General features: G+C 36.7%; 3 protein-coding genes across 3 annotated transcripts; 2 read left to right on the top strand and 1 right to left on the bottom strand.

The window, feature by feature from the left end:
* Nucleotides 1-3,866: 3,866 nt before the first annotated feature.
* LOC309875420 (transthyretin) lies at nt 3,867-11,532 on the top strand. Its single transcript, XM_082754819.1, has 4 exons — nt 3,867-4,016; nt 4,795-4,934; nt 9,190-9,325; nt 11,241-11,532. The coding sequence occupies exons 1-4, from the start codon at nt 3,948-3,950 to the stop codon at nt 11,346-11,348; spliced, it is 453 nt and encodes a 150-aa protein (XP_082610945.1). The 5' UTR covers nt 3,867-3,947; the 3' UTR covers nt 11,349-11,532.
* Nucleotides 11,533-13,563: 2,031 nt separating this feature from the next.
* On the top strand, nt 13,564-20,403 carry LOC309874958 (transthyretin-like). Its single transcript, XM_082753807.1, has 4 exons — nt 13,564-13,694; nt 15,532-15,662; nt 18,322-18,457; nt 20,005-20,403. The coding sequence occupies exons 1-4, from the start codon at nt 13,626-13,628 to the stop codon at nt 20,110-20,112; spliced, it is 444 nt and encodes a 147-aa protein (XP_082609933.1). The 5' UTR covers nt 13,564-13,625; the 3' UTR covers nt 20,113-20,403.
* A 4,454-nt stretch (nt 20,404-24,857) lies between these two features.
* B4GALT6 (beta-1,4-galactosyltransferase 6) lies at nt 24,858-45,320 on the bottom strand (the record flags this gene model as incomplete). Its single annotated transcript, XM_082753812.1, has 9 exons — nt 24,858-25,009; nt 26,159-26,260; nt 27,253-27,375; nt 28,000-28,187; nt 29,440-29,556; nt 30,033-30,157; nt 33,796-33,909; nt 34,271-34,387; nt 45,206-45,320. 9 exons carry the CDS (start codon nt 45,318-45,320, stop codon nt 24,862-24,864), a joined length of 1,149 nt encoding a protein of 382 aa, XP_082609938.1. The 3' UTR covers nt 24,858-24,861.
* Nucleotides 45,321-60,948: the final 15,628 nt, after the last annotated feature.

Raw genomic sequence — 60,948 nt, 5'->3', positions numbered from 1 at the left:
GAAAAGTTAAAATAAAAAATAAAATAAAATAAAATAAAATAAAATAAAATAAAATAAAATAAAATAAAATAAAATAAAATAAAATAAAATCACGTTGAGTTCTCTATACTATAGAAAGTTTTGGTTTTGTTTGTATGCTTTCTCAGAAACTCATCAATTCTGTAGAAGAAGTGCAAGGAAATTTATTCAAATAACTGAATGGTTTATCATCAATCAGCATATTTCCTGCTGATGTCAAATGAGTAGCTTACAGGGTTTTATGGTCAAAGTCATATATTTCAGCATATCTGAGCATTTTTCCATGTGAAATGGTTGGTTTTCTAAATAAAATCAAACAGAAGAGAATGGAGGAGAGAGTAAAGAGTTTATTTATGTAAAATAAAATTGTGTGTGACTATATGGAAGAGAAAGGTATACTGTAAAGCAGTTGGAAAAAGCCTTGACATAAACAAGAGTATTAGCGGGACATGTTTATTCTTGACCTGAACACTATAATGCTTCCAAGCAGGGAACACACTTTCAATAAAAATAGGCTTTAATTCTAATTCTTCAGCAATGAACTTCAACTGATTTGGAATTCAGATAAGCCTTAAAGTATTTACATATTTGAGGATTATCTATTTTTTTCCATAGCTGGGGGGTCTCATATTTCTTGGCTTCCATAAGGCTGTGGTTACTGTGCACACCAGAGACTCTTTGCCTTTCTCTTCTCCAGCCATCTAACCACCCTGAATGCTACTCCCTTCTTCTGGGTTTTGCATGTTCTCCAGCTCAAAATAGCCTCTTTCTATTTCTGTGTTCACTTTATAACTTACCTTTTCTTCCACACCAGAATTCCTAAATTTCCTCTCCTCTCCTCTCCTCTCCTCTCCTCTCCTCTCCTCTCCTCTCCTCTCCTCTCCTCTCCTCTCCTCTCCCTTTTTTTTCTTTTTAGATGTTTTCAGTGATCCTGTTAACTATTTCTTTACATTAGGGCTTTTATGGTACTACCCCATGTCTGATGCTCTGTGTAGCAATGCTCTCCTTCTGACATGTGCCCTCATAGCAGAGTCTCTGGGAGCTGCCCAGTTTCCTGCTCTTCATGGAAGCTCCCTTACTGCTTTAGAAGACTGAATTCCCCAACTCCATTTGCTCTTCTATGCTCAGCCCCTTTTCTTTAGGTTTCCTATTTATTTATTCATAAATACTTCAAACTTCAGACTCCCGTTACCCAGAAAGTGTTTAAAAATGTCAATCAATCATCACTTGCTACATGCTCAGCAGTTACTCATCTCCTGTCTCCTTCCTCCTTCTACAGTCACGTGTTTTGATTCTTGCTCAAAATAGTAAGATTTCATTCACTGAGGCTGGTACATTCTGTAAAATTTTAGAGTTTAGTTGGATGTAAATGTCAAAAACTCTCACAGTACAAACACACACAATCCAGATGATAGCCATGCCCTTCTAGAACCACTGTATCCTTCTCTATTTAAAACCATCTAAATAGGAGCCTCTACCTTCTCTTTAGTGTCACCATTTCTTCTGGCTCCAAGTAGATGCCTTTTTCTTTCAGCTAATACTCCACTCCTTGTGCTCCTCAGCCAGCTATTCCAAATTGCTGGACCCTCCTATGTATTTTAGCAAAAACATTTCACTGGCAATATTTGTATTAGTGAGTTGAGACTGACAATGGAAGGAGAATAGTCTAACTGTCATTGGTTTCACTAGGCTATAGTAATTCTACATTAAGTTTGCATGGGATTTTAATAGAATTCAGTACAAATTCTAGATGTTCTATGGCCTCCTAGGTTGGAGAAATACTGAAGACTTTTATCTTCTCACCGAGTCCACTCATATTTTATCGTTTACAGCAATAATCTAGTTACTGCAAAATGTGGCAATGAAGATTCACAAAAACACAGAGTCTATTTTCTTTCCAAAATGGTTACCCTGCTAATAGTCAAAGAATCCCTATTTAGATTTTGTTTGGGAGAGGGAGAGTACAAAAAAAGGTAAGGGAAGGAGGAGAAAAAAAAAAAAAAAACAGGTTTGGGGGTAGAATTTTCCATGCTTGTTATTCACTTCAGAAGCCAGCTAACAAAAGATCAATGTTATAAAAGAGGAAAGTAAAACAGTAATACAGACAGATGAAATATACTGTCACTCTAGACCTGATTTTTTCAGAAACCCTCATCTCACAGAAAACCTAAGGAAAAGGTTTTTTCCCCAGGTTTCCCTTTTTTTTTGGAAGTCTTTCTCCCATATGAGGGCAGTTCCAGGTGCAGACAGAGTCATTAGCTCCTTAGCATAATTTCCTTGCAGACCAGCTGACAGAAAATGAGAGGACAGTCTACTTGCACTAAAATGCAGATAAATTCTCTTCCTGGCATACGAAGCCTTACTGCTTCAGAGAAATATTTATAAACAATGTGAGCAGAATGAGGAAGTAAAGCATTGATGCACTGATCTAAGAGCAGTGTTTACCTCTCCAAGATCTGAATAGAACCCACAAGCACCAGACTGCAGCACGAGTTGTTACTGCTGGGCACCTCACATTCACTTTTACGTGCATACAAAATGAGCATAGAATGCTACTTACGTATTAGCCTGCTTTGCTGTAAGTTCAAAGGGCACTGTGATCCCAGTTCAGGAGATTACTGTAATATAGATTTTTTCCAACCCACAACTTTGCCAAAAGAGAACAGAGTACATAAAGCAATCTGAAGGCATAAAAGCTTCTGGAGAATACTGTCTATAACCTCTAAGAACTTCACCATAATCCCACCCAATTTAAGAGGCAAAATTGCATTTTTTAGAATACTATGAAATCAGTAACAACTAAGTACATCACCTCCAAAGAACTGAAGTATAAAGTCAGGGTTGTTCAGGACATGGAAAGTAAGAAATGCCAAAGGATTGTTTCTTTCAACTAGCACAGGGTGCAGTACAATTTTTATGTGATGCAGCTGGAGAAACCCAGCTATACCATGCCACTCCTCCAAGTTACATCTTCTCCCTTCTAACTTAGCTTAGGGCTGGATTCACCCCTGAAGCTACTTATATGTAAATGCACTTTTCAGAGCATAACAATAACTCTACCAGGATGATAAGAGTTTGACAACTAGACTGTTTGTTAGCCAGATCTTAACTTAAGCTACCAGTCTGTTGATTTGGCTTCTGCTCGTGTCCATGGAACAAGAGAGGACTCATTTCTCTTCTCTTAGACCTCTGCCTTCCCAAGGGGACAGATTGTACTAGGTCTCTTTCCAGTGACTAAGAGGAAGACTTAGTGTCTAGCTGAAAGTTAGGCATGATGAATCCTAGTCTTGGGAACTTCTGGTGAGAGTCAGCATGTTGTCAGATCCTATCTAAATTAGGTTTCAAAAATAAACATTGCTCTTATTAAAAAAACAGATGTAGACATGGGAATCTGTCTCCAAGCATGGACCATTAGTGCTGTCTCAGACAGAAAACGAACAAACTCCATTACTTATATGGAGTCCACCTCTATATTTGGGAACTAGTCTTCAGAGAGCATTAAATCCATTGAGAAGAAACATGGAGCACATGTAGAGAAAACACTGGGGCATTATCATGCACAACCTGAGGCCAAGGGAATGTAGATCTCCTAGAACTAGTTGGAATTCTGTGCAAAGAAAGGTCGTTTACATTATTCTGTGGAGGGCTTTCTACGAGTCTAATCTCCCCAGGCAAGGGTCATGTTTGTGTCCGTTACTTATTCTCTTTACTCTAGTGATCCCGCAGTCTTTCCATTGACTGCAATGGCTGCGCTATTCATGGACTGACTCTAGGATTGGACTGTGTACTAAGCAAATAATCAGAATCAGCAGATTTGGAGTCATATGGGCACCCAATAAGCAGCCTGTTTTGTTGTAGGATTGGGTATAAAATCCCAAATCTCATCAGCTCCTAGCTGTTGGCACCAGGACTCACTAACAGCAAGCAGAATGGCCTTTCACTCTGCTCTTTTTGTTTTCTTAGCTGGACTGGTATTTCTCGCTGAAGCTGCACCACTGGTGAGTCTTTTTTATTCAAACTCAATCATTACAAGAATCATCTATATTTTCTAGATGACTAGCATCTTCCTCAGCCATGAAATTCTGCAACAATTAGACTTCATTGAAGTGTTATTTTAATACCATTTTTTAGGTATCTTCTTCAGAATTCTTTAAACTTTTCTTTCATCATTTACCCATCTATTTTAGGACACTATGAAAGGGTATAGGATATAGGACATGTGACCCTTTATTTTTCTCTCTATATGTCAGTTTCTGACTCACATCCCATATCTTCAATATAGAGATAGCTTTACCTTTTTCACCAAACAAGTGCTTCTCTAAAGAACTAAAATGAAAAAAAAAAAATGTATATATATATACATTTATATAGTATATATATATATATATATATATATATATTCTTCCACCCCTAGTGATGATGTAGGCATTTATTTCTTGGTTGCCTAACATTCCCTATTAAAATAATTTACTATTTTCTTATCTGTGATCTCACTAAAAAGGTGTATTTTACGATATCTTCCCAGGGACACATGCAACTGTAAATATTTGTCAAACTGTGTATATGTATGTATGTAAAATAAAGTGATATGTATAAAGACCAAAGATTCTGCTGTAAGCCATAAATGTTAGTGAACTAGCTTTGAAATGCCATTTTGCAAAGAACTTGCTTTTAAGCCAACTTTAATTCTGCAAGAACAATCTATCTTCTCTTTGAAAGAAAGCTTTTGCAGGCCTAGTGAACAGCTCCTATATAACTTCTCCTGCTTTCCCCAAGGTCTCCCATGGCTCTGTTGATTCCAAATGCCCTCTCATGGTGAAAGTGCTGGATGCAGTCAGAGGAAGTCCTGCAGCTAACGTAGCTGTTAAAGTCTTTAAAAAGGGTGCAGATGGAAGCTGGCAGGACTTTGCCACTGGGTAAGTTATGTGGTCTTACTGAGACATTTTCAAGGTGCCTTGGGAAAACAAATGAGAAATAAAGGGAATGGAGCTCTGATCAAAACAACTTTAAGTTGTCTTTCACATGTCACACTATAACCAGAATTATACACACTAAAACCACACTATAACAGCACATGATTTTTGGTCTAGAATACATCCAATTCAAGTGGAGCATACTTGTTACTGAAATTTAAATACATACTAATTGGAAAAAAAAAAAGTTTATTCAATACTTATTATTTTCTCCTATCTCCAATATTACCTTTCCGTTCTCCAAATATATATATATATTTAGATCTTTATTTTCAACAGTCACATACAAAATCCTTTCTGTAAACTCCATCTCTACACATACGAATAACAAGTGTATTAGTTCTCTTCTGTGCAATAAACTTGCTCGTTGGATGAAACTGCTTAACCTGAAGGTTTTCAAGAGTCCCATTTTAACAAAACACAGCATGGCCACAGCATGTTTGTTGTCATATCTATAGATTTGCATGGCTTTTGCTATTGTGACAGGTTTATAGTTACAAAGCATCCTCAGAACATCACTGAGAGGCATGCAAATACTACTATCTTCAGCCTGCAGGAAAAATATGTGGAACAGAGGGATACAGTTTTCTAAAATTTAAATAGGTGAGGTATTCATGCATTTAAGTTTCATTGTAACAATTGACTGATTCAGATTTTTAACTAAGAGAAATCTCTATCAGCAGGATGATATTCAAGTACAGGACAACAAGCATAGGTGTGGACAGGAACAACTAGAGCATCCAGTGGTCTTTTACTAGAACTTTTATAACATGATTTATATAAAAGCTGTAAAGAGAAACAGAGAACACTACAAGCAGAGACATACCTTTCTCTATCTGAACAGTTTCTTTCTATAAAACTCAAAACAATCAAGAAGACAAAACCTTTCCTCATTGAAAGGTAACCAACCACCTAATAAGGAGGAGATAAAACCAGACACCTCCACCCCCAAAGGGTGAGTGTTAATCTAGGAACAAATGACTCTTGGAGTGGATTTATATACTTCAAGCAACAGAGTACCTCTTTAAAAATTGACAGGTTGCTTTGGGGACAATGGTAATGTTTTGCTCCTAACAAGTATTTGTGCCGTGATCAGGAGATACAGGTTATTTTGAATGTTTCATCAATTGGTCTTGTATGTGTAAAGTATAATTTACACTGGAATAAGATAAATATAACATCAGTGTTTAATGTTGTCACCTTTTGAGAATACTAGTGTTTTCTTGTTCAGTTTATGACACTGCTCTTAACATGTCCAAGGAAACAAATCCTGTGGCTCTTCTCGGCCAAGTTCTTTTGGCACTTTATATTACAGAGAAAGTCTGAGAAAATAATCTATTTAAATTACTTAAATAAATAAATGAGGAAAATAGCCTTAGGCACAGAAGTATTTTGCTGCGGGAAGGCAATAAAATAACATTAAACCACCTTTTTTACTGCAGGTAAAGATTATGACCTTTCCCTTGGCTTGCATCTTAACCAAAGCTGCTTTCAGTGACAACAGCGACTTAGGCTGAGGGCACTAGTTTGAAATAGTTTTTCACATATGATTGCAATTTTCTTCCTTTGGGAAAACTAGAGTTTATCTGTGATAAATCTGTTGAAAATTTGAATGCAATCAAGGAACACAATCTGTAACTACACCCAGCATGTTAATATTTTGAAGGTCTGTATGCATTTGCTAGGTACTGTAAAAGAGTCATTTTGCATAGATGTCTATAAAGGCTTTTTTTTTTGTTTTGTTTTATTTGGCTGTTTTAGTTTAGTTAGTTGGTAGTTGTTGTTTAGCCTTGCTAACACATTTTAGGGAACTTAGCAAACTTTGTAACTATAGAATTTAAAATATTAATAAATATTTCAAATAATAATGATTCTCTTTTAAAAGGCAGAGAGTAAGTTAGCATAACAACAGCTGATTTTATTAAGAGGCTTATTTCAAAATAAACTTGGCCAAAAATATGCAAGAAAAGCTTTACTACAACTGAGATGCACTCTGAGGAAGGCCCTAGGGCTAGGAAGCATGTGATATGGGTTCTCTATGAGCTCTTCCCATGACTAGCTTTGACCTTCTCACTGCTCACATGTTTTTGAAAATCTAGGCCTTATAGTTCGAGAGTTGCATTCACTAAACATTGTGACCTTGTATATGAATCATCATCAAAGAAAAGAAAAGAAAAAAAAGATGTCACAGCACATCTGATAGAAATACAAGTGCTCATACAGAAATACAAATGTTGCTCAGAAAGAATCACTTGTACCATTTTGCTACCAGGGCTAATGCAGGAAATGCTCTGCCTTGTGCTACTCCCTCCCAGAATATGAATCACACACTGTCCTGTAGGATGTCACACAACAGTGGTACTTAACGGTTTGCTTATGAGCAAACCACTGACACTGAATGGCTATCACTTGATAGCTAAAATAAGAGAAAGTGCCATTAACTCTTGGTGGTGAACAGAAGGTTTCAAGTGAACCCTTGTTTCCTGTTTCCCAGTTGTTCCGGATGGTTAACATCTGCAACTCTGGATCAGCTAATTACAGAAAGGACCATTCAAGCTGCATCCACGTCTTTCTTAAACTAATATTTCTTCATATGAACAAAGATTTTGAGTCACAAATAATTTTTTCCCTTTAAACAGTTTGTGTCAAAACCATCTAGCTTCTAAGCAGATACATGTCAATTGCCAACCTGCAGCCTGAACAATTCTTCAGGGTCTCAACAATTGCTTCACAGTTTCAAGGACACATGAGCACTTGCCAATGAGATCTTCAGCCTTTTGTCTCTTGCCTTTTCTAAAGGCAAGATAGCTTAAGCAAGGAAATACTAACGCTTCTACAAAGACTGCCTATGAGACACGTTTCAGTCATGTCTTGGATTCTCTACAGGTATGGAAAGAATACCCGGGTATAGCTGATTTCACCTGTACTATACCTGTGAGACTTTTTCAGTCTTCAAATTGCTATAGCTGAAATTTAAGAAAACCTGAACAGTACCACAGCATTTTTGATTTTGTAAATTCTTAATTTAAGGACAAGATCATCATTCAGACTTCTGTCATTTACTTGTCAAGTAACCAAGGAAGATAAGCAAGATTGAGGAGGAGGCTGGGAAAGAAAATCTGTAATAGCACAACTGATTCTTTCTCTGATAAGAAGCAGTAGCTCATTTCATTCTCTCTTCCCTCTATTCCTCCTTATGTGTTTCTATTTTCAAGCTATTCCTTGTCATAGGCTGGACAAGTCCTACTAGCTCTTCAAATCAAAGTTTTCTTTATTTTTCCTTCAAATACATCAAGTGGTTATGAAATGCTATATAAATATTTGCAGTAGAAAAAAATAAAATCATATAAAGAGATTGAAATAAAAATAAAATAAAACAGTGAGGGAAAGGGCATACAAAGGAGTTAGAAGACAAATATGTAAATATTTAAACAGCTGTCAAACAAAGTTTGGTCTTTTTCAAACTAATATGGTGCGATGCCAGCTAGATTTCCTCCTTGCTTTTGGATTCCATTCACCCAGCATTTTGTTACAAGCTGAATATATAATCTCTCTGAGCTGCCAATTCCTATTGCTCATTTACATGGCACCCAGTGGAAGAGGACCCTGCTCTTTGACCAAGACATGGTAATTTGAATTAATAAAATCTCATGACACTAAATTGCTGTTCCAAGACACTACCATTCAGGGTCACATAAAAACACATCAGTGTTTAGATGTAAAACCTATAGTCTCAGTGCTAATAACTACTGAATAAAACAATTTGCCACTAAAATCTCTTTTCTCTAATTATAATTTGAGAATTGGCATCTTGCCTTTCATCATGACAATCCTTTTCCAAAGCAACTAACATTTGGTTCCAGAGGGCACTTAGTACAAGTTTAACATGATATTAAAACAGGGGTCTTAACTATAATCCCTGCCATAGCAACAAAAATGACCAAAGAAAGCAAGTCAGCTTTAATTTGTGATGTACGTGGATAAGCTGTTAGCAGGGACAGGTTCTGCGATATCAAAGCATATACTACACAGGAGGGAATTATTTCAGATTACTAGAAATCATTCAGTGTTGAATTTGGCTATCCAGCACCTGTGCTATTTAACACTCCACATTGACTGTTTCCATTTTTTGGATTCATGCCACCATCTCATTTAAATGACAGTATAAAATATTTATGTAGATATTTTGTCATTACAGGAAAACCACAGAGTACGGTGAGATCCATGAGCTCACAACAGAAGAACAGTTTGTAGAAGGAACGTACAGGGTTGAGTTTGACACCAGCTCTTACTGGAAAGGACTTGGCCTTTCCCCATTCCATGAATATGCTGATGTAAGTATTTGCAAGTATACCTAATAACCTATATATCATGCAGCAGCATCAGCTGGACAGAATAAATACAGTGTTTTGATACTGAAAAAGCAATAAAATGGTTCACTGCCACCTAACATTGTGCAAATAAAGACAGTAAACCGTCAGCTAAGCCAGAGGAAGTAGCCAAATTCCCTGCAAGTACAAATTGACACAGCTCTTCAAAGAAGAGCTGTGCCCATTTAGTTTAGTAGAGACCTTTGTCCAAAAAGAGCTATGTTATTTGAATGGACTCAGTGTTTTAAAACCAAACAAACAAACCAAAATAAACCAAAACAACAACACACAAAAATAACATAGTCTTCTTTAATTGTTGCATATATCTCATTTCATCGTAAATATACAGATTTGGAAGCCTTCATTTTATAAAAAATTAGCTTTTCATTAATCAGGGAGATTTCCCTCATACCAGTCACCTGAATTCTTGTATGATTGCTAATTACAGCAAAAAAATTGTTCTTTTTGGTGTGCATTTTTTCATGATGCTCAGTAAATACATGCATAATGATACATGCAATAGAAAAAAAAAAAAAAAAAAAAGGAAAAAAAAGGGAAAAAAAAAAAAAGAGGCATAAAAAGATAAAGAAACAATCATAGTGAGAAAATAAAAGTTGGCTATTTCATTGATACCCAAATTCCATACTTAGGGTTTAATCGTGTCATATGCTTCCCTTTGCTTTCAGCCCAACAATGATTTATAGTGTGTTCTTTTCTATGACATTTACTTAGTAATTCCAAAAATTTTGTTTACATTCTTGAGGCTTACTCTGCCATTTAATTTAAGTTTCTCTAAACATTCTGTTCAGTGGTCTGGAATGGCTATGGAATTATTTTGTAGAACATTTTAAATTGTTAATTTATGGAGACCTGTGGAAGACTAAAACAAATGACTAAGGCCCTGATCCATAAAAGCCTGAGGTGCAACTTGAATGATTTAGGTCAAATAGACAATCCTCATAAGTGTTCCCTAACCATTTGGATGTCTGAAAATTGCTGGGACCTAAGAATTTCACCTCAAAAGGTGCCTAAAAGCACATAGTTGATCCTGTTCCAGCTAGGTTGTTAGGATGCCTTCCTTTGATGTAATGGTCTACAAGTCACCCCATTACCCTAAGAAGTGGGCAAAGTTCAGTCACTGTCTGTGTACAAGGTAATTCTAGCCTACAGTCCTCATGTCTTGGCAGCTTAGACTTTGGCAGGATTAGGGTGGAGGGGGGGATCTCTCTAGTCTTGACAGTTCAGAAAATAGTTCAAGCATTAGACTAAAGAGAGCCAAAGAAAGGGACTCAATTGAAGGCACTTTTCCTGGGAGCTGCATGTCTCACCTTCCAAGAACTGATTTGGAGAGCAGCAAATGTGAATTCTTTTAGAACAAAGGTCTTTTCCTTTTCTTGCAAGTCTAGTAACTCAGCTCTTCCATTAAGATCTGACTCATCATGAGCTGTGTTAAAAACAGTACTGAGGCACTGAAGTACAGAAAGTGGCTTTGGACTCCAACTGCCTGCCTTGCTTGGAGCTTGGACACCTCACACAGATCTTTCTTACTGGTTGTTTGAGATACCTCCCTCTCATCCTCCCACCCCACATCACAGACTAGAAATAGGCATGCCTGACTCAGGTGTTCAGTGTCTTCACCGCACTTCACTACAGGTGAGGCTTTTGTGGACACTGGTCCAAATCACACTAATTTCTCCATCTTCAGCATGTGTAACAAATTAATGGGGAGCATTACCCTTTGCAAAGGTGTCTGACCATTGACTGAACAGAACTAGCTAAGTAGTCTACACAGGAACTAGAGCATGCTTCCTAATTTTAAAAGCTAAGGCAGTTTCAAATGTGTGCTGTTCATCATGGTTACAAGTTTTCTCTTTTCCAGGTGGTGTTCACTGCTAATGATTCTGGTCACCGCCATTATACCATTGCCGCTCTCCTCAGTCCTTTCTCTTATTCAACCACTGCTGTTGTCAGCGATCCCCAGGAATAAACAAGTACTGTCATTACACAAACACCTTCCTCTGCTAGGACTATTGTAGGCTTTTAGGAGGAAGGGTTTTTCTATTGCTAATGCATATCTTTGTGCTATATTAGTTTTTGTGTTTGTTTATTTTTCATTTTGTAACCTGGCAAAAATTCAAACAAGTCAATAAAAAGTTACTTCTTTAAAACAATTTCTGCTCTATTGGTGAAGTTTTATTGTGTTATAAAGTGCCATAATTTGTGCTCAAATGCAAAGGGCATCTAGAAGCTGTGTGTGGCATATGGAAGTAAATTAACACTTGTTTTGGTTCTGTTATCTTCCTCCAGTACTTTAAACAAAATCTCACCAAATTAACTGGCTTGAAATAGGAAAGTTAGAGTTCTGCTACCTCAGGAAAAAAAAAATCCGACCAAACATACTCAAAATAATAATGTCATCTATGCTATTCATAGCTTACACACAGAAGAGACAGTCCCACAATCAACTAGGTCACAGGGTAAATAGGAGAAATTCTGAATATCTAGCAACAAACAATGTAGAAAGATTATTAAAATATGTAAATGTAGAGAGCTGGATAAAATCTATGTAGCTTTACTTGAAACTTTAAGGCATACTTTGTTGATTTCAAGAGGAAGAATTGCTACTCACTGAATCTAGGAAGTTCTAGGAAGTAATTTCAATTACCACCATTTTTAACAACTCTGATCTTTAACCCAGTTGGCTACCATATTCAGGTGCATTCCAATTAAATCTCTAATAAGTCAAATCTCTAGCCAATACCCATAAAAAAAAAAAAAAAAAAAAAAAAAAAAGTCCTAAAATAGAAGCATAACCTTAATATGCTCTTCAAAATTTTAGAAGCAGAACAAGGCAAATTGTAGAGTAATTGTGATTCAAATAACATTGTTGATAAATGGACACATGAGTGTGACGGCTTTAACAGTGATTTCTGCCTACTTATGGCCTATTGTATTTAAAAATATCCTGAAGCAGAGGAATTATTGTTTAATGGGATTATGGAAATGACAGAGGCCATTACTGAACTCATACCATTCAGAAACTATCAGTACTCATCTGCACTGACCTTGGAGTTGATCTCTCCACTGAGAGCCTACTGGGATGACTGCATACCAAGAGAATTTACAAGCTATTTAGTTAATTTTCCCCCTGATTTCTGGACTCCAACAAAGTTACACAATTCTAGTAAACAGTGCAGATGGTTTCAAAATAGCACCCATGTTGAAGCATGCATGCTATTTCATGGGAACCTGCTATTCCTAAAGCTTGAAAATCAGTAGGTTTGATTTGCAGCAGGCTATGCCTAGCCATTTAATTAGAATGTAAATATGTTCCTAAAGTTGTGGTGTTGACATCAAAAATAAAAATAATAATAATTTAAAAAATAAAAATGGAAAAAAAAAAGAAAAACAAAAGGAAAAGAAAGAAGAGGTTAACATCCCTACTCTACATGTAGTCATCCACCTGAGGACAGGGTAAATATAGTAAGAATGTATTTGCATGTGCCTAGCCAAAGATCAGAAAGAGTTTCGTTTCAGGAAATAATATTTTCCTAAAATGAAACAGAGACTTCTGGTGGGGGCTGACTTGCAGCTGTACAGATGAAGTCCTGAAATTGTACTGAATCTAAGGAACAACTAAAGTGACAGGATTTAAAATGCTATTTAGCTGTACATTCAGAAATGGGTATGTAGGTACCTAATTAACATGCTGGAAGCCAAGGATAGTATTTTCCCTCCGGGGAATACATAAGAAAACTAGATAGTTCACACATTATACACTTACCACAGAGAGAAATCCCTTAACAGATAAACATGGATGAGTCAATTATGCCCCACTATAACCACAGAGAGATTCTCATAGAAACTGAAATTGCCGAGTTGATAAGGAATCTCTATTTCTCTTAAGTATATGACAAGTATACGGCACTATTACTCAACAAAAAGAAAAAAAAATATAAAGAAAAAAAAGAATAGACATTTTTTTTTCCAATAAAATGGATCACTGAAGGTAGGTAACTATCCTCTTGTGGGTATCATTCCCACAAGCAATGATAGAATACTTATTTTCACAGACAAGGTTCATGTTTGTATGGGTTACTTATTTTCTCATTATTTACTAAGTAAATAGTAAGAATCAGCAGCATGTTGAAAGTCCTATGTTGTTTTTTTGATAAGTAGCTTCAGTTTAGAGGCCTTGATATAAAAATCACAGACCTTGTCAGTTCATACTTGCTGACACTGAGACTTCCTAGTGATAAGCAAAATGGCTTTTCACTCTGTATTTCTTATCTTCTTAGCTGGCCTGGCATTTTTCTCTGAAGCTGCACCACAGGTAAGTGTCTTAGGATTGAAGCCCTTCATATTGATGTAGTCCCAGCTCTTTTTTTTTTTTTTTTTTACTTTAATACAATTTGTGTAAGTGAAAAATATAATATTCCATTTTATTGCAATTATTTTGATTTTGTGGTATGTATTGACTGTAGTTCTCTCCTGTTCTTTTTCTGGTCCTTCTTTCTCCTTCTGTAGTGATAACAGAGAGCTTTCTGGTTAGAGAAGCAGCACTTGCTATCAGACTCACCAGCTACATGAAAAAGGGTGCTAGAGAAAAAATACCATAGTCACTACACAAAAGCCTTGGACAAAAAGCAGCTATAGTCCTTATAACACAATGAACAAGGTCATGAGGAGTTTCAAGGCAGTTCTGGCAAGGTCCTGCAGTCCTAGTATTCCTTATGGTCCCCAGTCCCTCCTCCCACTTTGGTTTTAGCTGCATTGGCTGAGTAGATCCATGCTGGAGTGATGTTTTTTCTAGTCCTCTCTCTTACTGCTACCACGCATGAATTCATTAATGCAAGCAATGAACAGGCCAAAGCCAGGATCCCATTTCTCCTCTCTCCACTTATAGAGGACTCATTTACTCCAACAGAGCAAGCTAGAGATCCAGACTTCTTCAGTCTGTAAATCTCTTAGAATGGACTCTCCTAGAGTCTCTCTCTCCTCCTACTCATTCTTTCTCTCAATCTCTGATCTTTGGAAATGTGAGTATCTGATCATCCTTGTGAAAAAAAAAAAAAAAAAAAAAAAAAAAAAAAAAAGAGAGAGAGAGAGAAGAAAAAATAAAGGTCTTCTATTGAGTTTACAGGGTGAAAAAGCCAGGAAAATAGCTGGTGGCATTACATACCCCATTGCCATTACCTCAAAAGAAACGGTAGCAAGGAGCATGGCATTCCAGAAAGTGAGCCTGAAGATTCAGAGCATATGGATGGTATATATGCTGATATAATTCTCTGACACAGGGCAGGGTTTTTGGCCCATGGGATATTTGGTACATCATAGACTGTAAGTGGGGATAGATGAGAGAACTTGCAAATTTTACCATCTACGTCACAATCCATTTTGCAATGATTAAATGGAGATCAACAACTGTTATTTTGAGATCATCCCTGCTTAGCTCTATTTTCTCACTTTTCATCTGAAGAATTAGGCAATGGAAAGTCAAAGCCCTAATTCAACTCTATGTTTGAGTATGTAAAACATTAAGGCATGACCACCATTTGTAATGAATGTGTGCAGAAGAAAACTACGGCCATCCCATGTTTGAAGAAAGGTTTTTCTCTTCTTCCCATGTATAGTTGTCAGGAGATAATAAATCTTATCTAAAATGGTGCTAGGAAAGACTCAGTTTACAGCAGAATTCATATAACTTTAGGGCAAGAAGTACATCAAAAGCCCTCAAATTCAGAAGGCTTTGCTCAAACTGCCACCCCAAAATATGAAGGAAGAGTTATAAGATTTTTAAACATTTCTACTGCTTCTGTTAATTTAATTATTTGCTGCTCAGGACAAAACTTAGTTAAAAATTTATGCTGGAAATGATGTGTAGATGAGTGACTCCAAAGGGAAAACAAAAAGATATTCTCACACACAGCTGCAGTGTCTCTAAAGTGTACATAACTACCGTCCTCCCTACAACCCCTGACATCTTCCTCCCTGGTTCCATTGTCTCTAGCCCCCTGAAACCTTCTGCATATATATTTCTGCAGTGCACAGTAATCTTGTTGAGCAGATGGTATATTCAGTAAAGCTAAAGAACAAGGTCCCTTACTGCTTTATTATGACCAATGACTTACCTTTCTTACAACATAAAAATTCTCTCTTCCTACCTGAAGGACTCTTCTGATTCCAAGCATCCTCTTGTTGTAAAAATTCTGGATTCAGTCCGAGGAAGTCCAGCTCCAAATGTTCCAGTTAAATTATATAAAGCAGCTGCAGATGGATCTTGGGAACTGTTGAATTCAAAGTAAGTCATACCAAAGTAATGTGTGAGAGAAGAGAAAGATAACGGGAAAGCCAGAGTTGAAAAAACTTCATGTTCTCTAATGAACAACATCTTTTTTAGTCAGATAAAAGATACACTACTGAATGAACAGCATTTTACTTGCTGCAGGTTGTCATTTAACTGTACTACAGTTTCAAATAGCAAAATAGTTTTATAATGTTATTTCATTACAAAAGGCCTTTTTTTTTTTTTTTTCTTTTTAATACCCACCAATGAACTGTTGCATTATTACCAGAGGAGTCAGGCAGACTCTAGTTTGTTTGAAACTGACCCTGGTTGAGAATTCCACCTTTATTGACTGTTTTTCTTCTTTCAGAAAGGTTTTCCATTTCCTACAATACTTTAGCTCTAAAGAGAAAATGTGGAATTGTTCAGAACATATACTACTTTATAATTGATAGCCTCTTTTTTTTTTTTTTTTTTTTGAGTAAAAGGAATTAGCCAAAATAAGAAAGTGTTGATATAAAGCTTTCTTACCACTTTTCCCACAAACATTTATATCTAACAAGAAAAAAAAAAAAAAAAAAAAAAAAAAGATTCTCAGATATATAAACTTGTCACGTCTTTTAAAAAATATCATTGCATAATTTCAAATATAGATAACTTTTTCTGTGGTTTTTTTTTTTGTTTGTTTGTTTGTTTGTTTTTTTGGGGGGGTTGTAATTGATCAATTTTTAGTATATACTAACATTTTATAAACTCAAAAACATTTTTTCATGGAAGTATGTAATATGAAATTGAAAACAATTATTAGGGGCTACCCAAAATTAGCATTCCTTCTCTATTCAACAAGCAATATCCCTCTTCCACAATTCTCTGACCAAGATATTTGCAAAGTCTCACCCAAGACATTATTTCCAGGATATACAGTATATTCTATCTTGAAAAAAAAAAAATAATAAATAATAATAATAAAAAAGTAAGATGGGGAGATAGGGCTCATGAGAGTTAAAGCTGACATAGTGCAGGAATTTCTCTAGCATGATTCCAGACTCAGATGCATTTGTAGAAAGTCCATGAAAAACCATACATAACTGGCTCTTTGGTGTAGTAAAGCAGTGCACTGGCAGAAGCAACAGGGATCTCATATGTGTCTTTGAAAAACACAGCTACAGTGAAGGCTACACAAGCAAACTAAGCCAAACAAGAATGATGTATTCATGTTGTCCTACCTAAATAATTTGCCTCCCGTTCCACAAATAAGATAGCTTCATAAATATTCTGTCACTAGAAATGTTGTAATTTTCCATTAAGGGGATGTTCAGGTTAGATACCTTGAAATTTGAGCTTAGAGGCTTTCCATAGAGATACTGGGATACTGGGCTGAACAGCTGGATGTTGATCATAGCCTTAAAAAATACTTTGGGTTTGAATCAAAGAACAAAGTAACCTTAAGATGAGGTATATGAAAGATGTGATAATACTAAATCAACCTCTCCAGTCTTATTTATTTATAAATAATGGAAGGTTAGGAAGGGATTCTAAAATAGCTCTTCTTAATTAAAGATATGTTTGGTTTTAGCTGAGAAATCTTATTAGAGAAACACTTATCTAAAAATAATCAAGCCATGACAAAGGAAAAATAGAGACATTTGAATGGAATAATAAAAAACAAAAACAAAAAAAAAACCTGCTGACAGTATCTTGGAAGATACAAATGACTTCATAGTTATTAAAGCACAAATCTTAAGTTGTGTACTGGACAAAGATATAAATAACATTCTAATCTTTATTTTTCTCTGCATGTAAGTTTAAAGTATGTTCAGAAAAGGATTTGGCAGCTAGAACACAAAACAGTGTTTGTGACTACTAAAAGCATATACAAGCAGCAGTTATTTGTGAATAACCTAGGTGAAATACCTAATTTTATATAACTTATTCCACAAAAATAAGTTTCAACCAAGAGATGTGTTCGAGAGACAGCATTCAATATTGTCTCTAGAGCCCCAGATTTTGGTTTGTGTTCAAAGGTCTGTTGTTTCAAGCCAGTTCTATAACCTTGGCTAGCATTGAAAACATCTTTAAGTCAAACTAAAGCATCTATTTTTTGAGGATGTAAAACCAACTAGTTAATACAGATACCAAGGAATTCCATAAGGCTACACTGTTGGCTGATGTACAGGCACTTCAAATAGTAGATTTCAAATAGCTGACTGTAAAAAATATTCCTACTGATAAAAGAATTTAACATATTTAAAAAAGATAGCAGGCTATGGAAAAGTTGAGTTGACCCTATTTACTTACATAGTTAAGCGCATCATACAGCTTTCACATTGCTTACAGCAATGGTGAAGTTTTCCATGTGAGTTCATTTAATTAACTCTAAGACTCTGCCAAGAGCCCACAAACAATAATGTCAACATTTGGCTCACCCCCAAACCATGCCTAGTAGTGACATGGCAGGCAGCCATCCGCTGTGGTGATCATGGGAGTAGTAAATGCCAAGATAAGCTCTGTGAGGCATCCATAATACAGATGGACATAAGCCATTCCAGATCAATAGAAGTATTCATCACATTACTTAAGCTACGCAACATCACTTGAGTTCAGTTGTTGAGAACTACATTTTTATAGGGCTTTTAACCAAAATATAAAAGTGCATTCTTCTCCCATTGTACAGACAAACCAATGAAAATGGAGAGCTCCGAGAGCTCACAACTAAAGAACAATTTGTAACAGGGATATACAAGATTGAGCTTGATACAGCCTCTTACTGGAAGAAACTGGGCTTGAACCCCTTCCATCAACATGCTGATGTGAGTATTCATTTTCCTCTGTACATAGGTTGCAAAGGATATATTAGATATGTAGGATTTGAATAATAATAGCACATATTGAACTTACTTTTCACTTTAAAATATTTTAGTATTAACACTTCAAATCTACAGCCTCAGAGCATTGTGACAATGCACTCATGACGGAATCTACCTAGTAGCTTTCCCATAACTCTTGATGAGCTCTTTGATGCATTACTGATGAAAAAGTTTTCCATCCTTCTGGCTATACTTACCTATCATTCTGAGACTAGATTTGAGAGAACAGGTAGATTATTAAGTTTCCTGGGAAAAGAATTTATCTGCCTTTTATATCTAATATTTCTCTAGATGCATACAAAGTTTACAAGTTAGATTTCTAAATAAATGGAAGTGTGAATTGTTTTCTGGATGCCTCGATCCTCAATTCACAACAGAATGAAATATAACAATTTTTTTTTTAATTTGCATGGGACTGGTTAGATGGTCCAAACCAGGTACCAACTGAGGCCAGCTCCATAGTTTAGAACTCACTGGGGACTATGTTCTTCCCCTTCACAGTATCAGGTCCTTCATGTGAACCTTCAGTAACAGCAGTCCTGTATTAGTTGTTTGCTGGACTGTGACAAATCAGTGAGCACCAATACAGCTGTACAGTTTGCAACTGCTGCTATTCTTCATCTCCTTGAGAAAAAGTGGCAAGCATGCGGGCTAAATTTTGCTTTGGCCTCCCTGAAATGGGTAAGAGATGACAATTCTTATTCTAGATGACAATGAAGGTTAACACTGGACAATCTTGCTTTTTGTAACTTAAACAAGAGATAAGATGCAAGATTCATAACGTTCAAGAGAATTGATTAAACATCAAGAAAATGTTCACATCTCTATTCCCGACTACCACCTTTCTTCTCTCAACACAAAATAATCTACTAATCTATAGGGAGGAATTGAAGGAACGTGAGCTGATGGAACAGATGCTAAAAGGGCTCTTGTAAATAACACTCCTATGGAAGGTCATTATTGAGTCACGGCCAAAGGCAGTAGTTCTGTATCTACTAGATACTCAAGTAGGATTAAAGAAATGTATTGCTTACACATTTTGGAGTAAAGATAGCTCTGTTTAACTCTGTTCCTCAACATTTAGGACTTCATAAGAACAACAAAAATAAGATAGTAGTAAAATACTTGAAATTGTACCTTAATTAAAAAAAAAAAAGACTCACAGTGTTCAAGAAGAAAAAATAAATATCATTGTTATTTATCAATACCAACAAAGAAGTTACTATTTAATAATAAGAATTATTATTTGGATAATAAATGTGTGATAAAAACATAAATAATATACTTTAAGTGGCAAGTATGCTTTTAACAAAGGATATTTAAACAGTTATATATGTGGGACAGATCACTGGCCACATCACCACGTGAGAAGATATTTCCAAAGTTTTGTGGGAGGTCAAATTAAACAATCACAATGTTTTCATCTATGTGTAGGTTTATAACTAGAGATCAATTCTTACTTGTCTTGTGTTTGTTTCTTCTTTTTCCAGGTGGTGTTCACAGCTAATGATGCTGGTTATCGACATTACTCCATTGCTACTCTCCTCAGTCCCTTTTCTTACTCAACTACAGCAGTAGTTAGTGAGCCAGTGGAATAGAAACAGATATTAAGCATGAAAATTTAGATATGTAAGTTAAATTTTCCATAAACGGTAAGAGTAAAAACATAGTTTCTGACCGTAGTAACAATTTTAGAATTTGCATAGCACCTTTCATACTAAACCACTAACAATAACTGTCAAGTTGTTTATTCCCTTTGTTAACTTTAGGAAGATATATTGACTTTGTTTTCAATAACTCTGCTGAATAAAACTATTCAGAGAAACACATTAAGTTTAGAAAAAAACATATTGATTGAAGTCTTCCATGAAGTTAATAAACTACATTCCTTGCCAACAAAGTGAACAAAACACACTTGAAAGATGTCTCATGGTAATTAAGTGCACAGGAAATGCAAACCACCACCTGCCATTATCTATGTATTTCTGAAGCCCACAATGAATGAAGTCACATGGAACTCAATGTCCCACATATTAATCAAATAATCTCATCTCCCAATTCTGCTTTTGAAAATATGAAAGCAGAAGCAACATTTGAGTGACAGCAGGGAAGAATAGCACATAAGGATGCTATGTGTACTTAAAGTCTCCTTTCCTACTTCTAAATATAGTATAACCAGTAAAACTTCCAAGAATAGTCCATATCCAGCATGCAGAAGTGTATCTATCAAACATACTTGAAGATATTTGTGTGTTCTCATAAAACTCAAAGTTATGCAAATAACTTTGTCCTCAGTTTAAGTTTTCCTCCCAAAAGACTTACATACCTCTAACCTTCAAACACTTTTCTTATAACTGTAAGATAAAAAAGAAAAGGTATGAATGACAATCGCTGGTTCCAGAGAAAACCAGGTCTCTATTTAATGCTAAGAGAAATATTGATGAATCCTATTTCACATTCTTGTAATCCATATATAAGGAAAATTACACCTCTACAAGAGAAAAGTCATTATGAAATTGAACAAAATAGCAATGCTTTCTTGGAAAAGTATGTAAAAATGCTGAGTCATTTAGCCCAGGAAAACAAAAACAAAAGCTGAAAGCTTATGAATACCAATAAAGGGAAAACAATTGGTTAGCCTAGAGCTCAATCCCACCACAGCCTGATTTATTTGATGGCCAAACTCCCTTTCATTTTGTTGTCCTTTTGAGGAATTATGTACTAGAAAAACGAGCCCTTTGTCTGCAAAGAAATCACAAAAGATACCTTTCCACGGAACCTCAGAATAAACAAGCCAACGCAATCTTTAGAACATTATATTTCATAAAAGACAATGATAAAAAAGTACAAACATTTTCATGAACAACAACAACAAAAAAAATATGATAGTACACAGGAAATTCCCAGCATTTGTTTCAGTGCATTTTTCATTAAGCCTAGCTTACATACCTCTACAAATAAAATAATCTTAAGTACACTTCCTCTTGCTGATAAGCAATGGGTGCTTTTAATATTTTTAAGTAACTGGCTCATTAGTAACTCATTACAACACAGTCATTAGTAAACATAATAGAAAAATAGACTGGCAAGATCCAAGAAAAAGGACATTTTGCACTTTCTTTTCAATATATTCTCTAGTTTGAAATGGATTTTATATTTTATATTCTCCTATTTAAATTTAAAATACAGAAATGGGCTTAAGAGTATCATGTATATTGATCAGATTTCAGTGTTAATAGTTTTGTAATATTTTTACTTTTTAATTTGCAAAACTTTCAGAATCTTGTAAAAATACTTTCTCTTTCTTCTCCCTCTAACTCCTTGAAGAGAATACGTCCTTAATTTGCCTGGTCAGCAAAACCATTAGCGAAAGCCAATGTGACCGGCTTCTCTCTATGTTTTACAAGAATTATGAAAATATCAAAAGGAATGTGCACAACTCTTAGTTCTGCACCACATTTATTTTGTTTGAAGGCACTGTCTATGTTAAAATTCACTAAAGAATACTACTGAGTTCAAGCAGGTAGCATACAAACACTATTTTGATGTAATTTAAGATAGTGACTTTTAAAGTTTCCCAACAAAGTGATCAAAGCTATTTAGAGAGGAGTGTTAGTATTAATATTTCATAATATAACATCCATCACTTTGGGGCATCAAAATGTAAACTTTTTAAGAACTTAGCTATATGTCATAATCCATTCACATCCTGGTTTAAAATCAAATTTTTCCTAAGACCAGACATGATTAACCACTTGTAGCTGTAAAGTTATATTAGTTTAGCCACAGCATATGTGTAATATAGTATGTATATATATGTATAGATACATATATATATATGCATTAGAATTTTTTCAAAATTGCACATCAATTTCACAGAATGCCTAACAAATGGGCACCAAATCATGCTTCAGAAAATGGTAAAGACCTACAGTACCAAAGGATGTTTAATAATCACAATTGTTAAACTGTAAGTGAACTTGTACTGAAAAACAGATATCACTTCAAAATTATATGAAGGATTAAAAAATTTATTCAACAGTTCTTGAAGAATTGTGTTACTGTTATGAAATAAGACCAATTTCATTTTGAAGATGTAGTTGTTCATACTTATTATCTCTATATGTATCTCTAATATGTAGTTGTACATACATATTATCTCTACCCTTATCCATATTCTTCAGAATATTCTGTACACCCAGTTATAGAAAAATATACCAGGAGGTGATCAAACCACTTAAGCATGCTTCTGAAGGATGTTCTGTTCACTTTATACTTTTTGTTATTTTCATTGCATCATTGCTAAATGATGCTATATTAACTGGCAGATTTTAGGGTAATTCCCATAAGGTTTAAAATATCCTTTTTCAGTTGTTCTCAACTACTTCCGTTATATCTTATATTTCTATAAAATATTTGGGATGTCTACAACTAAGATTGTAACTTTACTTAAAAATGACTAAGGGCAAAATTTGCTGCTGGGACATCAAAGAGATAAAAGATGTTTATGGCAAACAAACTCAAATATACACAGCACCACACTATCTGTGGCAGCAACACATAGAAATGAGTTAGTATTCTTTGTCAACGCTATTACAGAACACTCTATGGATAAACAATCCTTATTATATACTGCTTTCCATTTTTCATGGGAGCAGGAGTCAGTCTTTGGTTCCTAAAGAGTTGAATAACTGTCACAAACAAAACAGTTTAGGAGATCTTGGTCAGTATTCTTTGTATTAACATAAAAAATAAATGATTCAGTCCTTTTCCTTAGTATTAACAAGGAATGTAAAAAAAAAAAAGAAATAGGAAAAGATAATACTTAGAAGTGAGATAGTTATAGGTAGCTTAACATTACAAGCAAACAGAAAATAAGAAGATATGTTTCTTGTTTTAAGCTAAGGAGAGGCTAGTTACTCATACATTTAACACCACAAAAATAGAGAAACAGACAGGACCAATCCTTACTGGGACTGTGCAACCTCAATCTCATTCGAAATCATAGACTTGAGGATACTTAGTGCATCATAAAAGCATTCAGCACTGTACCAGAATAGGCCCTTAAATAGCTATATTGATATATTATGGGTGGAATTTTAAAAAGCACTTGGGACTGGCCTACTTTCAGTTCCACTTATGCCATTGTAAGTGGAACAATTTGGCCCACACTGTGCTTCTGAAAATCCCACACTGCAAGCATTAGAACTATGTTTTATTATTTCCTTAAAAATCTAACTTTAATATTCTTCCAATGAAGATACATATTTGGCTCTTCTGATTTTGGAGGAATAAAAGTGCTGTTTACTAGGATTAAAAAAAAAAAAAAAAAAAAAAAAAAAAGAACAATACCGAAATACTGTATGCACCCAGACACATTGTTTTAGGCATTAAAATCCCTGACATTGACACTAGTGGCACACGCGGAAACAGTTAAGAGTTTGTGTAGATCATAATACGCAACAACTGCAAGATTTTCCATAATACACATGCAATATGTATATAAATATGATTTAGATGGCAGGCAGGGTATCATATAGTTTTGCTGGCAATAAATAAAATTAAAAGCTTTCTTTCAAGCAAGTATATATATGAAATTGATTCTTCTATATAGATATGCAGGAGGCCTAGAGCTCAAAACTAGTATAACAGTTTACAGTCATAGCTGGCCAACAATTAATATTTCCTTCATTTCACATAAGGTATAACCTTTTTTTTTTAAGCATACTTACATTTTACACTTGTTCTTTCATGCTAATAAAAACATTCCAATAGAATTCAAACGAGAACGCACTCAAATACATACTGAAGCATATTGAGCAATTTAAAAGCAATGTACACACATTAATTTACATCACATATTTACAAAACACATTTTAAAAAGGAACAAAAGCATTCATTTAAATATGGAGAGGGAGGAAGGAAGAAGGGAGCGATTTAGTATTTAAAAAAAAAAAAACTTGGAAGAAGGATCTGTCTTACTTCCAGTGAAGCTACAAGTCTATTTTCTGCAATTTATTTAGTTGTGTGGTTATTATAGAGAATATGAAGGAGGAAGGCTTGAACAGTTGTCTCATGCTGTAAACATCTGAGTGGTGGCTGCTGGCTTTTCTTTCAGAAAAAATGCATGGTGCATACAATAATTTTATTTCTCATCCCAAATATGCATCATATCATCCAATGGTCAAAATCCCTAATTCTAAGCTGCTGTTTGTTGTGAGGGTTTTTTTTTGTTGTTGTTCTTGTTGTTTTTGTTTTGTTTTGTTTTACAGTGTCTATACTGTCTATTAGTATCTTCCAGTGTTAAAAGTTTGCTCCAGTAGGGTTGCTTTGTCATTCCATTTCCATCAATAGTCTCTAACAGGAGCAAGTTCTGGTATGAGATTAACAGTTATATTTTTATACAATCTACTGACAAGTATTTTAGGAGTATATATTAAATTGTTCAACCCATCAATATACTGACGTTCTCTGGAATACCTCAGAAGTTTATATCTGTAGAGGGAGTTGGAAGAAGAAAACATGAGAAAGATTTGCAAGAAACCATTCCATTGATGTTAGGCATGACACTGTAACAGTTCATTTTGAAACGCTACATTTTTTAAACCCTGAAAGTACCTCTCAGTCATTTGAAATTACTAAATTACCTACCTTAACTTTAAAAGCCACCCACTTTCACCAGGTTTTTTAATACAATTACACACAATACAATTACATTGTATGTACATGTACCTAAGTTCATCTTAAGTCTAGACAACAAGCTGGGCAATTTATATATATTCTTCTTGTGGACCCAATTTTTAAAGAACATTCTTTTTTTTTTTTTATTTTTTTTTCCCCTATAAAACTCATTATAGAGATAAGAGAAGATCTAGGTACTTTTGCAGTGTATCACCACACATGCAAAATGTCTGAAATTCATTTCATCCTTGAGATAACTGCATTTGCGAACATCCAAATTGGACTTGATTAAAAAGCAGTTTTCCCTCATGGGTTACTAATATATATATTAGTTTCATATCACATATTTACTACTGTCTACAGTGCACATCAATTTTCTGCTTTATTCTCAACTGTTAAATAATGATGTTCTTCACATTACATTACAACAGTAGCTCATCTGCTGCATTCTGGTTGCTATTCTACTCTATCAACGTGTTTTGCATTTTTGTAGCAAAAGAAAGGCACCACAAAACTAAAATTTAGCTCAATATAATCAGGAAACAAGAAGATCTGTTTTCTCAGAAAATAATGAAATATGATGGAAGAATCAATCCTTGAGTAGTTCTAAAGTTGGTTTTCACAAAGGAGTCATTTTCCTCAGCTGTACTGCTTCCTTTTGCAAGATATTTAAGACTAGTGAAGCCCTCCCAGTGCTAATGCCCAAACTATTAAAGAATAGTAACTTTCTTCACCAAAGAGACCAAAGAGAATGACATTAATATCTTTTGACATACAAACCCTATCACTTTCATAATAAATAAATAAATAAATAATGTTTAAGAAAATACAGAGTTTAGCCCTAAAGAGGGAGTAACACTTAGAAGCACTGACTGCTCATTTTATGCGCAGAAGATATACACATATATGAAAAATCTTTACATCTTTAGCTGTAGTGTTTGATTAGTTTTCAATTTTTCTTACCGTCCTAAAAACTGGACTTCACCTCTGTGATGATGAGGAATGGATTTGTACTTCCCTAAATCTCCCTCTGGTCTTGTTACATTGTATCCAGCATAATGAACCCTACAGTACAATAAATAAACAATTTTATAAAGAATATCATAGAATTATAGAATAATTCAGGTTGGAAAAGACCTTCAAGATCATCAAGCCCAATTGTTAAAATATGTTTTTATAAGTTACAACAAAAATTAAAATTACATAATAGATCTCTTAAAGCTAAGTCTTTGCATTTACTGACATTATCTCCAATAAAAACAAAAACAAAACTTCTAGTCTAATGACAGAGGTTGGACTCGATGATCTTGAGGTCTCTTCCAACCTAGAAATTCTGTGATTATGTGTGATTCTGTGACTAATAAAGCTGACAAAACCAATAAAATGGGAAATATAAATTGTTATTTATTTAGTATTTCCTGCTTTATTGCAAAGCAGGATGAAAAGAAAAACAATTAAAATAGCAAGGAAAACAAATAACTACTTTAAAACATCTCTTTTTGAAGTCATGCAGACATCTGTTTTAAGAACTCTACTGGAATGTTTTACAATTGTTTACTGTGTGCAGTTAGTAATACAACAAACATTGCCATCCGTTATCCAGTTTGTGACTATCACTACAGTTACAAATTAAACTACCACTCAGACACTGCTCCTGTGATATTAAAGATTAAATAAATACATGCTTGCTCTACAATCTGTAAAATGCTGTTCTATAATGCTAGCAGCAACAGAAATATAAATTAAAATTAAAAAGCAACATACAGAAGACTAGAGGAATTAGACTAAATATGCTTAATATTGTTATCTGTTGTTATATCTGTTATTGTGTTAAGAGACCTCTCTCTTAAAAGACTGTTAACTCTCCCCAGGCCAAAAGAGGTGAAGGAAGAATGAATGTTGTACTTACTCTTTTACACAGTATTTTCTGATATTACTAAACTGAATTCTTTAGAAATGACAGAATTTGTTCATTTAAAACAAAAAACGCTGAATTGCTCTCAAATGGTGGATATAAGAGAACAATAAGAAAGACTTAATAAGCACTGAACACTCACCTGTTCCAAAGATCATCATCTTCTCCACCCCATCCCCAAAAGGCATTAGGAAATCCATTGATCTTCTTGAATTGTTCCACTGTCAGTCCACTTACCCCACCAAAGAACTCATTGTATGGAAGACTGAAAACAAAAGACAAGTTTTGTATTATCTGGACTTAGGAAAGTAGCCTTCTCATTGAGCAACACCTTTCACTAAAACATAAAGAACTCTAAATTAAGGACAGATGTGGAATGTATCCATTAAGGGAAACTGGTTCACAGATAACAGGCATTAAGTAATACAAATGGAAGTTGAATAAAATATTTGCAGTAGTGTCTCATTTGCATGAAAGGTACTCTTTAGACTGTAGCTCATGTTAGTATCATCACATGAAACATGTCTACCACATATTTAAGATGGCTGATTTAGACTCAAAGCTGAAAGAACTGTGAAGCAAAGCCTTCAAACTATTGTACTTTGACACTATTCAACTGGAAAAATTGCTCTTTATCCATTTGTAAAAAAAAAAAAAATTAAAAAAATCAACAATTAGTAATGTATCAATTAACGTATATATTTTTAAATACATCTAAAATCCTGAAAATTTTGACAGCTAATTGGTTGCCAACCTGAAGCACAAACACACAGTTGTGCTTTCAATGCATTGCTATTGATCTGTCCAGCAAAACTGCTAGAAAGTTATACAATATTCAAGAATGTTTCTGAGTCTTTAAGAAAAAATGTGGATAAAGTTAGTTACTTACATGTACATGTATTTGTCCAGCTTTGCTGCAAAATGACGTGGCATTTCTCCACACCCATAATAATTACGGTCATTTTCAGGTAAGTGATCTACATCATGAAATATAATGCAGTCCCAGACAACATCCTTCATAGCCTCCTTGAAGCCAACATTAAAGAGCATTGCACGATTAAAAGGTTGTGTACCTGTCTTCAAACACAAAACAAAAAAGAAATTGTAAGAGTCAAGAAGAAAGAGACATAATTTCAACACTATGAGAAATACATCATCTTCCGCACTAAAAAAGTATTGGCAAAGATGTCTGTTATTCCTCTAGTTAAGCAGAGCAGTAGTTCTGATTAACACCAACCACATCAATTCTTATTTTGTGATTTAAAAGTCTAGGCAACCTTCTACCTTGCACAAAACTTAACAGCACTAGTAACTTACAGCACTAGATCAATACAGCATTATATTACCAGGTAAAGAAATACTGATATAAACTAAAAAGAAATATTTTGTTTCTTAAAACAGTTGACTGTTTATTCAAGCTGTAATTGTTATGTTTTCGTAACATTTACATATATACATTAATGACAAGCATATATAAGAATTTCCAATTTCTTAGAAACTTCTATGAAGTTAAATTCAAATTATTTTTATTTCTAGCACAGTTTAAATCTCCACATTTCTATTTTGAACTAACAAGACAGTACAACTTACAAGACCTTTTGATATAGCAAATGCATTTTAAATAACTTTTTCATGACCATTTAGTGGATCTTTTTATTTGTTTTCTGGTACTTTTCACTTATGAAAATATCATATAAGATAAACCATGAAAAGTAAGTCCAGCAATTTCTTTGGGAGGTTATCTACTACAGCCAACAACAGTGCAAATTCCTCTGTTAATCTGAACTATTTTGTTCCTTCACTGTGACTTGCAGACATTTCTGGTTAGCTGTTTTTGTGTTTTATGTTGTTTGGTTGGTTGGTTGGTTTTGGTTTTTGTTTTTCCTACATAATCGTTCCTCTGTTTATGAAGAGTCTCTTAGTCTCTAGCTGGTACTAGCTGGTAATTTTTTAGGATCAACACCACCACTATATTTCATATATATGAACTGGATAGAACACACTTTAAAGTTACTGTCTTTGATTGGATTCCAGTGAACATGTGCTGTAAAATGTTTTTCCCTAAACAACCATTCCCAATTCTTATCCTTAAAATGTGTATTTGTTGTTGTTGTTGTTTTACCTTGAAAACTCATAAAGACAACAGATTCAAAGAGGCCATGTTATCACCCGTAAAATACCAGCCTGCATTTGAAAAAAGGACATAGCATAATCCTGGAAATGGAGCTGAACTCTCCTTTTTCACTCAAAGGCTTAGAAGGGCGGTGAAACAATTTTTAAATTTAAATTATAAATCCCAAAGAATCACTTTTCAAATAAGTGTTGTTACCTGTTCAACAACATAGAAGGCAAATTCCAGCCGCTGCTTCTGCAACATAGGTATCAGATGCCGGAAAAAAATTGGAAGATGCTCATGGCGATTCCGGAAAGGAATGAGGATTGCCACCTTCAAAAAATTATTTATAGCAAGCTATTATATTAACATTTTTAAAATGTGATGTTTTAATACAAATTAAGTCTTCTGTGGCTTATACAATCTTTTTAATTTTTACTTTAAAATTGGCTCAGTGTTCTACAACATGTCATTTCCACTAAGAAAGCAGCTTGGAATTTTGCTCAAGCAATTAAAAAAAAAAGAAGAAAAAGTTATTACGTAAAAGTTAAATATGATTTTCCTTTTATGATCATTTGTATTGCATTAAGCAATACAAACATTGGAAAAGTTTATGTCTACAAGGAAACCATTTCATGCTTTTCTACAAGCTCTAGTGTCTTCCTAAACACAGCACAATAGATACAATATAGTATACAAGATGTTATATAAATCTATAGCAGTAAAAGGTTGAGTGCTTACAATTGTTAACTACTGTTGAATACAAATAGGAAAAAAAAAAAAAAAAAAAAGGCAAAAAAATATCTCACCTTCCATCGTGGCCTACAGTCTTTTGGTTTCCAGTGTCCTCCTGGTTTAATGTCTAAGTCTTTTGAAAATAGCTGCTGAATTTCATCAAAACTAATTTCACTCATATTGACATCAATAAGGCCTCCTAAATAGAGGAAAAATTTATATTAATTAATTTCAATTAAGATCTAACTCTGAAAGATTTATCACAGGCAAATAGAATCAGGAAATTTGATTTACATTACAATATAGATTAAAAAAAAAAAAAAAAGAGAGAAAAAAATAACAACACACAATTCATAGAATCCTCTTAATGAATTAATGTCAGTATTTCCCAATACAAAAATCCCTTCAATGAATCCCATAAGCAAAATGTTCATCTCAGAAGACAAAGAACAAGACAATTTCAGTTTTGTATCTCTTCTAAAAAAAAAAAAAAAAAAAAGTCACCTTCTATTTCTACTTCTACTGTTAACAATTCCAATTCATCTGCACTACTAAACTGACATTCAAATTCTAGGTGTCTCTCTGCCTGCACTTCTTCTAAAAAGAATATGCACCTTCATTCTAAATATGCACCTACATTCTAAATCCAGCAATTTAAATTCTATATATTTATTTCATATGCAGACTTCACCCACTGACTGTATCAGACCAATTTATAGCAAGTGGACAGATTTGAGAATTACCACTGATAGAACTGATTAGCCCAACAGGAAAAATATTTGCAAATGGATACTGATCAAAGAGGATTTCAGCAAGATATTGAATACAGACTACAATATGGTAGCAAAAAAAATCAGGTTAGTACTTATTACAAGAAAATACTAGATCGTCAAATAAAGATTTTACAATAACTTTCTGACAGATACCATAAAACATTCTTTATTTTTTGTCTTTAAACTCAAGTAAATACTTGAGTTTAAGGTAAAGGTTGAAATTTTAAGGACGATGAAATAAATTGTTACCATTTTCTCCCCTGCAACTACATGCAAGAGATCTTTTCATGGAAAGAAGGAAAACATTTTGTAATTGCTTGATGCTGTAATACTGAATTGACTAGCTACCTAGACTCTTTTGAAAGATTTAAATTTTTGGAAAATACAACAAATAACTGTTAGTTACAGTATCAAATCAATTTCGATTATCAAGAGACAGAGAAGCATCAAGAACCATGCAATTGAGTTAAAGAATCTAACAGAAAAAATAAAAATAAATATCAATTGTTACACCACAAAAGGAATCAAACAATACACAAAATACACAATGTGAAGTACGAAGATGTGAAGTACTAAGGTCTTAGTCTTAGATGTGACCACTGGATGATGAGAAATATTTAAATGTAAAAAAAAAAAAAAAAAAAAATGTAGGAGCCAGGACTAGTTAAACAATATTTAGATAAGGCGGACACTTTTAATTTTATGGAACATGACTAAATTCTCTCCAGATTGCTTAAAAAGTATAGTAAACTATAGTAGATCCTGAAACACTGGTACTATCAAAGTACGCAGGAGAAGGGTGAACAGGTATCTGTAGTGTTTCATTGTCATTGATGGGGAGTGCAGAAGAAGGAAAGATCTGCATTTAGTATTCACTACTTCCATTACTGTCAAGCTACAACAAAAAACAGATTTATTTATAAAACCTGAAAAGAAACAAAAAGAATAAAGCAAAGGAAGCAGAAAGCATTATGAAGAACAGAATCTGGACAAAAAAAAAAAGTAAAAATCAACAAATTAGGGATACGTATTGAAACCGAGTGAAATTAAATATATAAATGTATCTACGGATTGTTACTTTAGGAGAAATGAAACATTCACATACAAAACAGCATATACTTGGCCACGCTACAGTATGCATAAAGAGATTTTGATGGTTTCTAATGGATTGCATATTAATATGAGACAATAAACTGTAATGCAATTGCACAAAAATGGCAAATCTCATTCTGGAATACATTAACAGCTGTTGTATGAAAGACAGAGAAGGTAATTACTGGTTTGTTTTGTTGCCTTAGTCCTACCAGGGCTTTAGCTGGGTATGATGTTTCAAAAGGAAATCAAATTAGAGAAAGTCTATGGTACAAAATCAAGAATCACAAGAGTTTTAGAACTACGCAGTCTAGAAAGGCTGAAAGAATTGGTTTATCTACCAATAAGAAGATCGACAAAAACTTTGTCTTTTCCTAAACACAATATTTTGTTATACAGACGGCAACCAACTCTTGTTCAAGCATCACGAAGCACAAGGAAAAATCCAACGATTTTTTTGGATGTGGGGGGTAGGTAGAAGGAGGCAGAGGGGAGTAAATGCAGATTGAATATTAAGAAAATCTCAATCATTCACCTGATGGAACACTAGAATCTATAAGTTCTGGAGAACTTCCACTGAAAATTATTTGTTAAATACTAATATTTATTATAATTATTAATATTAAATTCTAATATTCATTATAATGGTTAAGGTACATTTAATCCCAGGGTATTGAGGTGATCATACTAAAGATCTGTATATTTCTTATAGCTCACTAAGAGCCACTACTTCTAATTGCAGTGACCTTTGCAAACTAGTATAAAATTGAGATGACCTTAACATAAGAGTTTTATTTCATATAGCTGAAACAACTCGTCTGCATTCCATTTACATGTCAAGCCAGTATTAAAATTATACTGATTCTGAATTACAGAAGATATGAAAAATTCTTTCATACTGCTTTTATGTTGAAGTAGAGGTATCTTGCTCCAGTTATGAAGTAGCGTAGCAGTGCTCAACCAGTGCATTGTAACCTGAAAGACTGAGTCATACAGAAGCCACTAGCTACTCATATTTTAAGAGCACATGTACTTGGGACAAAATATGATTTTACCATTCTCATTCCAGGATACAAATTTTGCAAATTGAATTTAGTCATGTGAAGAAATATAGTTGACTTCTGTAACAACCATAGATGACTGGGTAGGTCAAAATATATGTGATTCAACAAGCTGTTTTCTTTGACCATCTCAGGACCATCTGCAACATTTCATTATATTAGATAACCTTGAAAGAAGTTCTATTTATAGAACTATACACAGATAGATATTAAAAAGTGACGCATGAAAACCAAAGGGTGGGATATATATCTCCTTGCTGAATGGTAACTTATCCAGTGAATTACTGTCTATTAAAAGTATAATTTTTCATTAAATTCAGCACAACACGGTACAAATGAAGAGATCACTCAAAAAAGATGAAAAAGAGAGCAGTAATATGAAGGCAAATTCTGGTAGATTTCCGTACAGCCAATGAGGTTTATAGGAAGGATGGCAAAGTAGAATGGAAGTCTCTATTCTGGCAATTCCGAATACACTTCAGTGCAAACACATTTGCATTAGTGATTTAAGATTATGTGATAAAATTAGACTCATCAACAACTGACTTTCCTTATCCCTCCACTTCTGGACAGTAAACTAACACACAAGAGGAACAGTTTAGCGGAAGCTAGTACAGTTTTGAATTAACTAATTTGGCAGAATTCATCTGCCAGATTCCTTGAAAGTATCCCAAGAAATACTAATTTATACACATTTTTCAACTGGTACAATAACCATCCCTTTTCTTCAGTTACTGAGTTGATATTGTCAGAACTTTTTATTTGATTCCCAAAGCTGGGTAACTAAAATTCTTACTATTGAAATAATTTAGTTTTGTTACATACTTTTATTACTTTTTTAAAGTAATTACATTTTGTTTTAAGTACAATCCAATTTACCAGATAAACATTAATGTCAATTTAAAACTTACTCATGTAAGGCAGCTTCTCTGGACAAGCCTGGTAAGGAGAGTAAGTGAAGTTTTCTGGAAGATACATTGTTGTTTGAGCAACACAGTCACTAGAATTGTTTCCTTCAGGATAATCTTAAAAAGAAGAATTGACTTTTGTAAAAAACAAAGTTATCCACTGATTTTGTAACATATCATCAGACAGGTGACAACGCTGACTTTGTAAGTAGCCAATTCCATGCAGCATGATTAAATAACTTTTTACCACATTAACAGTAATTCAATTAAGGTATCTTTGTTACAGCTATGACATTTTTCCTACTAAAGTGAACTGATATACAGTAACTCTTTGGTCTTCTCTCTAGTTACTGAAAAGTAGTGCTTGTGTCTCGGCTTTCATGATCAAGCTATGTCTTTAAGGTTTGTTTTGTGTAGGTTTCCTCCCTGCATCCCAAAAAGCTCTTCTAAAATGAAATTAAAAAAGAAATATTCTTACCTGTTCCATTCAACGTAGTGTTTTTGTTAGTGTACAATCTGATCATGTGTCCTATTGTTTTTACATTTTCTTTCAACATGATACCACGAGCTTGCACCATAAAGAGATATGTGTTTGCTGATAAAACAAAAGGCAATTGAAATTTTGAATTAAAATAAGGTATTTCCAAATTATTCTAACATCTATTTATAACATGTTCAGTATTTACTACTCGGTCTGAATTCATGGCTAGTGAGCATTAATCCTCCAGAATGAAGAACCACAGAGTGAAATGTAACAGCAACAAAATGAGAATACTATAAACTCAGTCACAGGTCTATATAAAACTATAAGAAGTCAATATAAATTTTATATGACACCTTCATTTCTCTTTAGCTTACCAAAAGCATTTACCAGTACAGGGAATCAACTGCATTTACCAATAAAAATGTTCTCATATGGAGATGCTTATGCATCCATCTCTCATACATGCATAAATACATACATCAGAGAAACACTGGATAGAAAAAAAAAAATCCAGAAATTCCTTAGTCCCAGAGAACTGCCCCCAAAGAACTGTTAACTCACTAGTTAACACAACTTTCGATCAAAATGCACTGCTTTCAACCCCCAACAGCTGTTTCAGTATACAACTGCTACAAATCACTGGCAATCTTAAAGTATTAATGCTTGATAATGATGTGAAATATTTATTATAGGCATCAAGCACAAGTAAATCAACATTCTGAGTAATTACAATACTCATAGCAACATTATGAAATATTCCTCTCTCTCAGCCCTTTATTCAAAGCTCCAAATCTGATTTTAAGACAACTCTCAGTCCTAAACAGAAAGAAAGTTGGAAGACTTTCTAACACTACAGAATAGCAGGTTTACAGAGACATAACATTAACTCCCATTTATCAGGTGTGGTGTGTTGACCTTGGCTGGCAGGTAAGCCCCTACCAGGGGCTCGCTCACTAACCCCCAGTGGGATGGGGAAAAAAATGGAAGGAGAAAAGCAAGGGAGTGGGAAAGCAAAACCTCATGGGTTAAGATTAAGACAGTTTAATAAAGTGAAGGGATTCAAAAATAAATAAATAAAAAATAAAAAAATGATGCAAAACCAGTAATGTTCTGTCAGCAACCACTACTTCAGGGTGAGGGGGACACAATTTTGTTGCTGAGCATGACATCATATAGCATGGAACCTCTCTTTGGTCACTATGGGTTCTCTGTCTCAGCTACATCCCCTCCCAACTTTTTACCCATCCCAAACTTACTTGCCTGGGGGTAGGACAGCATGGGAATCAGAAAAGACCTAGATGCTGTACAAAAGCTGTTCGGTAACAGCTAAAACACTGGTGTTCAGCAACATCGTTTTGGTCACAAATCCAAAAGATAGCACCATATGAGCTGCTATGAAACAAAGTAACTCCACCCAAGCCAGACCCGGAACATCAGGATACATCCAACTTTGTTCTTTGCACAGTTTTAACCTGAATTAAAGTACAACCTGACTCACATCAGGGTGTATTTCTGCTATTAAGTCACCAACGCTTCTAGACAAACCACTTTTTGTTGCAAGTAGGAAACTGTTCACTTAAATGTATTTTGGGCAACAGGAAATAAAACAAAATAAAACAAAATAAAACAAAATCAATATAAGCTAGATCTACAACTCTGATAGATACAAGAATAGACAAGTCAATACTCTTCAAGAGTTCAAGACATTCAAACTTTTATTGAGCTCTGCCTTCAGAGGTGTCCATTCCCAGAATTATTCCCCAAAGTCAAATTACTGTTTTTCTCCACAGCAGTTATTGTGCAACCTTATACATCTTTATACAATGAAACACAGATTATGATTTTACAAGAGAAAAGATGTTTTCATACACCTATGACCACTGTCTGAACATAAGCAGCATGGCAATGTAGCATTAACTGCGACACCCATTTACTAAGCTGTGACAAAATTAAGAGCCTTTTTATAGGTATATATTAGACTATTAGACTCAGTATTGCGTGCCCCCAGAGTTCTATGCTTAGACCTCTTTCAGACAGCCCATAAGTCATTTCACTAGCTTCTTCTTGATCCTTTTTTTTTTTTTTTTTTTTTTTTTTCCCCATTAGCACCACAACCTCAAGCTTCCTAAGAATATCACCTTTCCTAACAGTAATGCTCGGTGCTTTCCCTTCTACTTACATGTTCATTAGCCTTGGGATTTATTTTTATTTTTTCTGGCTGCTATCAAACCCAGCAAGCGCATGCACTTCAGCTGTTATACAGAGATATGTCACTTATTAGACAAACAGTGACAGAAATTATGGACACTTTGTAGTCAGCAAGCATATTCTCCAGTATTGCTCCTGTTTGAAAGGAAATATTTGCTCCAGAAGTCAATGGAAGGAATATTTTCCTAACAGACTACTGCTGTAGTTTTAGGAACCTGACACAGTACTAAGGACAGAACTAAGACTAAGACCTTCAAACAAGTCCACAGAAAAGTTAAGAGGGCCAATAATTGCCCTCAGTTCCTATAGAAACTTTATGCTAGACCAGATGAGAAGGCAGACATAAACCTTGACAGAACAGATTTTCTGCAAAATCACCTATATCTCCCCTTTTTGAAAGCCCGTTTATGAAGGAGAACTTGCTGCTTCTGCAGAAAAGGAGAAAAATGAGAACAAACATATCAGACCTTTGTGGCAGACAAAGCTAGAAAAGATATTTCTCTAAAAAAATAGGTGTCACAAACAGATAGGATCCAAAAAACAACCAGGCAAAGCCTGCTGCCACCTTGTCCTAAACTGCACTTGCTAATAGGAAGATCTAACCTTGCCATGTTTGAATCAAGCTATTCTTGGAGTCTATGCCAATTCAACACCTCATCTTCCTGGCCAATCCGTTTGCCAAATCACCATAAACTTCCACCCAAATACATAAACACAATGCAGTATCTTCCTTTCTATGCACTTACTCTACACATTTTGTAGCAGCTGCTTGAGAGTCTACCGCAAATAAAGATAACACTTTACTTGAAAGATAATACTCCAGCAGTTGTTCTTTATACCAGAGAACTCCTTGCAACAAATCTGGGCAGGGCCCATAGTTTCCACTATCAAATTAATGATCACACTTAATCTTCCAGAACTGTAACCTCTCCCTCACACCCTCATGTGACAGGAGGTTCTTCTATTGAAAAATAAATATTGTGTGTCAATGTATCTTTCATAATTCAGTCCTTCTGATTGGCATAGCTGGTCTGCAACAGACAACAACACCTTATCTTAGCATAATATCCCAGCTGTCTCTCTTTTATGCTAATCTATTCATAGATGCACTAGAGCACAAAGCAAAAGAAAACCTACACAGTATCCAGCCTCAAAACTGATAAAGCACCGCACCTTGCCACTGCCTGACTGACTTTATAATCTATTACTGTTCAACAGCTGCTCAAGTGATGGCAGATGCTTGAGTTGCCAATTAATTACTTTAGAAGCTAAGAGCATCATGTGAAATCAAAGATATTAACTTAGTCGTAAAAATAAATCTGCTCTATTAGCACAGGTTTGTCAGCAAAGGCCTGTGTAAAAGAGCATTGCATAAAAGAGCATTACGTGTCAGATCACTCAGCTGTGACAGCAAAGCATTCCAGATAAACTACAACAGCAAGAAATGTCAGAGAAAATTAAGTCTTTCTTGCAAGCATGTTAAGAGAACAAGACCGAGAGCAGAATACCGAGGACTACAGTTTGGGAACTTCCACGGCAATCCTCTTTTCAATTGCCAGTAGTACTTGAATATGGGTTATCTCCCTGAGCTTGGCACAGGCTTCCAGAAACACTGCCTTTGTTGTCATGAAGATTTCCTTCAGCTATTATCTTGCTGCATTTGTACCAATCACCATGCCTGTTACCATGAAATACGATGCACATAACAGGAAGTAAAATTTTTCAGTTTTAATCAAACAAAACACAATGTAACCACTCACAACTAGTTTTCTTCATATTCTCCTTATTTCACTAAACATGGTCCATAGTAAACAAGAAACTGCACTCCTAACTCAAGAAATGTATAGAACCCAGGCTGTCACATAATGTGCATGGTTATAAGAAGTGCAGATGCCTTGGAATAAATACTGTACAAAATGCTCCACCTAATCTCAAGTGTGAGCAATAACTCATACCTAGTTCAGATAAAGATTTCACTGACAATTGATCCAGACCTACATCAGTGATCAGAGATGCACCTCCACAGGTCAGTCATCAGAAGTCCTGGGCTAATGACTGACATTCTGAAGAACAGAAGGAAGAAGATAGCGCTGCGATTATTTCAGCAAGACAGTCAGAAAAGCATTAATGAGACCACAGACTATGACTTTTAAGATACCAAAGAGTAAAAGATGAACAGACTTGGAGATTACACATTTCATTTTGAAATCATAAACTTTATCATAAAATAATAAAAAAGCCTTATTTCAAGTACAATTCCACAGTAATAAAAAAAAAAGTTAACACTCAATACTTAAAATACAAGAAGGTTACGAACAGAGCAACCCCAACAACATTATACACTCATCTTCAGGGAAAAAAAAAAATATATTGAAAAGCTCAGATGGGGATACTTTATAGAGAATCCAGGAACACTGCAAAAATTAAAATGTTATAGACACTGCTTTATGGAAACAGGTCTTGCCAAATGGCCTTTTCCTCCAAAGTTACACATTTGCTAGTCAACAGCTGTTTTCATAGGGCTTCCAAAAAGCACATCCAATACACTGAAAAAAAAAAAAAAAAAAAAAAAAAAAAAAAAAAAAAGAGAGAGAGAGAGATGGATTCAAACTGCTTAACAGAAAGATCTCAACTAGTAACGGTAAATGGGAAATCATTTCACAGCTTTCTAGAACAAGTCTCATGTGGATCTCTTCTCATCTCAAGGTTCAGATTAAATTCTAAACAGTAATCTAAATATATAGTAAGGAGAATTCAATTTAAGATGGCTTCTAAAACATCACAGTCAAGAATTGAGGTGCTAGGAATATTTTTTACAAATAGAGACTTTAAAGCAGATTTAATAAATAACTAAGCAGATTTAATAAATAACTTTGCAGTAAAGGAGAATAACCAAAGCAAGCTAAGACTGATGGAAACTAGTTCCCGTCTGCAAACTGAAATCTACAGAGAGCATAGATAAATTCTAGAGAAGTGTTCAACTTAGACTAAATAATTCATAAGATTTTATTTATTGTTATGTTTGTTGCTAATCAGAAGTTTTTGAAGCACATGAAACAATCAGAAAAATGCAAAAATGTGTATGCTTTGAAACCATTTTTTGACTTGACTTATTGCTGAATCTTTAAAACCAATTTTGCATAATTTGCAGTTTAACAATAACTCCAAACTTATTTCATGGGCATGGGGAGACTGCTTTTGAGTCTGTGTATGAATACCTCCTTGTAGGGAACACGTATTAGAAAGGTGCAGATCACTTCAATCTGTTGGAAATATGAATAACTACAGATGTGTCTGGAGGTTAATAGGGATCATTCAGACAGTGCAGATGGACAAATCTGTATCAGCTATAACAGAGAGGCTTCAAATTAGTTTTAGTGGCAGTGTTTTTTCAATACTCCAGACAATGTCTGCATACTCACTGCCACAAAGAATATGCCTAATTGGTGAGTCCTCTGGCTGTGAGGGATTGAATAGCTGTCAGTTTAACCACTAATCAGAGCCAGTAAGAGGAAATCTCATTGGTCAAGTCTCCACTTATGGGTGAAGAACGAACAATAATTAAGCTTTCTCTAGCAATATTTTAAGTGTGACACTGTGACACCTGATATAATCTTCAACACAACTTCTAACATATTTGCTATAGAGTTGGACTCAATGATCCTTGTGGTTCCCTTCCAACTCAGGATACTCTGTTCTGTTGTTCTACCTACTCTCCAATCTCATCCTATTAGCCAATTATGCAGCAAGTCAAAAATAATTCAATAGCTAATTCTGAAATAATTTATTCCAGATGAAGCCTTTGATAACAGATGGACCTAAGTAAAGCCAAAAATAGCTTCCAACCATGTTTGTAGCACAGGCATTTTCCTGCAGAAAGAATGAAGCAAAGGGATAGAAAAGTTTCACTCATTCAAGAAACTTGTAAGAGACCCGCAAGAAGGATTTCCTAGAAAGCAGTAAAAGGAGCCAGCAGAAAAAAAAAAAAAAAGAAATGCGAACATCTACCACATCCTGCAACACCTATCATCCATTTATCAGATGACACTTTCACACAGCATAGAGAAGACAAACAAAGGATTTATTCTGTTTTAAACAGACTAGCTGTATTATTCCTGTTTCAGTGCAGCCCTTGAGCTGTATTAAACTTACTGCCTTGAAGACACACACTCTATTAAAAAAAAAAAAAGTCAGACTCATCTGTGCATCATTGTAGCAAACACAATCAACAGCATGCTGCCCTGTATTAGAAACAACATCATAGCCCCAAGTTCAAGAGCAGCAATTCTCCTCTATCCAGCTACTTGTGAAAACCATATTTAGGTATTCCAGCTACTTTGGGGATTCCAATAAAAGAAAGATATTAACATATCCGAGCAAGTCCAGGGGAAAGCACGTGATTTACAAGAAGAAAATGAAAGAAATAGGTTTGTTCAGTTGTAAGTAGAAATGGCTATGGGGAGAGTGATTTTTTTGTTGTCTTAAGCTCTGTAGTGGAAATGCATACAGAAGATGAAACTGAACACTTCTTGGAGCTACACAGAGAAGAGAGAAAAGACAATGAACGCAAGACACAAGATGGGAAATTCCAGTTATGTGTTACAATTTTCTCTGTGTTTTTAAACATGGGAAAAAGTTGCCCAGAGGTAGTGCAGAATCTCCATTCCTAGAGATATGCAAAACTCAACTGGACATGGTCCTGAGCAACCTGATATAATAGGATCTGCTTTCAGCAGGAGGTTGGATCAGATGACTTCCAGAGGTCCCTGCTGATCTAAATTGTTCTGTGATCAAAGAGAAAGAAACAGAAAGCCTTTGGAAACATCAGGGAAAAAAAAAAAAAAAAGGATGTCAGGAAAAAGAACATTAACACAGAGGCTGTACCCATACCTATGGGCTGTGCACCTGGAAGCACCGGCTACTAATTATCTTGCGGAAAGCATTTTCAGCTCTTTCCTCCATTTCTGCTTAAGTTCAGAAGGAGTGATATAATCTTTTCCTACTAGAAAAATGATTTCCTAATACAGAATAGGAGAAAAAAAAAAAAAGATATCAAATGTGATATCAATTTCACAACATCAAATTTGTGAGCTGAAACTGATGGAGATGTTTTGAAGTTCCACCTAGCCAGCACAGCTGCCCCTCGGTTAGGATTGCCAGAAAAGGCATAAGGTTTCAATAAGATAAGCAGAAGACCAGGAAAGAGAAAACAGTAGCTGTTTTTTTATCCTGTCTCATTCCATTGTGCAGGATTTCTGGTTACTGATGCCAAAACCAGACTGCATCTTCCCTGATCCCTGCACTGCTCCCGAACCAGTCCTCACAAGCACTACCATGTGCGCTTGGCCAAGCAAGACTGCAGTTCACTACCATATTGAGAGCTGTAAGGTGCTGGTAAAAGTCCTCTGCTGGAGCCAGACAGAAAAAATAACCCAGATTGTTTTTTGAAACCAGTTATACTGTCCAGCATGATTTCAGTTATGATGCTGATAGAAATATTGAAAAGCCTACTAAGAAAAAAAAGTCTTTGGGAATCCTCAGATTGCCTTGGCAGTGAAATAAGATCAGTAAATGCTCTCTCTTAATGCTCTTACCACAGCCTTCCAACTTTGTCCAGTTCTCCTCATCTTTGGGGACACTCCATGATGTAAATGTGAAGCTAAATGTGTTTTGAATAGCTGTCAGCACCACCACACATTGACTATTAAAGATGCTTTTATCTGTATTGGTATCTGCAACACTGAATAAGAATCGATTGTTGCCAAAGATTCCAGCTCTCAGGTAGGTTCCTCAGACTCTACCTGCAATATGTAGAGATAATTGGAACTTCCAAGGAAGTTTCAGAATCACATGCCATCTTCATTAATTAATTCAAAATCAGTGTCTTCAGCTTGTATCTTCTATTTCAAGTACTGGAGAAGGAGCACCAGATGAACACTGTCAGAAAAATGGTCCTTCTGTCAAAGCGATGCTTCCTTCCATCAGATACATGAGACTAATGCACAGAAGTCTCATTTACACATTAAAATGAAATTTTTAAACATTTAGATTTTTTTCTACCATTTCATTTTGCTACCTAATCCTTCTAGTTGTTTGTTTGTTTTTAAACATCCATTCAGAAAAAGTAGTTTTCTTCTCTAATCAGCACTCACAGATCAATCTGCATTAGTGTTCAAGCTCCTCTGACTACCAAAACAAGAGAGGCGGTGCTGAGGTAAGGTTGCAGCCATCTCTACCCCACCCTATCTTCTGTTCTTGGGGAAGTGGGGAAAGGAGCTGCAGGAAAAACATAGCACATGAATTCTTCTCAACCACATAAGCCCTGTATTATATTATGTGGAATATTATATGCCTTAGTCTCAAAACCAAAACCCTGAACTTTGAATGCTTTTCCTCCCTCATATTCTGAAATACACAGGATAACAGACGTTCCTATTTCCCAAAGAACTAATGTTCTGTGAACCTTCTACAAAAAAAAAAAAAAAAAAAAAAAAAAAAAAGAGAAGCGACATACATATAATTACTGTGCAAATATTTACAATTTAGAAATAATTAAAAACATTAAAATAAGCAGTTGAGATTTTTCCCTCTAAACAAATTAGCAGTATTTCAAATTCACAAAACCTGCAGTTTCATTACAAAATGCAGCAATACTGTCTTCTAATGGGCATGAAAGCCAGAGACGATGTGCTAGCCTCTCTGAAAACTCTCATAGTGCTAAGGACTTCCTTGTGCAGACATCTCTCTTTGATAAGCCAAGAACTGCATGCTAGGAGGGAACTCCACTCCACCAGCCCAGTAAGAATTCAAATTTTCACTCCATTTTGGCATTTCAGGAAATCATTCTGCACCATAACCCACTTATACTTCTTCTCCCACTTTCCAGCATACCACTGACCTACACAATTCCCCTCCAAGAAAATTGCCAGGGTGGCTGTTGGGTTTTATTTTAGGACAGTATTTGATGTTCTTTCTCTCTATTGTACACAGTAACATTTCCAGGAGCAAATTCCTGGGAAACCATCACGTCTGCAAGTTGACACACTTAGATCAGCAGCATAAGATTTCCTATTGCCCTTTCCTTTACCATTTTATATGTTCACTACCCCAGTAAGACCGGCACAGGACAGCAGCATTCTGAACTGTATTTGAGAAGTATCAGAGACAAAATGTTGTAGGGTTTTTATTTGTTTAAGCTGGATTAGTTCACAACAACTGCATACACAGGGCAGCATGCCATTGAACAGGAGCTGGAACGAGCTGTAATCTCACAAACTTATCTAACTACTGAAGGTTTTTGTATTGTAAAACTACAGCTTGAAAGGGCTGACTGCAGTATATACATCTCAGATAGCAAGAGAGACCAGTTTTGGTGAGCATGGTGTGTTTTGTTTTTAAATGTTCATCAGGCCCAAGTAACCGACCCCAAGAATTCTGTTGGTGCATTCTGTTGTTTTCATTTCTCTGCTGGTACAAAGAAAACTGAACAAACATCTAACTCAATAGCAAAATGAAGTCAGTTAAGAGAGTCTAGTTATTAGAGGCTCTGACTCTGAACAAGGTACTGTGCAAATGCTGCTAAGACAATATCCAGTGAAGAAGAAACATTTAAATGATTCTGCAGTAAAACTCCAGCTACACTTATTATGTGTGTTAATAGTTCTATTATAAAAACGTGGAAATGGCACTTTGTTTTCTAAACCATAAGCCAAGTGGTTGTATTTACAGTCTATTATGATATTACACGAGTGTCTTGGAGAACTAAGATGTCTAAATGGACCCTAGCAGCATCATTCCATCACAGGAATGAATTAGGTAAGTACGGGTGAAGTAGCTGCACCCTGAAGTGGTTTAAAAGCTACACAGATTATGAACATGAGGAAGCTAAACAGCAGTCAGCAGGAAACAATTACTGCAGGGATTCAGACACCTAAGCAGTGTGGACAGACATTTCGTTGCAATGACTGCAGATAGGAGTTTTAAGCGCAGAGGCAATACAGTGAGATGGCTACACAGATACTTTGGGAGTCAGAAGTGCCGGAGAAAGTGTCAACATTCCTTGGGAAAAAGGGCAAGCACAGCCTAGCCAACAGACACAGAACACAGTGAAATATGGAGCACCACACAGATTATCTCAGGGCGAACGCTGACTTGTCCTGAAAGGCTCATTCACTGAGAAGAAGCCCGATGCCCTCCCAGAAACAACATACGAGTGACCTAAGCAAACAGCACGTTGACTAGTGCTTTGTGATGTGTGTTTTTTAAAGCCCGGCCCAGGCTCGCAGTTACCCTATGCAGCATTTCTTACGCAGCTCGTCTCCCCGCTCACTGCAGCGCTTTCAGAAGCGCGGAAGCCTGCGAGGAGAGACCCGTCCCGGTGACAGACGAACACGACAAGTATTCCGACCCACTCCCAGCTGCCATCCACGCCTGCTTTATTACCACGGCACCGACCTACCTCTCGCCGGCAGCTGAACCTTCTAGAGCGCTGGGAGCCGGCAGAACAAAGATGCCAGGCGAACACCGGCCGGCAGCGCCCCGCTGGCCGCCCGCAGCCCTCAGCAGCGGGGGGGGGGGCACGGGAGGAGCCGGGGCAGGCGGCTGGGGGTGCCTGGGGGTGCCCAGGGGGTGCCGAGGGGTCGCGGATCCCCCCCCCCATCACCACCACCACCCCCCGCCTCATCCCCTCAGAGGGGAGCACCCCCCCCCCCCAGGACTCACCGATGCCGGGGGCCACATAGATGAAGTAGAGGCAGGAGGAGGAGAAGGAGAAGAAGAAGATGAAGGCGAGCATGGAGCGATTGGAGACCCGCAGCGCCTTGCGGAGCACGGGCATCCTTCCTCCCTCCCTCCCTCCCTGGGGCACAGCCGGCCGCCCCCTCCGCCTCCCCGCCAGCGGGGGACGGTGCCCAGGAGGAGGAGGAAGAGGAAGAGGAGGAAGAGGAGGAAGGGCAGCGGCCCTTTGCGGCCGGCTCGGCCGCCCCCGCCTTGGCGCTGCGCCTCCGCTGCCGAGCAGGTGGCGGCCGGAGCCGCCGCCGCCGCCGCCGCCGCCTCCTCCCTCCCCCCCTCCCCTCTTTTACCCCGGCCCTAGCGCTGCCAAGGGGCTCGGGGGCCGCTCACGCCGCCGGGCGCCGCGGCCGCCCGCTGTCCCCTGACGGGCAGCAGCGGCGGCAGCAGCATCCCCGCTGCGGGCGGGCACCGCGCCCCGCCCCGCCCCGCCCCGCCCCGCCCCGCCCCGCAGAGCCGCGGCTACTGCGGCGGTTGGAGCGTGCGCGAGCCCCGGCGCGGCAGCAGCAGCAGCAGCAGCAGCAGACTGCAGAGCGGAGGGGGGCCGGGAGGGCGCTGGCAGTACTGCTACTGCTGCTACTGCTGCTACTGCTACTGCTGCTACTGCTGCTACTGCTACTGCTGCTACTGCGGCTGCTGCCCAATGGGGAGGCAGGGAGATGCTAAACCCGCCCTCCCCATTGGCTGGCGCGGGGCTGCGGGATGGGGGCCGCCAGGGTACCCCCACACACACACGCACCATTCGTCACGTGGCGGCGCGGCGGGAAAAGCCGTTGGGGCTTGAGGGGGCTGTGAGGGGATGGCGGCGGTGGAGGGGATGCCCGGCGAGGCGGGCGGCACCTTCGCCCTGCCCCTCCGGCTCGGCCCGGCGTGCCCGAGCGCCCCTGAGGCGGCAGCAGCGTCGGGTTCCACGGGAATCCGTCTCTGTGTCGTTGAAATATGTTCGGTTTCTTCAGGCAAAAAGCACAGAAATAGGGAATGAACCCCCTTCCAAGTACAATTTTGCCTCAGTCACTGTACTCGCACTATGGTTTTTACGCAACAGGCCTTGCTGATAACTTCATTTTGTTTTAGATGTGTCAAGACAGTCATTTTGTTCACCCACCACCTCTCATGGCCACCTGGATTTTATCCTTCAGACTGTAGGGACAACCTTATCGCTTCCTCCATTTCAGTCACAAGCAAACCGCTTCCAAACACTTTGCAGGCTTCCATATGAGTATTTTTGTATCATATGTATAAAAACCAGAAGTCAAGACATGAACATCAGCACTAGAAATATGAAGTTATTGGTTAATCAGTGAAATAATGATGCAGATAGGTGATAGTAATAAGAAACCAAATATTGACTTAAAACACCTTTGTTATACAGCCAAAAGACGCTACTCTATCCTCCAGCATTGCTAGATGTCGAAAGGGGACATTTCTCTGTGCAGTAGGATACAGTATGCACAGTAACAATTTGTAGCCACAGAGGAATTTCCTGATTGTCCCTCTGATGCAGAGCAGAGACACAGGGATTTCCCAGTAAGTGTTTCCATAAGAGAGAGAGGAATCTGCTCCATCAGCCCTGAAATAGACTTGTCAGTAATATTCTGATGAATGTTATTGTGATGGGTATTGGATAGATGGATAGATTGGGTGATTCATTTTGTCACTAAATTGTTTCTGAAATGCCAGTAGCAGCTGTGCAATTGATTTATGCCATTGTTTTATTGAGCAGGGTATAAAACAACACTGAACTATATACGCATGGTTTAAATTTGAAGCTTCAGCTGGCTGTAATATAGAGGGTCCCTGTGGGCATGAACTTAGTTTTATGAAGAAAAAACATATTGTATCTTTATGTGTTGTTACTGTCTCACATTAAAGTAGAATCTATTTTAGACGCATTATTACTTGTCATGCCTCTCTGTTATTGTACTTTTGTGTTTTATTTTATATATATATATATTGTTTTAGAAGATCTTTTTCTATTCTGTAAACATAGAGAAGGGCAGTAGAATATCAGTACAATGACAACTTGCAGAATCCCAAATCTTGTCGGAGACAAGAGTGAGTTTTATACTACTTGAAATATTAAGATTAACCCTAACTTTTGTGTGGAGGAACATCAAGTGGTGCTGTGTGAATCATTGGCTTTGCATAACTAAAAGCAAGTGACATGTCTTCAGCTCAACCATATTACTGGTGTTTTAACTGTTTAGACCACTAGGAACAATTTACAAGACTTTAAATGCTACTGTAATGAGCTTGAGAAAACCTGTGGAATAATAACTTAAATGTGTAGAGATATATGTGGAAGAATGTCAAAATGGAAGTTCAGGAGATGGATGTATCATGTTTAATTGAATCTCCAGCAGCAGAACACTGCAGGAGCAGCAGCATGACTCATACACAGTACTAGGAGGTGGCTAGGCCCAGGTACCAGCTCTGAAAAGAATACTTACAGCAGTCTCCATCTTCTTTGAATATTAATTTCTTCATTGAAGAAAGCACTCCCCAATAATTTGACCACTTCTTTGAATAAGCCACAACATTGGGATTTACTTACATTAAGAAGGAGAAATTCCGTTGAATATATATTGGTCTTTTCTGTATTTCATCCTGCAATTGAATGTTCGCAAAAAATTCTTAAAGAATTTTAGCTTACTCTGGAAGAAGATTAAAAAAAAAAAAAAAAAAAAAAACTTGCTTATTCCTGTTTTCAATCTAACAATCTAAAAGTGAATTTTCTATGGATCAGAAAACATGAAATCAAACAAGATCTCACTATGGCAACAAGTGCAATACCATCAACAACACCAAAGACACAATAATCAAGGTTCTCCTCAACACATCCCTCAATCATTACAAAAGGTCATATTATATATAAAAGGTCATATTTATCCAATCCAACAAGTGATCCCACAGGAAGTATGAGTGAAACTGAACTAAGCAATGTACAGCAGAATGGACTCGCACTATCAAAAAATATATAAATGCCCAGTTCTTTTGGAAAGAACATCCTTTATGTCAAATATTTCAGCCCCTTTCCTATGGAGGAGGATACAAAGTACCTTCAAATTCCAAGTGCAAAATCATGGCAAACAATAACAACTCAAAACTTACCTTACATGTTAAGGCTCACGCCTTTTTCTTTGTTTGTTTGTTTTGTTTTTAGCTATTAACCCTTTTATTATTTTTTTTCTATTTGGTTAGTAAAATCAGGTCAAACTCAAGAAATTGTATTGTGTAGGTTTGACATTGCTCCTCTGTACTCGTCATACATGTTCAGTTTTGGACCTCTCACTACAAGAAAGACATTGAGGTGCTGGAGCATGTCCAAAGGAGGGCAACAAAGCTGGTAAAGGATCTAGAGAACAGGTATTATGAGGAGCAACTGGGGGAGCTGGGGTTGTTTAGTCTAGAGAAGAGGAAGCTTAGGGGAGACCTTATTGCTCCCTACAACTACCTCAGGAGAGGTTGCAGTGGGGTGGGGGACGGTCTTTTCTCCTAAGCAACAAGCGATAGGACAAGAGGAAATAGCTTCAAGTTGCACTAGGGGAGGTTTAAGTTGGATATTAGGAAACATTTCTTTATTCAAAGGGTTCTGAAGCATTGTAACAGACTGCCCAGGGAACTGGTTGAGTCACCATCCCTGGAGGTCTTCAAAAGACATGTGGGTGTGGTGCTTAGGGGCATGGTTTAGTGGTAGATTTGGCAGTGCTAGGTTAACAGTTGGACTTGATGATCTTGGAGGTCATTTTCAACCTAAATGATTCTATGATTCTATGCCCCAAAGCTTGGCTGGTTTATTTTAAATAGCTTTCCCTCGTAGCCCTGTGCCTTGTCTCAGTGACCATACTAAAAGGTTTCCTGTTGTCCTCTCCCTCATCTTTTCTACTTCTTCCTGTGTTGCATTGGCATAATTATGCATGGGGATGTTCTGCTAACAAAACTGGGGCAGTGACCTGTTTTTAGGGTTCGTTTGACAGACTGACATCCACAAACTTGGGGCTTTATAATGGTGGACACAAGGTGCTGTGAGACAACAGGTGGGAAGAAATACCAGAAAATCCTTAGGGAAGCAGAAGAATCTGAAACTGCTATGGTCACTGAGTGTGGAACTTGAGCCTGACACAAGCATCAAGGGAGTTGTGGCGGAGGTTCCACTGGATGAGGAGGAAGAAGGTAGTATTCTGCTGAAATAATTTGTTAGAGCTGGGGGTTCAAACAATAGATGTATGACTATGCTGTCCATATAACATCCAGTTTTGCATTCTGCAGTACTAATTTAAAGTCTTTTTTTTTTTTTTTTTCCCTCCAAGTCATTTACTGCTGTATGTTTGTGTTATTTTACTGCTCATATCCGGTCTTTGAATCAGCTGTAGTCCTGTTATGAACTATTAACTAGCTATTTTTATTTTGCAGTGTAATGACCCTGTCTTTAGTCTGTCTTCCCACTGCTATATGCATTGCCAATTTCTTTTACCTGGTCACTTCCATGTTGTATATAGTTGAGACAGAAAGATCGTGTGACTGCCATATTTTTTTCTTATCATTTATCCATTTAAAGAACTTTTTTTATTATTATTATTAACAATAGAATATTAATGTACCACATAAATCTTGCAGCTTTTGCATTGTCATCTCTGTTTCTGCAAATTTAGTCATTAACACCAACACCATTGTCTCTTCCTTTCACCCTTCCTTTACATTTTAATAATCACGTTTATTTGCTCTCTGGGGACTGACACTTTCTCTTCATTTTCAGCTGAGCCATTCCAACTGACTTATTTAGGTTGTAGTTAATAGCCCATCAAGAAGAATGGTGCTTTCTCACACATTTCTAAGATTCTTTTTCCACTCAGCAGTGATTCCCCAAACAAGCCAGGTGTACTGCAGCCAAGCCACAAGCTCTGAACAACCCCCTGATCCACATGAAAAACACACAGTTAGCTATCACCTCACCACAGGGGATTCCATGAAGTCTTCCGCATGGCTTGGCTTCTTAAACCTTTTGCCATTGAGGCTTTAGTTTTCTTCCTTGCCTTTTCTGCTTTCCTAAATGGTAGCAATAAAAAATGATAAATGGAGTGTAACATGATTTCATTATTCATACTAAGTTACTTTGTTAGTATTGTTCATAAGTACTTGTGTGTGTGTGTGTGTTTTATTTACTTACACTTAGCAGCCTGATTTTTTTAAATAATTTTTTTGTTGTGTAGGCCAGCAGTATTTCAAGATCTTGTGCAATAATTGAGGTGTAATCATTATTGCAAGGTCAACAGACAGTTAAAATGTTTTGGGTTAAAAGCTCTCAGAATAAGAAGCACAAGAAACTTTCTGACAGTTCCAAGAAAATTCACAGGCTGTGTGAGATTATGGTAATTAAGATTTTTAAAGATTAAATCAAATTGTTTCAGGGTGACCTAGCAAGGAAAGTTAGTTGGCCCCTTTGTGGCACACAAACACATTAATCTCACACCAATACATACTGAGAACTAGAGTAATGTACTCAGGTTTGGGATCATGTGACCTAACTTTCTTACATCAGTTATAATCCCATTATTAAATCAAACGTCAGATTGGAAATATTATAAGAATGTGAACCTACCAGGGGTGGTGCCCCTCTAGACCTTCTCTTCACAAACAGAGAAGGACTGGTGGAGGATGTGATTGTTGGGAGCTGTCTTGGGCAGAGTGACCACGAAATGGTGGAGTTCACTATTCTTGGCGAGGCCAGGAAGGGAACCAGTAAAACCGCTGTATTGGACTTTTGGAGGGCTGACTTTGAGCTGCTCAGGACACTGGTTGGTGGAGTCCCTTGGGAGGCGGTTCTGAAGGGCAGACGGGTCCAGGAAGGCTGGGCACTCTTCAAGAGGGAAATCTTAATGGCGCAGGAATGGTCTGTCCTCACGTGCCCAAAGACGAGCTGACGGGGAAGAAGACAGGCCTGGCTCAACAGAGAATTGTGGCTTGAGCTTAGGAGAAAAAAGAGGGTTTATAATCTTTGGAAAAGTGGGCAGGCCACTAGGGAGGACTTTAAGGATGTAGCGAGGCTGTGCAGGGACAAAATTAGGAAGGCCAAAGCTCATCTGGAGCTCAATCTGGCTACTGCCGTTAAAGATAACAAAAAACGTTTCTATAAATACATCAACACAAAAAGGAGGACTAAGGAGAATCTCCATCCTTTACTGGATGCGGGGGGAAACTTAGTTACAAGAGATGAGGAAAAGGCGGAGGTGCTCAATGCCTTCTTTGCCTCAGTCTTTAGCGGCAATACCGGTTGTTCTCTGGATACCCAGTACCCTGAGCTGGTGGAAGGGGATGGGGAGCAGGATGTGGCCCTCACTATCCATGAAGAACTGGTTGGTGACCTGCTACGGCACTTGGATGTGCACAAGTCGATGGGGCCGGATGGGATCCACCCAAGGGTACTGAGAGAACTGGCAGAGGAGCTGGCCAAGCCACTATCCATCATTTATCAGCAGTCCTGGCGATCGGGGGAGGTCCCAGTTGACTGGCGGCTAGCAAACATGACACCCATCTACAAGAAGGGCCGGAGGGCAGACCCGGGAAACTACAGGCCTGTCAGGCCTGGTACCTCAGTACCAGGGAAGCTCATGGAGCAGATCCTCTTGAGAGTCATCACGCGGCACTTGCAGGGCAACCTGTAAGATCAGGCCCAGTCAGCGTGGCTTTATGAAAGGCAGATCCTGTTTGACGAACCTGATCTCCTTCTATGAAAAAGTGACACGCTGGGTGGATGAGGGAAAGGCTGTGGATGTGGTCTACCTTGACTTCAGCAAGGCTTTTGACACCGTCTCCCACAGCATTCTCCTCAAGAAACTGGCTGCTCTTGGCTTGGACTGGCGCACGCTTCGTTGGGTTAGAAACTGGCTGGATAGCCGGGCCCAAAGAGTCGTGGTGAATGGAGCCAAGTCCAGTTGGAGGCCAGTCACTAGTGGCGTCCCCCAGGGCTCGGTGCTGGGGCCGGTCCTCTTTAATATCTTCATCGATTATCTGGACGAGGGCATTGAGTACACCCTCAGTAAGTTTGCAGATGACACCAAGTTAGGTGCGTGTGTCGATCTGCTTGAGGGTAGGAAAGCTCTGCAGGAGGATCTGGATAGGCTGCACCGATGGGCTGAGGTCAACTGCATGAAGTTCAACAAGGCCAAGTGCCGGGTCCTGCACCTGGGGCGCTATAACCCCAAGCAGAGCTACAGGCTGGGAGAGGAATGGTTGGAGAGCTGCACGGCAGAGAAGGACCTGGGAGTGATGGTGGATAGTCAGCTGAATATGAGCCAGCAGTGGGCTCAGGTAGCCAAGAAGGCCAACAGCATCCTGGCTTGTATAAGAAGCAGTGTGACCAGCAGGTCTAGTGAAGTGATTGTCCCCCTGTACTCGGCTCTGGTGAGGCCACACCTCGAGTACTGTGTTCAGTTTTGGGCCCCTCGCTACAAGAAGGACATCGAGGTGCTTGAGCGGGTGCAGAGAAGGGTGACGAAGCTGGTGAGGAGTCTGGAGAACAAGTCCTACGAGGAGCGGCTGAGGGAGCTGGGCTTGTTCAGCCTGGAGAAGAGGAGGCTCAGGGGCGATCTTATCGCTCTCTATAGGTACCTCAAGGGAGGCTGTAGCGAGGTGGGGGTTGGTCGGTTCTCCCATGTGCCTGGTGACAGGACGAGGGGGAATGGGCTTAAGTTGAGCCAGGGGAGTTTTAGGTTAGATGTTACTGAACCCTTTACCGAAAGGGTTGTGAGGCATTGGAACAGGCTGCCCAGGGAAGTGGTGGAGTCACCATCCCTGGAAGTCTTCAAAAGACGTTTAGATGTAGAGCTTAGGGATATGGTTTAGTGGGAACTGCTAGCATTAGGTCAGAGGTTGGACTCGATGATCTTGAGGTCTCTTCCAACCTAGAAATTCTGTGATTCTGTGATTCTGTGATTTTTTCTGTTAGTATAACTTTGTACACAAAACTTATTTCTTAATAATCACCATTTCTGAGTTCTCTATTCAAAAATTAATTTGTAAGTATGTTGTAACTGATACCATAAGAAAGTATTACCCAGCAAGAGGATCTTATGAACAAACCTATTTCCTCTCACAGATGCAATGAAAAAATGAAATATCAGGTATAACCTTGTATTCTTTACTTCAACATTCCTTCCTCTTTTATCTTCAATTATAGTAATAGATAACAACTAAGTTCTAATTTCACTCATATTTAGCTTTTTAAATGATATTGCTTTTTTGGTTTGAAGTAGATCCACGTGCCATTTCCTATGAAAAGCCTCAATTCAGGAAAGAGTACGAAAGACAACTTTTTCTCATGTTATTAATCTTGAGTCTATAGGTCACAAACATTGTCCATTCTAGAGCTAACCCATTTGACTCTTTATACAAGCACATACGGATGTGGCATGACAATTGTCAATTTTTATTAAGAGATTCACTAGGATCACAGGCTGTTTTAACATTGCTGGTAACCCAAACTAAAATAATTTCGGTGATAGTTAAGAATAGCTAAGAATGAAGTTAAAATATTCCTATTTAAGAATTCATAAAGAATTTTCTATCAACAGAAGATCAGTTGATCAACAGAAAAGCATTGGAATATACTAGCTTTGTTAAAACTTTTATTGCAAAATGTGTCTGAAGTTGAGGATGTCATTTCAGAGGATTTCAATTCTTATTTCCCTAATTTTGCAGGTGAGTATCCAACAGTAAACATCTGGCAACAATTTGACAGTAGCAGATTTTCAGAAAAAGACATCTGTTTGCATGGATGTGCATCCATTCCACTACAGAACGAGAGTGTTTTGCAGACTCTTGTTTTTGCAGGGCTGAAGTTTGGTGTCCCCTAACTTTTGTAATGTTTATACTTTGATAGTGATAAGGAAGTCTTCCCTGTCTTATCTTTCCAGTGATAGAGCAGTTGTGTTCAGTTTCTTAGAGTCATTTCAGAGCTGGTAGTTTTTATCACTAACAAACTTTTGTGGTATTGAAAGGGGCAAATAAAGGAAGACAAGGTAAAGAAAAGAATTAATTGTTGCCTTTGGATTTACAGATAAGTCTTTTAACCAAATCATTAGGAACAGGTGGACATTTCAGGGTAGCATATGATCAAATAAGTAATCGTATCTTTACACATCAGCTAACTCTGTGACTGTACATGCTTAGCATTTGTACCCATAGCAAAAAACAGAGGAACCACAGAACACTTAATCTTGTGCAGTCCTTTATTGATATTAGAGACTTGTGCAATTATATAAAGGGTATAATTCCACCAAATAATCTTAGACTTTCTCACCTAACCACAGAGAGAAAGAAGTGCATAATCTACCTGCTATAGGTTTAAGGAGCCTCAGTTATCTAGGCTGTGTTATGACAGTATATAAAATATGCAGAATCACAAATAATAATCTTCATAGATAATGTGTAAGTAAAAATATTTTCATTGCTGTAAATGTACAGTATGAAGAGAGATGGATAAACGAGTAGGCTTGCTATTCAAGTGTCATGTGAATTATTTCACTGTAATTTACTGAGGACAAAAAAAAAAAAAAAAAAAAAAAAAAAGAAAAGAGTCATAATCACCACTCAACAACATCAAATACTACTTTTACAGAAATCAGAATTTATAAACGGCCTGAATTAGTGAAATCTGACTTAGTCTGAAACTTAACTGGGTACATTTGGAGTAATGTTCCTTGAAACATTTTGAAAAAGGAGTGTGACTACGGAATCCCAAGAGAAGATTGCAGGCTAAGCTTACACTCTCGGACTGCTTCCCTAACCTCACTTTTAAAGATGTCATTTACGTCTTAAAAGTCAGAGTGCAAAACTGCATCATGCAGTTTGGCTGTTAATCACTGCAGTGGTGAAATAATAGAAGATTTTGTGGAAGGCTTGAGGACTCTGCTTTGTTTTTCATGACTAAAATCTTATCCTCAGAGATGCAATTCCTTTGCACATATAAATAGAAACAATCTGGTCCCACTCTTTCCATTGCAATTAGGAAAAAAGCAATCAGAATTTGTTAAACAGACTTCAGGGACAGCAGAGTCTTACATCTTAGAAGACAGATGTTTTGTGATTAAGCTTTCTATTGCAGTCTCATTTAGAAATTGCACAAGTCACAGATAAGTTTAGCAAAGTTTACCACTGGTGCAATTTTACTGCTTTTTTTCAGCTCTTAATACCAGCTTTATCTAGTCTGTGAGATAGAGTTTAAACAGTTAGCACCCTCCTAAGACCTAAAATAATGCTTTTGTCCACAGAAAAACTTTTTGGTATTCTCCAAACCTAAATAATAGAGTCTAAAGTTTTCCTTAAAGGTCATCTTGCTATTTTTCTGCTTCTACTATGTGAAAAGGAAGTACTAAAAATGAACAAATACGTTCTTACTAATGCAGTCTCATTTACATAGAGGGTCACTTATTAACAGTTGTGTAGAGATGATGATGTTGACCATTATTCTTCCCACTACAAAATCTCCATCTATTTGTTTATAATTTAAGTAACCATTAATCTGGTAAAATTAAAAAATAAATTTAATAATAATAATAATAATAATAATAATAATATGTAAAATATATAATATAAAAATAATATTAAAAATAAAACTAATAAAAGCTTAGTCTGTCTTTCCCAGGCTAAACTTTTCCCAAACTTAGGTAAAAATTATTTATGTAAAAAAAAAAAAAAAAAGGAAGCAAAAGACAACCCCCTCCCCCAGCTCTTCAACTCTCTAACCCCCCAAGAGAAAAACAAAGACACCATTTGATCATAATTTATGTGATCTATATTCTGAAAGAGAAATAGTGGTGTTTTATACTGTCTTTTTCCTTAGTTTTGTTCATGAACATCTTCCCAAATGTTGCCAAATAGTAAGCATTTGAAAAAAGTGCAGTCAATTTCTTAGAAAAATGAAATTAGAAAGATTATGCACCCTTAGAGTGTGCAAACCTCTGAGAGTTTCAAGAACTGATCATAAACATATTCTTCATAAAAATATCAACAATTCTTACAATATTACAGTTACTTCTTGGTGAAATGAGACATTCTAGGAAGAAAGGATACTTATTATATTATACCTGATACAACAAACACACAGTCATTGAACTTCTATAAGTAAGTAGCTGCAAATTCCAATGAACATTTCAGACACCTTCAGAAGAAAGCCAAACTGGAAGAGCTTTTTTTTTTTTTTTTTTTTTTTTTTTTTTTTTTTTATCATACTTAAGTCTAGATTTAGAATAGATTTTGAACCACAATTCTGTCATACCTTTGCTAGAGTTATCTAAAACTCCTTACCTCTGTAGATAACTTTCCTTGAAGTTGGTTTTTAAGTGTGTCTTACTGCTTATAGATTAGTGGAGATCTGCTGCTATGAGAACTTTCCAGGCTGTAGGCCATTGCATCAGTAAAATAAATAAGGCTAAAGAAGTCTAAAATAGCCTTTGGCATTGCCTGCAGCAATTTGAGAGCTGATCTAGGACTGTACTACTATCTGAGGATCTCTAAGACTTACCACAATATTCTTCAACAAGTGGTATGCTTCCTATTGCAAAGACAAAGAAGAGTATGTATCCTTCACAACTCTAAGGCAGTCTTAGGATAGCTGTCTATTCCCATTATTTATTGGTCTTGCAATGGTGCCTGAAAGTCCCAGTCATAGAAGAGAACCCTAGGATCGTCCTGTGGTCTGTATAAACAAAAAAGTAAAATAAGCCCAACATCAGGAATTTACACCTGTCTTATGTTCAACATCTGATTCTTCCATTATACACACTCACATTTACAACTTGTAAAAATAGGTCTTTCATATACTTCTCAGAGCCAGTAATTTAACTTGATCTGAAATGCAATGATAAAATGGAAGCTCAGGGAGCTCCATATGCTTAAGACCACTATGTCTGCCAAAAGCCAATTAGGTTTTGTAGTTGTCTAAAGATGTTCAGAGAGTTTTTTCCCAAGTGAAAACTTAGTGAGTTGAACTTTCCCAACTTCCTGTAGTAAGAGCAGTAAGAAATACTGAATTTTTATGGACTGAAGCTATTTTTTATGTTCTCAGATATAACCACCAACAATAAGGTCTTAAATGTATTTAAAATTACTTTTATTAAAGAATAAAGATTTAAAAAAATAAATAAAAAATAAAGCAAGAACTAAACAGCATCTTAGAGACATTTTTGAATCTGAGCATCTTTTGAGCCACTCTTTTCCCTAAGATCTTATGGCAGAATGACATTGCAATACTTTAAATATAAACTGAAAAGAAGAGAAAATGAAAGGATACAAGGGAAAAAAGGTTCTGCATTTCAGAACAGTATTAGAGATAATCAGACAGACTAAAGCGTGAGGATGAAATTGTTTGAATTTGAAAACATAGCACCAAGATTGGCAAGTCTGAGCACACATCCAATCAAATATAATCTGGAACGTGACATTACAAGAATGCAGAGATTAACTAATTAAGTTACTGTAAACTGTTTTGGAAGGCTAACAAGGCTAACACCCTTCTGTTCTGTGCTCCTTTTTTTTTTTTTTTTTTTTTTTTTTTTCCTTTCTTTCTGGCATGTGAAATACCTCCTTAGGATAATTTAGGAGGTATTTGATTTACTTTGAAGTTAGCACTTTCTCCATTTGTCTTGAGGTTTTCTGCAGCTACTCTTTTTATACTACTGAATGCCCTCCCCATTGTTTCCAGCTGATTGCCCCAAAGAAGTATCCAATTAAGCATTCCAAAACGAAACAAAAAAATGCAACTTTTGGTGAAAGCACACAAAGAGTCATAGGAGCAACTTTGCTTTGGAGAAACCATCCACAAAGCAACCAACCAATACTGAAATGAATACACAACATCTATGTGGTCTGTTAATTAAAATTTCTAGTTATTTCTTTTCCTTTTAGTTATTTAGATATTTTTCAGTGGGCTTGATATGATATTTGTGCTTTCAGTATTTGTCTTTTCATTGCCTTACTTCTTTCCAAGTTCTCTGCTTTCTTCATTTTCTGTTTCTTTTTCCTGTGTTGTCTTCAATAAATGTAAAAGTTAGCAAATAAATATTTATGGGAACAAAAGAGGCACTTGAAAATAATCCCGTAACGCAATAGAAAATTATTAATTTATAATATTTGTGGTTAAGCAGAAAATAGCTTCTAGCTTTAATTTCCTGAAAATCATGCTTTCATCTTAGTTATTTCTGTATTCAGAATGGCTTAGTTCAAAATCCTTAGCTGATGATTTCAGAGCTCCTTATGTTCAGCTAAGTTTAGAAAGAGTTTAGATGACCAAAATGCTCTAAGAGGGGATACCCTTTCAAATTTCCAGGGCTGTTCTCATTATCCTAGATGCATAGGGGATTTGCAGAAAGGTGGAGATGAAAACATCCAGAAAATATGCTCTTGCAGTCCTACAGTGAACTTTGTGGTGTTTGCATATGCACAGGTTTCATTGACAGATCAGGAATTAAGTAGGAAATAAATATATTTATGTGTAGTATAAAAAACTTCTAATTTTTAATGGGTAAATTCATGGTTGCAGTTCATTGTGCCTCCAAAAAAAATTTAAGAAGATAATTCTTTAATAAAAGGATAAAGTTAAAAGAGACAGGTACATCTGTGGGTGGCTTTCATACAAGAGAAACTGAATGGGAATCTTCAGTCTCTAACCTTAGACAGCTAGAGCAAGGAAATAAGTGAATGATATATATATATATTTTATTTTTTTATTTTTTTATTTTTTTTTCCTCTGCCACAGAAACGGAATCCTCCAACTAAATGACCAGGTTACAAGTTTAAAGCATACAAAAACTGTGTATTTTCATATAATGCAAAACTAAATTTCAGAGGTCACTGCCACAGTGGGTCATAAGGGCAAATGTGCTTTAAGAAAAAATTGAGTCAAACACATAGGAGATAAGTCTAATAATTACCGATGGACTCAATGGTTCTGTCTGAATTTCTGTTTACAGCAGTCCCCAGCCTGCTGACCCCAGAATAGGAGAGGTTTCTGTGTCTTGGAGAAGCAAACGTAGCCATGCTTTTTTTGAAATAGTCCTTCAGTCTGGGACAGCAGAATGAGCTAAATGAATCCCAAATATTATTGGCATTTAAAAAAAATTGAAGTATAAACAATCACAACAGGTTAAAGCAAATAAACATTCTGTTAATGGAACATGATAAAATAGCATTTTAACTCTGAACTTAAGTTTGTGAACTATTTACTGCTTTTAACACAGTAGACATATTTCACACATACAAGAGCCACATTAAGAAGTTGCACAGAAATCTGTAAAAAAAAAAAAAAAAAAAAAAAAAAAAAAAAAAAACTATTATAGCTTTACTTAGTATAGTGGTGATTAAAGATTACAGTTCTTATCCAACCATTATGTTCAGCATGCAAATAAAAAAAAATTACAAAAGGTAATCACTTTAAATGATGAAATCACATTTTAAAAAAAACAGCTTAAAAAGATGATGTAGGTCTAAAGTTCTGCTTTATAATCCACATTAATGAATTTGTAACTGTCTGGACATTATGATGGCTTACAGTAACTGAATACATACGCAGTACTAGTCCCAGCAAATGCAAAATGATAGGGAAGGCTAAGCCAAGGCATAATAACTTGCAGTTGCCTGTTCATACTCTGTGTTCTCTGCAGCTGATTAGAAACAGCAAAGTCGGTGCCATTTTATTGTTCATAAATCTTATTAGGTGTCAAAGCTCAGGTTCATGATTTCCTCCTTCTGGGTGATCTCTGTGTCTAGAGGCAGATCTGTCTACAAGTCCATTGGTAAACATAAGTGTGTATGTCCGAATTAGGATGATAGAAGAAAGAAAGGTGACTTCTCTTTTCTTCAGAACAGGGATCAGAAGAAAGCCCTTCAAGTTCCTGTCACAGAAGAGTTTTTACCTCTCCAATTTAAATTGTCTCCTTTTGTCTCCTATGGAAAAAGGTGTTTAGACTTGCCTCATCCTGAAGGCCACACTCTGTCCGCACTCTGGTTCTTTACTCTAGGCTTGCACGCCTGCTCCACCACCTTGCTGAAGGCTGCACACAGAAACAGGATACAAGTATCCATAGCATCTGAGTATCCATGCTGTTCTTAGATTCTTTTTTAGCTAAGCTGCCAAGGTTATAATAATCTTTTGGTTTAAGATGAGAAAGCAAAATAACCAAAGTGACACTTTTCAAATACTATTGTAATTGTTTTTCCAAACTTTCATGAAATAAGACAGAAGCTTCCCATACCTGAGCACAGAAATGGTGGCTGCACAATATAGAATAACAGCTTTCAAATGCTTGTTTTTTATTCCAGAAGGATCTACTGACTCTTCTGAGAATATTTTTTTTTTGTTTGCTCTTAGGATCTATGTGCTCTGGGGAATAGTGTGGTCTAAGGTGATAAGCTGCACCAGCGTATCAGACCAGGAACAGACAGGAAAGACACTTGCATACTATCATTTTCCTCCCCCTTTCCCCTTTACTCCCCTTTCTGCTTGTTCATTAGTCATGACTGTGTTTCTAAACCTTTATTCAGGTATCTACTGCCATAAAAACTGACTGCTATAAACAACTATTATATATTGCTATACATATCTATTAAATCAGCCTTGCACTACACTAATGGACAAAGGAAAAGTGGAAGTGTTGTCATTGAAATAAAGTGACAATAAAGGC

The sequence above is a fragment of the Aythya marila genome, assembly GCF_965140915.1.
Source record: "Aythya marila genome assembly, chromosome: 2".
In the NCBI taxonomy this organism is placed as follows: domain Eukaryota; kingdom Metazoa; phylum Chordata; class Aves; order Anseriformes; family Anatidae; genus Aythya; species Aythya marila.
Note: the sequence above shows the minus strand (reverse complement) of the source record. Positions and strands in the feature narration are given on the sequence as shown.

What these genes read in the sequence shown, in the direction of transcription:
- LOC309874958 (XM_082753807.1), top strand. Translation starts at nt 13,626, where the DNA reads ATGGCTTTTCACTCTGTATTTCTTATCTTCTTAGCTGGCCTGGCATTT. An exon ending in TGGGAACTGTTGAATTCAAA is followed by an intron (nt 15,663 to 18,321) that starts GTAAGTCATACC and finishes CCCATTGTACAG; the next exon opens with ACAAACCAATGAAAATGGAG. An exon ending in CCTTCCATCAACATGCTGAT is followed by an intron (nt 18,458 to 20,004) that starts GTGAGTATTCAT and finishes TTCTTTTTCCAG; the next exon opens with GTGGTGTTCACAGCTAATGA.
- LOC309875420 (XM_082754819.1), top strand. Translation starts at nt 3,948, where the DNA reads ATGGCCTTTCACTCTGCTCTTTTTGTTTTCTTAGCTGGACTGGTATTT. An exon ending in TCGCTGAAGCTGCACCACTG is followed by an intron (nt 4,017 to 4,794) that starts GTGAGTCTTTTT and finishes GCTTTCCCCAAG; the next exon opens with GTCTCCCATGGCTCTGTTGA. An exon ending in TGGCAGGACTTTGCCACTGG is followed by an intron (nt 4,935 to 9,189) that starts GTAAGTTATGTG and finishes TTGTCATTACAG; the next exon opens with GAAAACCACAGAGTACGGTG.